The sequence below is a fragment of the Lactuca virosa genome, chromosome 3 (assembly GCF_052849685.1).
Source record: "Lactuca virosa cultivar CGN04683 chromosome 3, Lactuca_virosa_CGN04683_v6, whole genome shotgun sequence".
NCBI classification, from domain to species: domain Eukaryota; kingdom Viridiplantae; phylum Streptophyta; class Magnoliopsida; order Asterales; family Asteraceae; genus Lactuca; species Lactuca virosa.
The window spans coordinates 277,354,512-277,426,600 of NC_136428.1; positions in this window are offsets into that span (position 1 = coordinate 277,354,512).

Sequence of the window (72,089 nt, forward strand, 5' to 3'; positions counted from 1 at the left end):
CTTCCACAAAGCTTTGATTTTCCGTTGTCGACAATTGAGTAAGTTGAGGACTCAAATCTTCGTACAACTTGACATATTTGGTAACAACATCACAAATAATGTCAACTTTCTGATTAATCGACACATAATCATTTTGCACAATTGAGATTTCCTTTTGCATATCCTGTAGAAGCTCTTGAATTTGCAAATTCACATCTTCCCTCACCTTCTTGACATCTTGAACGAATAACACATGTCGTTCCTTCACCAAATGCTTGAATTCTTTTACCTCCCCTCTAAACATCGAAGTTAGAGAATTCACCCTTAATTTGTAATTCTGATCATTGTGATCAATCTTTTCCAAGAGTCGAATCTCTGAATCTCGGACCATTCCAGAGACTTTACTCACCACCTTTGCTTCGAAGGTTTTCAGCAAACTATCAACTTCCATATTAGAGACAGACGAATTACTCCCCAAATCTGCTTGAGATTGAAGAATAGAATTTAATTTCTTGTTGAGAATCTTGAATTGTTTCATCGTCATCAACATATGATCAGGAAAGTGATCTTCTTCATCATCAAACTGTAAATCGTCAAACGTGCCTCCAAAACCTTCATTGTCAGTATCCGGTTCAACAACAGGTGAAGTTTTAACAGGCGAATCAATTTTGGGTGAATCAGTGGATTGAGATGGAAAAAGAGTTGTAAAGGGTTGATAAAGAATGTTTTTAAAGGTTGGGGAACTTGTAGTATTTGGAATAATAAAAAAGAGGTAATGACACGAAAGTATCTGGTATTGAAGATACAGGAATACCTTGAGAAGTAGCCTCAACTTCTTTGTTCGACTCTCCCTCACCCATTTTGACATTTACATCCGTATCAGATACATGTGTAAAAATGCCTGAAGTTCGAACCCCCTCAGTAATTGATTCAGTTAGCGAAACTTCGGGTGGTATGATAATAGTCTTCTCAGGAGTAGATACAAATTGAGAAACAATTGGTTCTGGTGTTTCAGGAACTATTTCTTCTTCGGAAGACTCCTCTTGGATAACCAACTTCCGTTGCCATTTCTACTTCTTTGAAATGTGTTTGGCCACATCTTCAGCTCTACGTTTCTTGGACAGAGGCGAAACTGGAGCTGGAACCTCTCGAAAAATGACTCCTTGATGAGAGAGTTGTGGTTTATGAACATTAGAAGGAGAAGATTTTAACATACCATCAAAAGATTTTCGTGAACCCCTAGTCCTTTTCTTCAATCGTCGAAAAACACCAGATTTTGAAGGAATTTTCTCTGCCATTACAGTATCATCAACAGGTTCCACTGGTTTGATGACAACAATCAAAACATTTACGTCAGCCGTCTCAGGCTTCTTTGGAGACTTCGTGGATTCGTGCACAATCTTCTCATGAGACTTCTTTGATTCATGCACCCGCTTCTCTGGTGTAGCCTTTGCATCCTTTTTAGAACGTTTAGACTTCTTGGAAGGACCAGCTTCTTCTTTCGACAATAATTTTCCAGTCTCAACATTTGGATTAATAGTTTTCAAGTATTCAACCAACACCGAATTTGTTGGCTCAGCCCTCTTTAACATTGCATCAGGAATCCGAGCAATGTGTGTGAAGAATTCCATATCATCCGAAACTCTCTTTGGGAAGTGATACTTCAGAAACTCATCCTTTTCTTCATCAGCAGGGACATCAATTCCTTCTTTGTCATAGAAATAACCAAGTATTAAGCTCCAATACCTAGCACACGAAATGCCTTGAACCACATTCGTGTTTTCGACACTCTTTTGGAATTCCTTCCAGAGTTGTGTAGAGTAGTCGACAGAGAGATCATAGTACAATCCTGCCACCATCGCATTGTGACAACCCGAAATTTCAATCTTGTTTAAACCATTCAATCCAATCAAAGTTAGACTTGTTCCTGCTAACTTTCGGCACTGTTTAGAATCCTTCTGAGCATTCTGAACTTAATACATCAAAGGAATGAGTACAAGGAAGTGCCAACTAAAGTTGTAACCTATCAAGCTAGCCATAAACCCTCAAAAGAGGTGTTTACGGCCAAAACCATTGGGTTTACGGCCGTAAACACATGGTGGCCGTAAACACCATAGTATATATATATGGTCCTTAGTCATTTTTCTTCATTTTCACCATTCCAAGCCCCAAAATTCGGAATTCTCTCCCAAGGATCTTGAGATTTTTGCTTCCAATCTTAAAAAATGTAAGTAAATCCTTCCATCTAAGTGTTAATACATCTCTTCTCCTTGATTCACTCTTGATTTCATCCACAAATCTCATCTTTTGAGTCTAGATCTTCAAGATCCTCAAGAACACCAAGAACACTTAAGTGTTTTGGGCCGAAAACACCCCCATTTGCCTTCAAAATGTAAGTACACTATCCTTAGCTTGTTACATACTAGAATCACTTGTTAAACAACTGGAAAACACCAAGAAATCCGGAACAAAAGGGTTTTTACGGCCAAGGCAATCTCCCTTGACCGTAAACTCTATTTAAGTGGTGCAAAGTTACCACAACACCTTCATATACCTTGAAACAAAGCCTAGGACACTTCCAAGATGATTATAGGACCTTAAACACACAAAATGGTAAAAGAAACCATGAGTTTACGGCCGTAAACACCATGGGCCGTAAACCCAGGGGCAGTAAACACCATGGGTCGTAAACCCATGGGCCGTAAACTCATGAGGGTTTACACTTGGGCCGTAATCTCCAATGTGAGGCCCTACAAACCTTAGATGCAACCCCGATGTACTTCTAGCACTTGAATCAAAGTGTTTTCCTTGTCCTAAGGTGTCTTTACTTGTTTAATTAGTCGTTTAATCACTAATTAGATACATATATGTGTCATCATATGTTAAATAGGATCTGTGTGTGTGCTTAAGTCCTCACTTGACACTTAGCCTCCTAATCAGCATTTCCATCCAAACCACTCACTACAGGTGAGTTCATACCCCTTAATCAACCTTTTAAATGTTTTTAAATGCTTTTATGGGGGGGGGGGGAATACAAGTTGAATCATTATAGTTATAATATCAATCACATGTGGTTTATAACTATCAAACAAATGGATTTGCTATACTTTTAACTGTTTTATCAAACAAACTACTTCAAACTATTTATCAAACTCTTTTACATGTTACATTCTTTATCAATCTTGTTCTTAAATGCCAAACTGCTTTTTAAATCATTTTATAAAGTGACATCAAGTTATCAATATTTGTTATTAAACTCCTCAAGAGGTTTTACAAAACTCCTTTTTAAACTTATATATATATATATATATATATATATATATATATATATATATATATATATATATATATATATATATATTGTCAAAACCATGTCTAATGCATATATAGTTATATAAGTAAGGTTTGAAGGACTTAGGACTGATAACTCACTTTATTTTCCCGTTCCTTGTTTGGTTGTGGACTTAGAGTACCCGGTTGTTTGTCCGAGTGTCGTTTGATCCTTAGTTATATATTATGTATATATGTATAAGACATAATAGCTTTTCTCTCAGTTCAATACCTTCAGTTATACAACAATTCAACTAGTAAACTATAATAGGTATAGTTTAGAAAGATACTACTCATTACTTCTAGTACAATGAAAAATACAAAGAGTCAGTTCATACATGAGTCAATACTTAGTATGATAAGAAACAAACATAACTTACTATTATGAGGAACACACCAGAACATATACATATACTAGTACAGAGAAGAGAACATATACATATACATGTACAAGTAAACAGAAGGAACATACACCAACATAACATTTAGAATATGAGATTTACTTCTACATGATGCGGATTCCACCGTTGTCATGTTGGTAACCAGAGTCTCCTGGAGGGAGAGCGGGCATTATGTGTATAGATCTATACTGGACAAACTATCCTGCACCCCGACTGTTAGCTACAGTCCCCGGCCGACCAAGCCAAGGGGTGACAAATGTCACATTTGTTTCGACGTCTTTCATCGTCATGTCCTACAGCCGTCAATCAATATGGTTACAAATCTCACCTTACCTTATAATTCATTGGCTTTAAGGTAAGTAGTACTACGGTAGTTTTCACATACAAAACTACAACTTTATAATATTTTCCCTAATACATTTACCCTGTAACGTTTACTCTTTAAACGATAATGTACAAACTATATTTTGATAACGATAGTTAAACTTGGGAAAAATACATACTCTTACAAACAAACAAACCGAACATTGGGTCTTGGTAGAAGACTACAGTTTAGTAGACAATATGGGATTTTCTAGGATGATACGAACATTTTACAAACGGTTTACAAACATTTACATCGAACATTTTACAAACGGTTTACAAACATTTACAACGAACATTTTACTACAAGTAAACACTTACAACTTTACTACCACATTTACAAACTTATGCATTCAAACACTCACAAACATTTTCATACAAATAATGACACTAAAATGCTTATGAACTAACCAGCTTTAAAGCTGATAAACTCTTTCAAAATAACTTGTATTCTCAGGTCATCAGTAGACAGGTACCGATGCCAGGTTTTGAGAAGATGGAGCTCGTTCAAGACTCATCTCTTATTTTGATTTATATTTTTGATGTCTTATAAATTTTCACAGAACATACTTGTATTAAATTATGTTATTAATGCAATGGATGATGTTGTTGCTTGTTTACTACTATGCCTTGTTGTGATACTGTACATGACGTCCTCCACCCCCGAATGTTTTCGTCGTTCTGGTTTTGGGGTGTGACACGCATAAACCTCCATGCGACCTTTGTCTAAGCCAACACTTCGACCTGTCAAGCATCGAAGAAAAATTCCAAACAAGAAATTCCAAACAGTTGGCAGAGCTGACTTCTTGAAATCACTAATCTTTGTGAGTGGGGGTTGATGACCCATCTCATTAAACATATGAACAACTTGTGCATAAGTATGATCAGTAACAAGTTGAGAATTATGAATATCCAGAATCTGACAAAAGATCTTCTTGGACAAACGGATTTTCTTGTCATTCACCAGTTGAAAGGTGATGATATCCATTGCTTTGCTATAAGTAGCAGTGGATCCTGCTTGAGAAAGCCATGAGAGAGGAACTACGAATGAGTTGAACATCGCCTTGGAAAGAACAGAACTCTTTAATGCGACAATGAGCATCTTCAATTCTTCAGGATATAGAGACAGATCCCCTTCCACTTGATAATTGGTGATTTGAATCTTCATGATCGGTTGAGAAGTGATGTCTTCAGTTGTTCGAGAAATAGAATCAACGCCAACCATGATTAGGGTTTAGAAGCTTTGAAGAACTAAGAGAATTTGGGTATTTGAGTTCTTTTGTGAGCGTAAAAAGATAAAGAATCCGTAAATGCCCTTTTTATATGTAACCCTTAAATTTGAATTGAACGCGGGATAGGCATTGATTGAGATCTAACGTGGCACCTTAAAAGTCGCACCAGTCTGCCAATAAAGTTTCCATGAGTCAAAAAGTTACTGTCACACCGCCTTGAAACCAGGAAACGTCTCCTCACACAGTCTGTTCGTCTCACCTCAAGGAATAGTAACCGTCATAAACCTTCGGATTGAGGTTAATCTCTTTCCTCTTTGGGTTTAGAGACGAAGTCATGTGCTAGACTGTCAAAATCATCAGCCTGAGTTGGTATTACTCAGAACCTCAAGGATTTCGTGTGTGCTGTGTGCCAAAGAAAAGATAAAAAAAAAATTAACGAAAATTTGGATTTGTGATGTAAAAAAAAATTTCTACACAAAAGAAGAGAAACCCCGGGCAAAGGTTACTTCATTAATTATCAAGAGAGATAATCAGCTGCTTGTGTATGTTCCCATGAATTACAATCGAATACTTGCAGAGAAGTATCGAAGGGCTTGTTTTGTTAGGCTTATTGGGTGGTTTAGAATTTCGTTACATATCATCCTAAACATAAGGTGAGTAATTGTAACAGAAATTACTTGTTTGACCAATGTAGTCAGTGACAAGTATGCTTTGAAATATGTTGATAGTAACGTGGAAAGCAAATGAAACTCAGACAAAAATCATATTCATAAAAAAATATTTGTTCTGGATCCTGTTGGGTAACAAACATCGTGGGTTTCGATAGTTTGATCAAGATCACGCATAAGAATAGAATATGATTTTGAGTTTCGAAAAATGGTACTGAAACAAATGTTTCGTCAAATCTAGAACATAGTTCCCCGTCAATTCCTTATTAAGATATGAAGTTGGGTTTCACTTTCATCATGGCCTCATGATGTCAGATCATTAACAACAAAATTTTGATATATCTAAATTTTGATGGGTTGAATCAAAGATCTCTTGGATATATGTCTTCGTGTGTGCAAGTGTAAGAAATTTTGGGATGAAAAAGATTGGTTTTGAGTAACGAATTGTACCTCTGTTATTTTCGGACAAAACATAAAACTTTTAACTCATGTGAGAAGAGTAATGTAGCTCAATCGACTAATGTGATTATAAGCCTGACTTGGGAAGAAATTTCCGTATGAAAGATTTCATTAAGGCTTTCATAAACACACATTGAGTCTCCAGAGGCTTGGGTCAACATGCTGCATCATGCTTCTAGGGACAATCTAACTAGTATATAGTTGTCGAAAGTTTACTATCCCGTAGAAACACAAGCATGACCCTTGAAAAAATGTTTGTGTTATCTGCACAAAGAAAAAGAAAAAAAGATAATAACAAAAATCTTTTTGTTACGTTTGATTTTTCCAACAAAAAAAAATATTTTTGAGTTTTTGTGAATTTTTCGAAAAAATGAAACAATTAACAAAAGAAAATCTTTTTGGTATTTTTGATTTTTCGAAAAGAGAACAACAAAACGAAAATAAAATCTTTTTGGAGCTTTTGATTTTTCGAAAAGATAACAACAAAACAAAAATAAAATCTTTTTGGAGTTTTCGATTTTTCGAAAAGAAAACTAAGATACAAACTTACGAAAAACATTTTTACAAACAAACTAAAATTTGTATACAAACTACAATTTGCCACTCTTACGAAAATTTGACAAACGAACGAAAATTGGACAACCTTACGAAAATTTGTCAAACTAACGAAAATTTTGTACCACACAACCAACATGCAAATTGTCGAATTCGAAGCGTGTCGAAGCGTTGACTATGAACAGTAACCACTGAATGGCGTCTTATTGCCTCTGAATCGACAAATTTATATAACACACCTTTGCTATACATTCGAAATCCTTCCTGGAACTGAACTTGCTTCAATCATTCCCAAGCCTGTAAAAATTCGAACAAATGATTTTTCATCCAAAGCTTTTGTAAAAATAGCAGCAAGCTGATCAGTTGTTTTTACAAAATGAACTGCAATGTTTCCATCTTCCACATGATCTTTGATAAAGTGATAACGAAGAGCTATATGTTTTGTTTTTGAATGTTGTACTGGATTATGACAAATGCGTATAGCACTTTGAGAATCACAGTACAATGGAATCTTTTTCATAGTAACAGCATAATCTCTCAACTGACTTTGAATCCAAATAATTTGTGATGTACAAGCAGCTGCTACATATTCAGCTTCAGCAGTAGAAATCGAAACACACGTTTGCTTCTTCGACTGCCAGCTAACTAACTTCCTATCCAAAAATTGTCAACCACCACTTGTACTTTTTCGATCCAATGTACACCCTCCTAGATCTGCATCTGAAAATGCATGAATGAAAAATCCTGTTTTCGAAGGATACCACAATCCTAACGAAATTGTTCCCTTGAGATAATGAAAGATATTCTTCACAGCTGTTAAATGTGGCACTCGAGGATTTGCTTGATACCTAGCACAATAACATACAGAAAACATGATATCAGGTCTACTTGTAGGAAGATAAAGCAATGAACCTATCATGCTGTTGTATAAAGTAAGATCAACCGCATACGTTTCTAACGAAGGTGTTAGCCTTGTGCCAACAACCATTGGTACTCTTAACTTCGTGCTATTTGTCAATCCAAACTTTTCGAGCAAATTCCTTGTATATTTCTCTTGATTGATGAATATGCCTTCTCTATTTTGACATATGATTAAGCCAAGAAAATTATTGATTTTACCCATCATGCTCATTTTGAATTGGCTTTTCATCAAATTTTCAAATTCACTAGACAAAGCAGGGTCAGTAGAGCCAAAAATAATATCGTCAACATAAATTTAAACAAGCATCAGATGATTCCCAACTTTCTTTCGAAATATTGTGGGGTCAACTGATCCTTTCTTAAATTTCGACTGTTTTAAGAAACTGGTAAGAGTTGCATACCATGCTCTTGGTGCTTCTTTTAAACCATATACAGCTTTATCTAGAATATATACATGATCAGGATGTATTTCATTTACGAAACCTGGAGGTTGTTCTACGTAAACAGTTTCTTCGAGTTCTCCATTGAGAAAGGCACATTTCACATCCATTTGACAAACATCAAAATCCTTATGAGCTGCATATGCTAAGAATATTCGAACAACCTCGAGTCTTGCAACATGGGCAAAGGTTTCTTCATAATTAATTCGTTCTTGTTGCGAATATCCTTTTACAACTAAACGTTCTTTATTTCGTACAATATTTCCATCTTTGTCGGTTTTGTTTTTGAAAATCCATTTTAACCCGACAATCGAAACATTTTCAGGTTTAGGAATTAATCTCCAAACCTGGTTTCTTTCAAATTCAGCCACTTCTGATTGCATTACAACAACCCAATCCGAGTGTTCCATTTCCATCTTAACTATCTTTGGTTCAATTTTAGATATGACAACATTGAACATGCAAAATTCTTGATGAGTATTTAATACCTCATTCTTCGCACAAATCTGAGCTCTTGTTAAAACTCCATCTTGAGGATTTCCAATGACTTGATCAATTGGATGAGTCTTTTTTCATTTTTTCTAACGGTGGATATGCTGGATCGAATTCCAAAGGTGCATCTTCGTACATCTCTTCATTTTCAGATCCTACAACAGAAACATTGTCATTTAGATCATGAAAATCATCATTTTGATTAAAATTTATTGTATCATTTTCTTCCTCAACGAGATTATCATTTTGATGCTCCCCCTCAACAACATCATCCATTCTCCCATTCTCCCCCTCGAAAGAATGCTCCCCCTCAACGAGAGTATTCGAATACAAGTGCTATTCTTCCTTTGGATTATTAAGCATAATTTTGCCAAGTCCAAGAGAATTCGTTGTTGAATTAACATCTATTATGTTTTGAGGAATTTCCATGTCATCATTATGCTTCGAAGATTCAGAGTGATGATTATCATTCGCATGAACTTCAGCATCCACAACCCTGTCAGGAATAACAAAATTTAATCATAATCAAAGTCAGATGAATTTGATTCGTCAGTTTCATCAGATGATTCATTAATAATTGGTTTTTGTTCAAATTGCTTTTCAACTTGTTTGACATAATAATCATCGAAAGTAAGATTGAAAGTTTCTTCGACTTTTCTTGTGCGTTCATTTAACACTCTGTATGCAACCGAATTGTGCGAATATCCCAAAAATATGTCTTCGTCAGCTTTAGCTTGAAATTTTGAAATGTTATCTTTAAGATTCATTACAAAACACCTGCAGCCACAAACATGAAAGAATTTGACATTAGGTTTTCGGTTATTGATAATTTCATACGGAGTGATATTGAATCGACGATGAATGAAAGATCGATTTTGAGTGAAACAAGCTGTCGAAACTGCTTCAGCCCATAGATATTGAGGAAGATTCGCATATGTCAACATAGTTCTCGCTGCTTCACAAAGTGACCTATTTCGTCTTTCAACCACACCATTTTGTTGCGTTGTATAAGGCGAAGAGAAATTATGCGAAATTCCTTTTTCTGTTAAGTACGAATCCAGCACATTGTTCTTAAACTCAGATCCATTATCGCTTTTTATCTTTCGAACATTTTTCTTCAGACTCATCTCAATTTTCTTAATCAACTCGATCATGGTTTGAGCAACCTCAGATTTTAACCTGAGAAAATGTACCCAAGTAAATCGAGAAAAATCATCAACAATAACCAAAATGTACCGTTTCTTGTTGAGAGTTTCAACAATCGACGGTCCACAAAGGTCAATGTGTAGAAGTTCCAACGGTTCTATAATGTTCGAATCTATCACAATTGGATGTCCTTTCTTGTGCTGTTTCCCTTGTTCACAAGCTGCACACAATGTATCATTATCAAATTTTAGTACAGGTAAACCACGAACAAGATCATCAACAACCAATTTATTCAAGTTTCGAAAGTTTAAATGCGATAAACGTCGATGCCATAACCAGCTGATGTCAGAGGAAGCTTTCGAAAGTAAGCACACTGAGGGTTTGCCGATGATTGGTTTGATATCAAGAGTAAACATGTCACCATGTCGTTTGGATTTGAGAAAGACTGCGTTAGTTTCCACATTTGAAATGATGCTGCCTTCTTCGTTAAACACCACTTGATTGCCAGTGCCCACAAAAAGTTGGGAAACACTTATCAAGTTATGTTGAAGACCTTCGACATAAGCAACTCGATTAACAGTAAACTCGATCAACAACATTTCCAGTTGTAACAAACACTTTGTCGAAATTTTCAGTGTCCCCAAATACTTGATCAACAACAACACGAGGAATTTCTTTTTCTATCGAATCTTTGTTTGAAGAGACCTTTTTGTACAATTCGTCATCATCATTATCATCATCACTGCTATCCGTTTGACTATCTCGGATATCCATAAACTCAGAATCACAAATTTTGAAGTTGACGGTTTGTCAGTGTCAATCTTAACTTTCAAATCCTTAAGTTTTTCTTTTCCTTTAGATTTTGATGCGACATTAATGACATACAACTGAGAACAATCAACATCCTCAATATCACTAATTTCGCTAATATTATCAGAATTATCTTCAATATCGGCAAAATTAGATTGATAATCAAATGTCGAATTCTCAGTCTTTTTCAAAATTTTGATTTGTTCTGACTTAGTCAAAGTATCATTCACAATGTTAACCAATTCATTTGTATCAAGACATTCATCAATTTTGACAATTCCATAAGCATATCTATCATCAGGTATTTTGTCAAACTCAGCAATGTTTTTCTCACAATCATACGAAATATTATCTACCTTCGCTCTTTCGTATGCTAGAAAAGGTAATAATTTCCTATGTTGTTCCTTGCTAATATCACACGAATGATGCAATGCAGTTAATTTCGCATATAGACGTTTAGCAGAATTGTAGTAGATATTTCGTTGAGCTAACAAAAGTTTTACATCACTAGATAATGAATCACGATCACACATTATGTTTGTTATTTGAAATTCTATACATTCTATCTTCACAACTTTCAAATCTAACTTCTTCTGTGTCTCTAACAACTGATTGCTTAATTTCATAGCTTAATTGCTAGCAGAAACAACCAAATTATCGAAATAAGCAACCGTATCATCAAAAGCAACAATTTCAGAATCATATGCACTCAAAGGAATATTGAAAGATTGAAGAATGTTACGTACCTTTGTTGTCATTGGAGACTTATCAACAGATTTTGACACAAAACAACGGCCCTTGACCTCTTCGTCTGAATTTTCCTCCAGCTTCACATACATTTCCCCATGCGTAGGATTATGCATTTCCTCATATTCGGAGCCTGAAGACCAGATTTGATATGTGCCATCATTCTCCTGTTCACCTTGAGCCACCAAAGACAGATTTTTCGCCTTCGTACGTACCTCTTCCAACCTCTCCACATAATATGCCTCATCCTTCATTCTATTCTTCTTCTCATCTTTCTTTCGAAGCATGCAATCATTTGCTAAATGATTGGCTCCATTGCAATAATGACAATCCATACCAGAATCTCCTTTCAATTTCTTCTCTTTCTTTTCCTCAGCACCCTTCGCATCATTCTTCTCATACGTCTTCTTCTCTTCTCCTGCAGCTTTGTTTACTAAACTTCCTTTTCCTTCACTTTGCTTCACCTTTGAATTAAACGGTTTCTTGAAAAACTTTTTGACTCGGTTGTTAGAGTAAAAACCAATTGCCTCATCATCCGAATTCATTATAAACCCCTCTTCATCATCAAAATCATCTTTTTCGACAGTTTCCTTTTCACTCACTTTTGAGACAAGTGCTAATGGACCTCCCAGACTAAGCTTCGACTCTTCTGTTATTTCGTTCACTTCACTTTCGTGAGTTTTCAGTTGATTGTACAAATCATTCAAAGAAGATGTGTCGAAACTCTGTTGATTTTTCACCATCATGCTAACACTTCTCCATTCTTTATAGAGTCCCATAACAAAGGTAAGATTGAATTCCGTGGCAGACGTCGAGATTCCATAATGATTGCATTTGTAAATCAGCTCATTCAGCCTATCAAAGTAACTTTCAATCGTTTCACCATCTTTTTGCTTGAAATCCTTCAATTCAATCAAACATTGCTTAACTGAATTGATTTTCGTCTTCTCGTTGCCTTGAAACTTTTCTTTAAGATTATTCCATATTTCATTTGCAGTTGTACAACTTCTGACATAGTTATACACCACTGGAGGCAATGCACCATGCAACCCCATTATGCATCATTTTTCAAGTTTCTTCATACGATCATTTTGATTTTCCACACTCGTAGTACTGGATGACGATCCAATTGGTTGAAGGTTCGTTGGAAGAGTAACATTCCCTGAGATGCAAGACCAAAGCTCTTCATCGATTCCATTCAAGTAATCCCGCATACGATCAGACCACTGATCATAGTATTCAGGAATGAGCATAGGAATCTAAGTTGAAGATCCTAGCAGATGAGAGTATGTAGTCATCAAGTTGAAATTGAAGTTCGCCATTGATGTACGGAAGAAATTTTTTGAGAATTTATGAGAAATCAAAGAGAATTTGAGAGCAAATTGCTGAACTGAACAGAAAAACAAAGTAGAATACTCTATTCAACAAATCTGTTGCAGAATCAAATCACAACTCAAGATCTAGAAAGCTTTTTCACGTCAAAAGATGCAGAACTTTTTGAACCAGAATTTTGATTCAAAAACCTTTTGAAACAGAATGAAAATTAGATCTCATATCATGATTCCTGCTCTGATACCAATTGATGAATCGTGGAATCAAGTATTAATCAAAATCAGAGTTAAACGAATGCAGATTGAACAAAACAATGTAAATAAGATCTGGTTTCTGCTCATTTATGCTTTCAACTTTTACTGAGAAAATAGACAGGTTATGTAAAAGACTCTTATCTAACTCTAGTAAAGTTCCATATTTATAGGAACAGTGAAAGCATACAAAAAATACTAAGGGATTGACCACTAAGCTTCGTACGAAATACACCTCAGTAAATAAACTTAACAAAACATACGAAGGGTAAAAAAGATTTCGACATATTACAATATAATTTGACCCTAACAAAAAAAGTACCCTTCGCATGATTACTTCAGGGTTTAGAATACGAAAGACAAAACTGAGGTTTAGGTCGGACTATCGTTACAAATGAAGAAGGTTTCGCGAACTTGACGGTCGAGGCGATAGGAACATATGAACTTAGTGTGGTGAGGACCACGCCAACTCATGACGAATGATAGTAACAGACTCTTTACTGAACAAAGTTTTGGCTCATTTGAAAGAAACGTTTGTTATACAATGATGTACTTCCCTAGTGTGCTCGAAAATGTACTCTTTGTAAATGTTCTAGTGCTTTCTGTTTTCCTCTTGTTGTTAACACTTCTACGTATCGTACCGCGATGTGCGCATACATACAGCGAATGTGCTTTGATAACTAGTATTGATACTTTAAACTACGATCCTCCTTGGTACCACTACGATCGCCTGGAATACACAAGTTATGAATAATTAAGATGAATTGGACGGTCGACTGAGTAACTCTGCCTCAAATCCACAACCAAACAAGGAACAGGAATTAAGGCGTAATCACTCACTCTAAGTCAGAAAAATCTTAGCTATGCACAACCCTAACGTACATCCTAATCCATCATAGCTTCTCAGAACGGATCCTCTAGTTCTCTTGAAGACTGTGACTTATTTCAATAAGTGAGTTATTATAATTACTTTTAAGTGTTATCCCCAAGTTTTAATCTTATATAAATATAAATTCATTTTTCAAAGTAATTACTATATCGAAAATGTACCGCTGCTTGCTGGCGACTCCGAGGTCGATTTTCCTGCGGTGATCATCAGAATTCGTCCATCCGCTCCTGAGTTCCTTGTTATCGGGCAGTCCTCCTGGTAGTGTCCATTCTCACCACAGCTATAGCAGGCTTGGTTTTCTTCAACTCCGGGGACTTGGGAGATTGGTTGAGCTGGCGCCCTACAGAAACGGACTGTGTGTCCCTTTCTGTGGCAGTTCAGGCACTGCATTTCCCAGCATACTCCAGTGTGGTGATAGTTGCACTGTCCACACTTCGAGAGGGTTCCAGCATATCGACTGGCAGGTGCTGGAGCAGCAGGTGTTGTGGCGGCATACATAGTACTTGTTTGTTCCTCCTGCGGGGTGTCATGTGTTGTTCGCTTCTTCTTCCTCTTGTTCCCCGACTTCTGTCCATAGTCCTCTTCCCTCGATGACTCGGGAACGGGGACTTCCACGCTATGACGGACTCCGTGGTCAATAAGCCGCTGAGCCAGGCGTTTAGCAGTATCGGATGTGGCTGGGTTAGAAGACAACACATCTCCTTGGATCGGGGCAGTTAGACCCCAGATGTATCTTTCTATCTTCTTGATCTCCAGGGTAACCATCCCGGGGCATAGAGCTGCTAGGTCGCTGAACCGGTTAGTGTAGGAAGCTATGTCTGAGCCGACCATCTTGAGCTCCCATAGTTCTTGTTCCAGCTTTTGAACTTCGCCTAAGGGGCAGTATTCTTCCATCATTAACTCTTTTAGGTTCTCCCAACCTATTGAGTTAGCCACTGGTAGGGTCAGTGACTTAACATGGTTGTTACACCATGTTAGGGCTCTATCAGAGAATGTGCAAGCAGCAAACTTCACTTTGCTCCCTTCAGGGCACGAAGAAATTTCGAAGACCGAATCTGTTTTCTCGAACCATCGCATCAGAGCGATGACTCCACCATTTCCATCAAAGGAATTGGGTTTGCAGTTTATGAAGGCTTTATACGAACACTCCCTTGGGTGTCCATGAGTAACTCCGGGGTTGGTTAAGTGGGTACCCCTACTAGATCCGAGGGTACCACCTTCGCCAAAATGAGCTGGAGCAGTTGCCACTGCGGAGGATATCGCTGCTTGGAGAGCAGCAGGATCGAATTGTGGCAGTGGAGTTGGAGTTATCAGAGTATTGCATATGTTTGGTCTGTGAGGAGGCATCTTTTCTAAAAGAATACAAAGACGAGACAAAATAAGTCTAAAGCAATGGACACAAGCCGAAAGCTGAAAAGACAAGGTTATCCTAGTTCTGAGTGTATCGGGTCCTGACTTCCATAGGGTTCTGGAAACAATTTTTAAAAGAGTCTATACCAAATAAACTTTATGAATTTGGAATTGCTATCCTCGAATGAATATATGTTACCTGAATAACTGTTACCAGCTGCATGTAAGAAATTAATCCTAACACATAAAGTGAGCAGTGTTTCCACTAAGTCATTAAGTTAGCAAGATTATTATTTATTAGTGTGACGCATAAGACGTTTTGGTTACTTCGGTTGATCCTTCTTTGAAAGCTTCTCATGAACTTGCTCTTGTTCCTCCTTGACTCTTCTGTTGACTGCTATGAGGAAGTGGTTACATCTATCTGGGTTTGTCGTGTGAGAATGGAAGTGACTAAAGAATCTATGGGGTTTAAGTGAAACATTATGGGGTGATCCTTACAGAGTCCTCCTATAATTGTACAATGTATACAAGTTGTATATAATTTAAGATAAGATAGACCTTCGAATAGGTGATCCTACTCCAAAACCACAACCAAACAAGGAACAGGTAGTGCAGCGTAGATCACAAATTCTAACTCTATATAATCTCAATTATATATAACCTTGGGAGTATACATTGCAAGATTATAGACTTATCCATAAGGGTCTTTTAAGTCATCACATAAGTTATTTGTATAGTGCCTAAAATACTCCAATAGTATTTTATCGTAATGTACTTGGTATGTTTTAAACTTATTATCGCGTTATAGTATCATAGAATACTCCTATAGTATTCTACTCTATGTACTTGATCTAGTATTCTCTTGACTAGTATTAGGTAAGTTTTAAGACCGTTGCAACACCACATCACTCCCAAACACATGTCGTTCACATCTCGAATGAATATAGTTGACCAGGCTATATTGATCCTAGCTATGATTACATAACTATCCAGGTTTGACCATAGTGTTCAACCTTTAGCTTCTTATGTTCTGTTCTTCTTGTGATACTCGTTCTAGTATGTATATATGTATAAGCAAGTATGTACACTTTTATAAGGTATACTTATATAATTAAAATATATTCTTATCCAGAGTACTTCGGCCCCATTGTATTTATAGTTGTATATATTTTATCGGTTGATATACTTAGTTCACTATAAACAATGCTCTGATACCAATCTGTCACACCCCAAAACCGGAACGGCGGAAACGTTCTGGGGTTGAGGACGTCATGTTTAGTATCACAAGACATGTATCATAGTAACCAAGTAATAAACAACCATTTCATTAGAAAGAAAGTGTTTACAAAGTATGCTATTCACATAATATAGACTACAAAGTAAATAACAAAACAAGACTTGAAGCTATACTGCTCCATCTTCTGAATTCCCAGAGCGCGTACCTGTCTACTGATCTCCTGAGAATACAAGTTATTTTGAAAGCGTAGATCAGCATTTAAGCTGGTGAGTTCATAAGATTTAAGTGATGTAAGTGAGTAGTAAGAAAGTTGTAGTAAGTTGTAGTATGTTCTTTTTAGAAAAGTTTGTCTGTTCCTCCAGGAAATCCTATATTTCCTGCTTTGATGAAAGATAAGTAAAAATGACTCTACAGTCTTTTCTATGAGTATTAAATGAACACAAGTTATATAAAACTCAGAGTAAACAAACAATCGGTTGTGTGTATCTGCCCTAAGCCCACAACCAAACAAGGAATAGGAAAGGAGGCGGAAGACGCACGCCCCATTGTTTGTTAGATCCTCGTTGTATATAATCATGACGTATTCACCTGGTACTCACGGAGTTAACAGTGATAGTTCCTTTATATTTGATGAAAAGATCCTTTATGAAAACCCTTATTTCTTATAGTAAAAATGGTAACCACAGTAGTTCCTTCTATAATCACTTAGTTTATACTAGCTATATATAATCTAATATCGAATAGGTATTAATTGTGTGAATCTGCCCTAAGCCCACAACCAAACAAGGAACAGGGAATGACGCGGAAAGCACACACCCAACTACCTATCAGATATTAATTATATATAACCCTGGTGTATAAACTGAGGTCTTATAGAATTAACCACCTAAGGCCCTTTAAGTTATATTGGTTTAATAAAAATGGATTAAACCCTTTACTGATAAGTTTCTAGTTTTTTATACCAAAAGTTCTTGTTTGAAAAGTATGTTTGTGTACTAGAAAACGGTGCATTGAATTAGTGTCCTATGACCTGGCCCATACCTGGTACCCCTTATGATTACTTGGTGTATACGGAAACATATATATATATATATATATATATATATATATATATATATATATATATATATATATATATATATATATATATCTAAGATCGGATAGGTAGTAAGGCTGGGTGTATCTGCTCTAAACCCACAACCAAACAAGGAACAAGAAATGAAGCGGAAAGCACACATCCTACCACCTATCGGATCCGATTAATATATATCCCTGAATACATACACTAAGGAATCAGAAAGTTAGCATTATAGGCCCCCTTCTACTGAATGTACTAGACTCGACTGTTCTGTGTGTCGGTTGTAAAATGTAAGTTTTCCCTAGTTTATAACTATCTTGACTCGAAAATAGTTTATATTAACTTTCAAGTGGAACTGTCACAATATGAAAGTATTTGGAAAATATAAGTACTCAGTTGTCTTATGAACTGACATTCTACAGTACTGGTTACCTTAAAACATGTTTGTTTTATTAAGGTCATAATGTGAAGAATAGAACCCATACTATACGCTCTTCCTACAAGAGATTTTGGGAACCAAACACGACTTTCGCAAACCAGTTGCTATGACATGTCAATTCATATTAAAGTTATTTGATCCGGTATACCCAATATAACTATCACTAATTGCCTAGAACAATGAGTTAGTGATTAATTGGTATTATTAGATCCTGTAGTTGTCCCATGCTATAGCACCTTATTATGTTTGTTCTGTTATAGTATCTTAGTATCTTGTCGTTATAGTATCTTAGTATCTTCTCTTGTATCTAGCATCTTAGTATCTTCTACTTATAGTATGAACTGAACCCCTAAACTATACCCCTTATAGTTTACTAGTAATTTACTTGAACTGTTGTTGAAAAGACTCATTTATCTACTAAGTTATGCTTGTACTTTAAAAACGGAGTTTTGTTAAACTATAAAGTAACATAAATTTAAAAGAGTTTTTGAAATGTTTTGACTACTTATAAATGACATAAGCAATCCTTTAAAAATATTTATAACAAACAATTACACAATCATCATTGCGTTCAACTTGTATACCCCCTTTAAAAGCATTTAAAACCGTTTAAAAGATTGATTACATGGGTATGAACTCACCTTATGTGGGTGATTCAAACGAATATGCGCGTAAGGATGAGAAGTTCCACGAATGAAGTCTCGAGACTTAACGAGTCCTAAATGACATATAATGGCACATACTGACATAAATATAGTGTTTAGAAGCAACCAAATGCAAGGAAACACCTTATGGGACTAGGAAGCACTTTGACCAAGTGTTGGAATCACATGTGATTCAATTAAAGGGAGTGTACGGCCACATGAAGGATTGTGCGGCCATGAGTGTGCGGCCAGGGAGTGTGCGGCCGCACACTCATGGTAATGAGTGCACAAAAATGTTTTCCAAAGGTAGGGAGGCTTGTAGGACTAATGCTCATCAAGTTTTGAATCTAGAAAGGCACTTTGGAGGCCCTTAAGCACTAAATAAAGGGGTGTACGGCCACATGGAGTGTGTGCGGCCGCACACTCCTTGATGAACATCGTTTGGACGTTTTCTATGGATCATATCTAGTAAGTAACAAGCTTAGGGGATGGTACATACAATATGGAAGGCTTTAGAGGTGTTTTGAGGGTGTTTTAAGGGTGTTTTGAGGGGTGTACGGCCACACCTGTATGTGCGGCTGCACACTGAGTTCTGGGTATTTCTAAGGTGTTAAACTAGTGTTCTAAACAAGTGTGTGTTCTTGGTGTTCTTGGTGAAATGGATGAAAATTTGAAGATCTAGCCAAAACATGATTTCCAATGGATGAAATCAAAGGGTGTTACTAGATTAAGAAGATTAACAACAAATCAAAGGAAGAAAACTTACATTCTTGAAGATCTAGGCTGAAAATCGGATGAAAGTTGAGAGAGAAGTCGAGTTCTAGGCTTGGGAGGGTGAAAAGGGATGAATGAAGGCTAAGTACCAACCTTATACACATGAGTGTGCTACCAGGAGAGGGGTGTGCGGCCGCACACCCAGTGTGCGGCCGTACACTCCTGATGTTGGAGTGTAAGGCTCGATTTTGGTGCTAGAAGTTTACACGATCCATTCCTATGCTCAATGCTTGAATGTACTGAGCTTTGAATCTTTAAACGGACTATAAACGAGGCTAAATGATAGAATAAATGAGCCTGACACTCAGCAGAGTTGACTGGCTGGGCTTTACAAGGCAAAACTTTAAAAATTTTCGGGTTGTCACATCGTTCTTGGTGGCTATGAACCCTCTTCAAGCCTCCATAACGTAAGTATCCTTTCCTTATGCTGAGTATATGTTTGGAAACCTTGTTTAACACCCTAAAAATGACCATAACTCAAGAACAAAAGGAGCGTACGGCCGTACACCCTTGCATGGCCGTACACCCCTCAAAACACTCCCAAAGGCCCTCCAAAATGAAAACCTAGTTCATAGTCATGATGAGCAATAGACCCACAAGTTTCCCCATTGTTCAAACACCATTTTGTGCATAATTTACCATGAGTGTACGGCCGTACACTCCATGGCCGTACACCCATGGTCGTACACTCCATGGTTAGGCCGTATACACCCCATTGTTGAATCACATGTGATTCTAAAACTTAGTCAAAGTGTTTCCTAGTACATAAAGGTGTTTCTGTCACACGCCAAAACCGGAACGGCGGAAACGTTCGGGGGCGGAGGACGTCATGTACAGTATCATAACAATGCATAATAGTAAGACAAGCAACAACATCATGCATTGCATTAATAGTATAATTTAATACAAGTGTGTTCTGTATAGTTTATAAGACACCAAAATATGAATCAAAATAAGAGACGAGTCTTGAACGTGCTCCTCTTCTCAAAACCTGGTCATCGGTACCTGTCTACTGGTGACCTGAGAATACAAGTTATTTTGAAAGCGTAGATCAGCATTAAAGATGGTGAGTTCATAAGTATTTTAGTGTCATTGTTTGCATAAGTTTGAAGAATGTACTTGTAAATGTTTGATGTAAAAGTTTGTAAGTGTTTGATGTAAATGTTTGTAAACTTCCTAGAAAAATCCTATATTTTCTACTAAAGTAGTCTTCTACCAAGACTCAACTGTTCTCTATGTTTGTTCTTTTGTAAAAGTGTGTGTGTTTTCCCAAAGTATGACTATCATTACAAAAATATAGTTTTCATTACCGTTTATGTGAGAAGATCACAATATGAATGAAATGGAAAAATAAAGATGTAATGTAGTTTTATCTAGGTAACTACCAATGTACTAACTACCTTAAACTTGTTAGTTTAATTAAGGTAAAACGTGATATGATTGTAACCATACTTGATCGACTAGTATAACACGAAGTTTGAGACATCGAAATGATATGACATTCGTCACCCGTATACCTGCAGGTCCCACTGTAGCTAGCAGCAAGGTGTAGGAGGGTCAGTCACATATAGATCTATACACAAATTCACGCTCTCCCTCCAGGAGACTCTGGGTACAAAACGTGACGCAGCGGTAACTTGTCGAACCATGAAGTAGTATCTCACATTGATGTTATAGTATTTTGTATTTGTATAGTATGTACTAGTGTAGTGTATGTTCTCTCTGTCTAGTATGCAGTATGTTCTCTAGTGTATAGTGTGTAGTATGTATTGTTTCTCGTTATAGTATTCTCTATCTGTTTCTCTTTATAGTGAGTATTGTCTCTTGTTATAGTATGTTCTATTTGTTTCTCTTTATAGTGAGTGTTGTCTCTCATTATAGTATGTTCTATCTGTTTCTCTTTATAGTGACTATTGTCTCTCGTTATAGTATACTGACTCATGAATGAACTGACTCTTTGTATGTTTCATTGTTCTAGTAATAGTATTAGTGACTTCCTAAACTATACCTATTATAGTTTACTAGTAATGTTGTTTGTATGTATGAACATGTCCGTACTCCTTTGCTACCCAAAGGTATTGAACTGAACGAAGAACTTTTATATCTATATACATACACATAATATATAATTAAGATTCAAACGACCTTCGGACAAACAACTGATACCCTAAGTCCACAACCAAACAAGGAATAGGAAGTAAGGCGAGTTATCAGTCCTAAGTCCTTTCAATCCTACTTATATAACTATATATATATATATATATATATATATATATATATATATATATATATATATATATATATAGATATGCTTTTGACAGAATATATGTTTGAAAGAGTTTTTAAAACTATTTGAAGCAATTCGTTTGAAAATACAGTTTGAAGTATAAGAAATATGTCTGTTTGATAGTTATTAATCACATGTGATTGATATAATAACTATTATGTTTGTACTTGTATTCCCCCCCATAAAAGCATTTAAAATCATTTAAAAGGTAAATTAAGGGGTATGAACTCACCTGCAGTGAGTGATACGAATGAAAGATCGATTTGTAGGATGCTAAGTGCCAAGTGAAGCCTTGAGCACAACGGATCCTAATAAGCATATAATGACATATATGTATATAATTAGTGTTTAAACAACTAATCATGTAAGGAAAACACCCTAGGACTTAGGAAAAACTTATATGGAAGTGTCAAAATCATAAAGGATTGCTTCTAAGGGGTGTATGGCCACACTATGGTGTTTACGGCCAAGTATTCACGGCCCTATGTGTTTACGGCCATAGGGTTTACGGCCCTATGTGTTTACGGTCGTAAACTCATGAAGTATTGTGCCAAAGAGTGTTTTAAAGGTCTCTCATGCATCAAGGATGCGTTCTAGACTTAATCCTTGCCTTTAAGAAGAGTTTATGGCCAACTAGTCACCTTAACAAGGGTTTACGGCCAAGGGAGATGCTCCTGGCCGTAAACTCTCATTGTTCATGCACTAAGATGATTCAAGGCTAGGGAATCAAGAGTTTAACAAGCCTAACTATGAGATGGAAGATATAATCACGGTTTTAAAGCTTGGGACGGGGTTCACGGTCCAAGAACTAGTAGGTGTTCTTGGTGTTCTTGGTGAAAATGAAGAAGACTTGAAGATCTAACCAAAAGAAGAGATTTCATGGATGAAATCATTGATCTTTACTAGATATTGTAAGGAATCAACAAATCAAAGGAAGAAATACTTACAACTTGAAGATCTAAATGAAATGTTAGATGATACTTCAGAGAGAAATCGAATTCTTGACTTGAAATGGTGAATAATGAGGAAATAAGGAAGGAATATCATGTATATGGCCATGAGTTCATGCCCACCTTGAGTTTACGGCCGTAAACTCATGTGGTGTGGCCGTAAACTCCACATGATGAAGTTTAAGACTTGATTAGTGCACAATGGACTCAAGCAGATACTTCCTAACACCTGATCCTTAAATGTACTATACTTAGAACACTCAAATAGACCCTAAACAGTGCTAAAAGATAACAGAATCAAGTCTGACTTTGATTAGGTTGAACTGTTGTACAAGATAGAAATTTCGGGCTGTCATATCATCCCCCCGTTAGAGAGAATTTCGTCCCAAAATTAGAGTTTAAACAATTAGGCTATTACATATAACTAAACGAAAAGATGAGGATATTTCAGTTTCATTTGATCCTCGCGCTCCCAAGTGAATTCAGGTCCTCGGTTGGCATTCCAGCGAACCTTCACTACCGGGATACGTTTTGCTTCGTTTGCTTGACCTATCGGTCCATGATCTCTATAGGTTCTTCCACGAAGTTGAGGCTCTCGCTGATCTCGATCTCGTCGAGTGGGATTAAAAGAGTCTCATTAGATATACACTTTTTCAAGTTCGAGACGTGGAAAGTAGAATGTACGTTACTAAGTTTGCGAGGTAGTTTGATTTTGTAAGCTACAGGGCCGATTCTAGCGATAATCTTGAAAAGCCCTACATATCTTAGATTTAGCTTTCCACGTTTTCTGAAGCGTATCAAGCCCTTCCAGGGTGAGACCTTCAATAGAACACGGTCGCCCACCTGGAATTCCAACAGTTTCCTTCTCTTGTCTGCGTAGCTTTTCTGTCGGTGTCTAGAGGCTTTCAATCGTTCACGAATCTGAACGATCTTCTCCGTCGTTTCCCGAATGATCTCTGGACCTGTGAGAGTACTGTCAGGAACTCGTTCTTTAGCTAACTGAGTGCCGCGTACCTTATCCCAACACAGAGGGGATCTGCACTTACGACCATATAGGGCTTCAAATGGAGAAGCCTTTAAGCTCGTGTGATAACTATTGTTGTAGGAAAACTCAACAAGGGGCAAATGAGTATCCCATGCCTTCCCAAAGTCTATCACGCAGACTCGCAACATATCTTCTAATGTTTGAATAATCCTATCACTTTGTCCGTCGGTTTGCGGATGGTAGGTTGTACTCATGTCCAGCCTAGTTCCTAGGGAGCTTTGTAGCGACTGCCAGAACCTCGAAGTGAATCTACTATCTCTATCTGAGATAACGGATATAGGAACACCATGCAGTCGTACGATTTCCCTAATGTATGTTCTTGTTAGTTTCTCCATCTTGTCAGTCTCTTTGATAGGTAGGAAGTGTGCGGATTTTGTTAGCCTGTCTACGATCACCCATATGGTATCGAGACCACAAGTTGTCTTGGGCAACTTGGTTATGAAGTCCATCGTGATCCGCTCCCACTTCCATTCCGGTATCTCTGGTTGCTGAAGTAAACCGGATGGTTTCTGGTATTCGACCTTAACCTTGGCGCAAGTAAGGCATTTACTTACGAAGGTAGCAATCTCTGCTTTCATGTTAGGCCACCAATATAACTTTTTAAGATCCGGATACATCTTATCTGAACCTGGGTGGACGGAATATCGAGTGTTGTGAGCTTCGGTCATGACCAAGTCTATGAAACCACCGTGTTTCGGTGTCCAGATCCGATCCATGAGATATAAGGATCCGCCACCCTTGACTTCCAAGTTCTTATCCATCCCTCTCAGGGATTCACCGCCACATTTTCAGGTTTCAAAGCTTCGAGCTCAGCCTCCTTAATTTGTGTGGACAAGTGTGAATGGATAGTCATAGTCAATGATTTGACTCTACGACCAGAGTATTATTTCCGACTTAGGGAGTCGGCTACTAAGTTGGCTTTGCCGAGATGATAATGAATTTTGCATTCGTAATCACTGAGTAGCTCGACCCACCGTCGTTGTCTCATGTTGAGCTCTTTCTGGTCGAATATGTGTTGTAGGCTTTTGTGGTCTGTAAAGATAGTGCTCTTTGTACCAAACAGGTAGTGTCTCCAGATCTTCAGACCTAATACCACTGCTCCTAACTCAAGATCATGTGTGGTGTAGTTGACTTCGTGTGTCTTTAGCTGTCTTGAGGCATAGGCGATGACTTTACCTCGTTGCATCAGAACACAGCCAAGCCCTTGGTTGGATGCATCGCAATAAACCACAAAGTCTTCTATCCATTATGGGATGGATAGTATCGGTGCGGTGCATAAGGCTCGCTTTAGCGTTTTGAACGCCTTTTCTTGTTTCTATTCCCAGTCAAAGGCCACGCCCTTCTGGGCTAATTTTGTAAGCGGTTTCGCAATCCGAGAGAAGTTCTGAATGAACCTGCGATAGTAGCCAGGGAGGCCTAGAAATTGATGAATTTCTGTAGGCGTCTTCGGTGCTGACCAGATCTCAATGGCCTTGATTTTGGAAGGGTCCACGTGTATTCCTTCTTCGCTAACCACGTGCCCTAAGAATTCGACTCTTCGGATCCAAAATTCACATTTCGAGAACTTGGCATAAAGCTTCTCTGATCGCATCGTTTCTAAGACCTGTCGCAGATTTTGACTATGCTCCTCCTTACTACGAGAGTAGATAAGTATGTCATCGATGAAGACAATGACGAACTGATCCAAGTAAGGATGACACACCCTATTCATTAAGTCCATGAATACTGCGGGCGCATTGGTCAATCCAAACGGCCTCACTACAAACTCGTAGTGTCCATAACGAGTTCGGAAGGCTGTCTTCGGAACATCCTCCCCTAGTACTCGTAATTAGTGATACCCGGACCTTAGTTCTATCTTTGAAAAGAAGTTCACGCCTTGAAGTTGGTCAAACAAATCGTCAATGCGAGGCAGAGGGTAACGATTTTTTATGGTTAACTAGTTAAGTTCCCTGTAGTCGATGCACATACGGAACGATCCGTCTTTCTTATTGACGAACAAGACCGGTGCTCCCCAGGGTGAGAAGCTTGGCCTAATGAAGCCCTTGCTAAGCAATTCGTTAAGTTGACTGGATAGCTCCTGCATCTCAGCTGGTGCTAGACGATAGGGCGATTTGCCTACTGGGGTAGCCCCTGGAACTAATTCGATTCTGAACTCGACCTGAAGTTGTGGAGGTAATCCTGGGAGTTCTTCTGGAAAGATGTCTAGAAAATGGCGTACCACTTGAATGTTCTTTATGTCTTTCGTCTCTTGGCTCACGTCGAAAACTCGAGTAAGGAATGCGCGACATTCCTTTCGCAAGAATTTATGCGCTTGAATGCTCGAGATGAGGCGAAGGTTCGTGTCGGGCTTGCCGCTGTATATTACTAGAGTTTCGCTAGACGACAGATTAAGGCGAACAGCCTTTTCGTAACACATAATTTGGCCACGATGAGAACTCAACCAATCCATGCCGATTATGACGTCGAAACTTTTAATTGAGACTGGCATGAGGTCGATTGGAAATGAATGGCTATCTAGTGTTAGTGTACAACCTATGTATATGCAGCTACTGCTCTCTGTCCTTCCGTTAGCGATTTCTATGGTGAACGGTTCTTTAAGTGCTCGTGATTTTTGCTTATATAATTGAGCAAATTTCTGATTCACGAAACTCCTCTCCGGTCCACTATCAAACAGTATGCATGCATATGAGTTATCGAGGAGAAACGTACTAGTGACCACTGTAGGGTCGGAAACTGCTTCCTCGTGGCCTAGAGCCAAAACTCTTCCCACTCCTCCAGCATTCCCTGCCTTCGGGTAGTTCCTCTTGTAGTGGCCCACCTCGCCACATCCATAGCAAGTCTGGCCCACACCAGCGCCGGGGGCTTGGGTGATTGGCCTTGCTGGAGCCTTGCAGAAACGGGCAGTGTGCCCCTTCCTATTGCAGTTAGAGCACTGCATTTCCCGGCAGGGTCTGTTGTGGTGGAAGCTGCATTTGTTGCACTTAGGAAGGGGCATGCAGAAAATTTTACCTTGCTCCCTTACGGACAGGAGTAGATCTCAAAGATCGACTTCGTCTTCTCGAACCATTGCGAGAGGGCAATGATTCCGCCAGTTCCATTGAAGGCGCTGGGTTTGCAGCTAGTGAAGTCCTTGTACGAGCACTCCCTAGAGCGCACTGGAGCTTCGAAAATAGTGGGAGGCACATTAGTCCCACTCCCACTAGTACAGGTCGAGGTGAATTGCGCTAGGGCTGCCGTAACAGCCGCATTCACAGCAGCTTGGATTGCCTCCAAATTGTGTTGAGGAGGAGGGGTTTGATTCGGAGTTACCGGAGGATTGCGCCTCGTTATTTGGCGTGGAGGCATCTTGTAGCTATAAGTTTAAATGATGAAGATATTGGTAAGAATTCAAAGAGAAAGAATGGTGAGAGTGAAACATGGACTAACTCTCCCTAGCCCAATAAAACAAATGAGCGTATGATTGAATATAAATCTAGTACTAGAAAGATGAAAGTATTTGGATAAAAGTTTCCATGAGATTATATATCTGTCAATAATATTGGTATTACAGATGTAATAAGTTCAGTAAAAATGACCTAGAAGTAGGTCTTACATCAAACCAAGTGAGGAAAATTTTGACAGAAGAAAGACCTAATAGACTGAAAGTTCAAGGTCTTAAGGTAAACTGGAAATTACAGGGAAAAGTGCTACTTATAGCATAGATAAGAAGGCTAATCCTTAGATAAAAGGAAATTCAAGCAGAGCATTCCCTACTGGCGACGGGAACCCATTGGGCAAACCCTTAAGTCAGCCAGATGACGCTCCATGTCAATAAGGCGTCGCTCATAGACTCGCTGGCGCACACGATGTTCTATGACTTTAGCTCGAGTCACAGCTAGCTCTTGCAAAAGAGACTCGTGGTCTCTCGTAGTTCTCTCGCTAGCATCTTCCAGACGACGAATGCGGATAGTGTTGATCCCTGTATTGGCATCAAATTTAGCAATTCGCTTGAGGGCTGTCATACCCTGAATTTCGTTACGAGCAACCCTGCGGACCAATATAGGCAGGACTCCGTCCGCTGAGCCTCCTTCGCTCACGTTGTAGAAGCTTCGGTCTCCGTTGTATGGAATGGGTTGACCCTGTTCGTGACTCCATGTCTCCAAACTTTCCACCCACAGAGGCGTCGGGCCTTGAAAAGTCGGATGAGGGTGGGGATTTGGGTTTGGAGCTACTAGGGGTTGATCAATAACTTCGGGCTCGGAGTCATAATCCTCCGGGAAATTCTCTGCGAAGCCATCGTCCAACGGAATCGCATGATTCTCTTCTGGCTCATCGCCGAGCCATCCATCATTGCCGTGGTTGGGAAAGTACGGGTCGCCGTGGGGATGAAATCCAACCATGTTATCTACTCGAGAAAAGGGGTAAAAGAAATAATTAATATATGTACTAATTAAGATAATTATAAGATGATCCTTACCAGTTACTCCAACATTTGCGTAGTGCACACCAGTCATATGTAACCGAAACAGGATAGACCTTCGAATAAGTGACCCTAACTCTAAGTCCACAACCAAACAAGGAACAGGAAGTAAAGCAAAGATCACATATTCTAAGTCTATGACACCCTAGTCACACGTAACCTTAGCGTATCCACTCAAAAAGTATTGACATACTAATATATATCTTTTTAGTTTGCACATAAGTAATTATAGTAACACAAAATACTCCTATAGTATTTTAAGTTTATGTTCTATTCTAATGTTTTCATTGTAGTAGTGTTGGTAATTTTTAGACTTGCTGCAACATCACAACCATTCCTAGGCACATGCTAATAACTTCTCGGAAAGATATAGTTGATCAGGCTATATCACTCCCAGATCTGATTATATATCCCCAAGCCTACTTGTGTTGTTCAACAATCGTAATACTTTTGTTCTGTCCTAGTGACACTGATTTTAGTAGGAATGCAGGTATGTATACTTTGGTTAAATATTTTATTATTTAAAAGTATAAACACTTGGTTAGAGTATTTTAATCCCGTTGTGTTTATAGTTGTATATCTTTTATGGGTTGATATACTCAATTCACTATAAACAATGCTCTGATACCAATCTGTCACACCCCAAAATCGAAACGACAAAAACGTTCGGGGGCGGAGGACGTCATGTACAGTACCACAACAATGCATAATAGTAAAACAAGCAACAACATCATCCATTGCATTAATAGTATAATTTAAGACAAGTGTGTTCTGTATAGTTTATAAGACACCAAAATATGAATCAAAATAAGAGATGAGTCTTGAACGTGCTACATCTTCTCAAAACCTGGTCATCGGTACCTGTCTACTGGTGACCTGAGAATACAAGTTATTTTGAAAGTGTAGATCAACATTAAAGCTTGTGAGTTCATAAGTATTTTAGTGTCATTGTTTGCATAAGTTTGAAGAATGTACTTGTAAATGTTTGATGTAAAAGTTTGTAAGTGTTTGATGTAAATGTTTGTAAACTTCCTAGAAAATCCTATATTTCTACTAAAGTAGTCTTCTAACAAGACTCAACTGTTCTCTATGTTTGTTCTTTTGTAAAAGTGTGTGTGTTTTCCCAAAGTATGACTATCATTACCAAAATATAGTTTTCATTACCGTTTATGTGAGATGATCACAATGTGAATGAAGTGGGAAAATAAAGATGTATTGTAGTTTTATCTAGGTAACTACCAGCGTACTAACTACCTTAAACTTGTTAGTTTAATTAAGGTAAAATGTGATATGATTGTAACCATACTTGATCGACTAGTATAACACGACGTTCGAGACGTCGAAATGATATGACATTCGTCACCCATCGACCTGCAGGTCCCACTGTAGCTAGCAACAAGGTGTAGGAGGGTCAGTCCCGTATAGATCTATACACAAATTCACGCTCTCCCTCTAGGAGACTCTTGGTACAAAACGTGACGCAACAGTATCTTGCCGAGCCATGAAGTAGTATCTCACATTGATGTTATAGTATTTTGTATTTGTATAGTATGTACTAGTGTAGTGTATGTTCTCTCTGTCTAGTATGTAGTATGTTCTCTAGTGTATAGTGTGTAGTGTCACACCCCGCTAAAGCGGAAACACGAGGCGTGATAGTATAAAGGGTTTCATAGCAAAAGTTAAAAGACAACACCAACCATAGTATTAAAAATCATTACAAATTTACAATGGGTTTGAAAAACTTTTAAAAGAAATTACAATGTAAATTGAAATACAACACATGCGAATGCTCCTAAAAGTGATGTGTCTCTACGTGCTTCTTACTAGATGATTCCTGAAAAAGCATGTAAAACGAGCGTCAACTATAAAAATAGTTGCTGAGTACTCACAGATTAAAATAATAATATTGGTTTCATGAATCGATATCAAGTTTTGATAAAAGTTTCCATAAATGAAAATATATTGTTAAAATGAGTAATCAAGTTCATTGCTACAAGGAGCAAACAATTTCATTGCTAAAACATGTATATAAGTTTCCAATAATAAAATTTCGATGTTGTAATGAGAAAAAAAGTTCATTGCTATAATGAGAAACAAAGTTCATTGCTATAATTAATAAATAAGTTTATTGCCATAATTAATAACAATTTTTGTATGTATATTAGCAAACAATGAGTTCACAACCAAGCCTATGACTGATTCCCTATCAAGATCTATGCTTATCATTCCATAGATTATATGGTATCATGCACTCAAGCAATCGGGCGAGTGAGGTGTTGTCAATTCCTAATAGTGCTATCCATAATGACCATTGGATCAAAGAGTTAATGGTTGGATTAAAGTATAAGAGAAGGGACTTAAGACGATAAGGCCTCATGTTTCGTGTTGCATAGACATACATAGAGAGATATAGCAAAATATAGCCATCAAGTTTGATACAAATCAATTTAAATACAACGAACAATAAATAGTTTTTTTGCGGACATGCTTTTCTACCCCAAAATATAAAAACTGAAAATAGGGGAGTGCGTGAATACTTACAATACATCGAGATGATGCAAATGGTGCCTTGAACTACGCTCCACTCGTACCACTATCGTTTTCCAACAACGATGTTACACACTAATGAGTCTCTAATTGAAATCTAATACTAGTATACTTACTACTACAATAGAATTATGCCAATAATGTGTAAAAATTTAATATTGTTAAGTTACAAACATTTTTCTGTGAAATTTAGATTTCTATGAATCAATTTGTTGAATAACAAATTGAAGTGGAATTTCTCATTATTGAAATGCTAATATTTAACATTTTTAGAGGTGTTCCAATGATTAAATATTGAAAAACTAAATCAGTTTAGTTCTAAAATTTCCCAAACTTTGTGTTTTAGTTTCAACTGAAGTCAAGGATGCTAAGATAATTTTTCTTGCATTTTTGATATGTCTAGCTATTATTTTTACCATTTTAATTTCTTGAATAACCATAAAATTATGAAAAATACTAAACACTTAATAAAAATCACCAAACTTCAGATTTTGGTTTTAATTGCATTAAAAGACTTCCAGATAAATTTTCATGGATTATAGATTTGTATAACCATTTTTCTTATATTTAATTCTCTAAATAGATAAAAATTCATGAAAAATAGCAATCAGTTAAGACAATTCCCCAAACTTTTTATAATATTGTCATTACACACACTTAAGCTGGGAAATATATAAAAATAGATTTTTAAACTGTTTAACCCATATTTATGATTTTTGTGCATTTATTTGAATAAAAATGAAGACAAATAGAAAACAGTTTCCAAAATTACCCAAACTTTTTTTAGTACTGTTATTAAATATTTTGAAGCTGGGAAAAATATAAAAACGGATTTATAAACTATTTAACCAAATTTTATGTATTTTGTGGATTTAAGTGTATTAAATCTTGGGAAATTAGAAGAAAAATAACATACGGAAGAGAAAATTCATCAAAGCTTTCATGTAGCTTCCTAATATATTATAAGAGTTTATGGTAAATTGCCATGAATTTTGGATAAGTAAAACTATTTGTTTCCATTATTAGTCCATTATAAATACAAAAATCGGGGAAAAATAGGAATGCATTCTGAAAAATTCTGAAAATATTTTTCTGAGTCTTACACATAGGGTAGGAGCTGCGAAAATTATTATATACCCCTTTCACATTCCTTAAGGTGGTTTTATGATTTATTTGAATTAAACAAAAAGAAAATTCAAAACCATAGCAAACAGTAACAAAAATCGATGAACCTTACTGAGATGTCATCATTTACTTTAGGGGTCATCCACAAATTCACCTAGGATTTATAGACCTCAGAAAGTATTTTATATGAATTATTGCCCTATCTTCTTACAATAACTATAATAATTCGAGAAAAATGAATTATTTTCGGAAAATTTTTGGAACATCTCATTTTGTTGATGGAATTCTGGGAAAATCGGATTTGATCAGAAAAAAAGCTTTTGGTATTTATTTGGTAATAAATTCTTTATAAGCCTATTTGAAAGCTTTATAACAACATACTTTGATGATCAAGCCTCTAACCTTGAAGATCATCACATGCATGTTGGGTTTTGGGTGAAATACTACCTCTAACATCATAAAAATCATGGTTATGAACATATTGTTCATAATCCACCCATAGAATGGTGTAGAAGGAGAAAAATGTGCATGAAATGGTGAAATTATGAGTGGAAATGAGGGGATAATGCTTGGTTTTTGTGATTACGTAAAGAAGAACACTTGAAGAAGATGATTTTTGGTGTCTTGAGACTCATTTTTCTGGAAAATATCGTGATTTTGGAGGGGGGGAAATAAGAGAAAATGGTGGTGGATTATGAGAGAGAGAAGAGTGAAAGAGAAGGAAGTGTGAGAGAGAAGTGGAGTATGTAGGAGGATAAAATGATTTTTGTCTTGGGGAAGAGTGTATTGGAGAGGGGGAGAATGAAATTTATGAAGGAGGAGAGAGGGTTTCCCTCTCTTCCATTTTTATAAATTTCAAATTCTTCATAAAAATATCAAACTTTTATAAAATGTGCACTTAATTCTCTTTTTTTTTTATAAAATCTTGATTTTGGCTTATAAATTAAGGATAAATGTTAATGATTTAATTTTTATTTTCCTTGATTATATTTCCATGAATTTAATATGTTTAAATTGATATTGTAAGTTTCATAATTATTTCCATATAATTTTTGAGTTTAAAGTTTATAAAAGTAGGTATTTAGGGTTTTTCGGATTTTGCTAAACATCGAATATCAAAAGAAATTGAATCTTTGAGACTTCAAATTATCTTATGGTATTATAACTCTTTTATAGTTATACATAATGTTTGTAATTTATTTTATCCGTTTATTGGCATTCTATGTAGTGGTTTCGAGATTCAAGCGAAATTGAGGAATCAAGTATACAAGTCCTAGTTTTCAACTTTAACTTAAGTTCCTACGAGACTCGGACCTAATTTATACCACTAGGTCAAGTGCATAATGTGTGGATATGATTCATGAAAAGGTTTTCGATTCAAAGAGCGACCCGAATATGGATAGTCACTACAGTTAAGTAGTTGTAGAATTCACATATCAATGTGAAATCTAAGTACACTGTCCATCGTTTCTAATTGTTTCCTAGTTTTTAGTAGGTTATAACTTAACATCTAGTTACTAAGTCTAGTATGTATCGTGCCTATATATGCAACTAAGTTTAGTCAAATCCAGAACCGACTCGAATTTTGACGGTTGTCACATTTAGTATGTATTGTTTATCATTATAGTATTCGCTATCTGTTTCTCTTTATAGTGAGTATTGTCTCTCGTTATAGTATGTTCTATCTGTTTCTCTTTATAGTGAGTATTTTCTCTCATTATAGTATGTTCTGTCTGTTTCTCTTTATAGTGAGTATTGCCTCTCGTTATAGTATGTACTGACTCATGAATGAACTGACTCTTTGTATGTTTCATTGTTCTAGTAATAGTATTAGTGTCTTCCTAAACTATACCTATTATAGTTTACTAGTAATGTTGTTTGTATGTATGAACATGTTTGTACACCTTTGCTACCCAAAGGTATTGCACTGAACGAAGAACTTTTATATATATATACATACACATAATATATAATTAAGATTCAAACGACCTCCGGACAAACAACCGATACCCTAAGTCCACAACCAAACAAGGAACAAGAAGTAAGGCGAGTTATCAGTCCTAAGTCCTTTCAATACTACTTATATAACTATATCTATATAGATATGCTTTTGACAAAATATAACTTTGAAAGAGTTTATAAAACTATTTGAAGCAATTTGTCTGAAAACACAGTTTGAAGTATAAGAAATCTGTCTGTTTGATAGTTATTAATCACATGTGATTGATATAATAACTATTATGTTTGTACTTGTATTCCCCCCCCCCCTAAAAGCATTTAAAATCATTTAAAAGGTAAATTAAGGGGTATGAAGTCACCTGCAGTGAGTGATACGAATGAAAGATCGCTTTGTGGGATGCTAAGTGCCAAGTGAAACCTTGAGCACAACGGATCCTAATAAGCATATAATGACACATATATGTATATAATTAGTGTTTAAACAACTAATCATGTAAGGAAAACACCCTAGGACTTAGGAAACACTTATATGGAAGTGTTAAAATCACAAAGGATTGATTCTAAGGGGTCTATGGCCACACTATGGTGTTTACCGCCAAGTGTTCACGGCCCTATGTGTTTACGGCCATAGGGTTTACAGCCCTATGTGCTTACGGTCGTAAACGGATGAAGTCTTGTGCCAAAGAGTGTTTTAAAGGTCTCTCATGCATCAAGGAAGTGTTCTAGACTCAATCCTAGCCTTTAAGAAGATTTTATGGCCAACTTCTAGCCTTAACAAGGGTATACGGCCAAGGGAGATGCTCCTGGCCGTAAACTCTCATTATTCATGCATTAAGATGATTCAAGGATAGGGAATCAAGAGTTTAACAAGCCTAACTATGAGATAGAAGATATACTCACGTTTTTGAAGCTTGGGAGGGGGTTCACGGTCCAAGAACTAGTAGGTTTTCTTGGTGTTCTTGGTGAAAATGAAGAACACTTGAAGATCTAACCAAAAGAAGAGATTTCATGGATGAAATCAATGATCTTTGCTAGATAGTGTAAGGAATCAACAAATCAAAGGAAGAAATACTTACAACTTGAAGATCTAAATGAAAAGTCGGATGATACTTGAGAGAGAAATCGAATTCTTGACTTGAAATGGTGAATAATGAGGAAATAAGTAAGGAATATCATGTATATGGCCATGAGCTCACGACCACCTTGAGTTTACGGCCGTAAACTCATGTGGTGTGGCCGTAAACTCCACATGATGAAGTTTGAGGCTTGATTAGTGCTCAATGGACTCAAGAAGATACTTCCTAACACCCGATCCTTGAATGTACTATACTTAGAACACTCAAACAGACCCTAAACAATGCTAAAAGATAGCAAAAACAAGTTTGACTTTGATTCGGTTGAACTGTTGTACAAGATAGAAATTTCGGGTTGTCACAGTTTCCTTGCATGTTAGTTGCTTCTAAACATTATATTCTTGCCAATATATGCCATTATATGTCATTTAGGACTCGTTTGTGTCTCGGGACTTCATTCGTGGAACTTCTCATCCTTACACGCATATTCTTTTGAATCACCCACATAATGTGAGTTCATACCCCTATAATCAATCTTTTAACTATTTTAAATGTTTTTAAGGCGGGGTAATACAAGAAGAACAGAATAGAAGTATTTAAAGGTTGAACAGTGCGGTCAAACTTGGACAGTTATGTAATCATAGCTAGGATCAATATAGTCTGATCAACTATATTCATTCTAGATGTGACCGACATGTGTTTGGGAGTGATGTGGTGTTGCAACAGTCTTAAAACTTACCTAAGGGATTTATAGATCAGTACATAAAAGTTAGAATACTATAGGAGTATTTTATGATACTATAACAAACAACAAGTTTAAAACATACCAAGTACATTACATTAGAATACTATAGGAGTATTTTAGGCACTAAATAAGTAACTTATGTGATAATTTAAAAGACCCTTACGGATAGGTCTATAATTTTGGAGTGTATACTTCCAAGGTTTTATATAATTGAGATTTTATAGACTTAGAATTTGTGATCTATGCTTCACTACCTGTTCCTTGTTTGGTTGTGGTTTTGGAGTATGATCACTTATTCGAAGGTCTATTTAATCTTAAATTATATACAACTTGTATACATTGTGCAATTATAGGAGGACTCGGTAAGGATCACCCCATAATGTTTCACTTAATCTCATAGATTCTTTAGACACTTTCATTCTCGCACGACAAACCCAGATAGATGTAACCACTACCTCATAGCAGTCAAGAAGTGTCAAAGAGGAACAAGGGCAAGTTCTTGAGAAGTTTTCAAATAAGGATCAGCCGAAGTAACCAAAACGTCTTATGCATCACACTAATAAATAATAATCTTGTTTAATTAATGAGCTAGTAGAGACACTGCTCACACTGTGTTAGGATTATTTTCTTTTCGTGCAACTGTTAACAGTTATTCAAGTCACAGATATTCGTTCGAGGATAGCCATTTCTAATTCATAAATTTTATTTTGTATAGAATCCTTTATGAATTGTTTCCAGAACCCTATGAAAGTAAGAACTAGATACACTCAAAACTAGGATAGCTTAGTCTTTCAGCTTTTGGCTTATAAACCACGACTATAGACTTATTCCATCTCATCTTTGTATTCTTTTAGCAAAGATGCCTCCTCGTCGATCAGCGAGACGCACTACTCCAATAACTCCAGCTCAAACGCCACAGTTCGATCCTGCTGCTCTCCAAGCAGCGATATCAGCCGCAGTGGCAGCTGCTCTAGCTCACGTCAACGAAAGTGGTACCTTCGGATCTGGTAGCGGTACCCACTTAACCAACCCTGGAGTTACTCACGGACACCTAAGGGAGTGTTTGTATAAAGACTTCATGAACTGCAAACCCAAATCCTTTAATGGAAATGGTGGAGTCATCGCTCTGATGTGATGGTTCGAGAAAACAGATTCGATCTTCGCAATCTGTTCGTGCCCAGAAGGGAGCAAAGTGAACATTGCTGCCTGCACCTTCTCAGACAGAGCCCTGACATGGTGGAATAGCCATGTTAAGTCACTGACCCTATCAGTGGCTAACTCAATAGGTTCGGAGAACCTAAAAGAGATGATTTTGGAAGAATAATACCCGATGGGCGAAGTTCAGAAGCTGGAACAAGAATTATGGGAGCACACTATGGTCGGCTCAGACATAGGGGCCTACACTTACAGGTTTAGCGACCTGGCAGCACTATGCCTCGAGATGGTTACCTCGAAGAGCAAGAAGATAGAAAGTTACATTTGGGGTTTATCTGCCTCGATTCAAGGAGATGTACTGTCTTCTAACCCAACCACATTCGATAGTGCCAAACGCCTGGCTCAGCGGCTCATTGACCATGGAGTCCGCCATGGCGTGGTAGTCCCAGCACCCGAGCCATCAAAGGGAGAGGACTATAAACGGAAGCCAGGGAACAAGAGGAGGAAGAAGCGAACAACAAAGGAAACCCCGCAGGAGCAACAAACGGGTTCTATATACGCCGCCACAACACCTCCTACTCCAACACATGCCAGTCGATATGCTGGAACCCTCTCGAAGTGTGGAAAGTGCAACTACCACCACACCGGAGTATGTCGGGAAATGCAGTGCCTGAACTGCCACAGAAAGGGACACATAGTCCATTTCTGCAGGGCACTGACTCAACCGATCTCGCAAGTCCCCGAAGTTGAAGAAAACCAAGCCTGCTATGGCTGTGGTGAGAATGGACACTATAGGAAGGACTGCCCAATAACAAAGAACTCAGGAGCGGATGGACGAATTCTGATGATCACCGCAGGAGAATCAACCCCAGAGTCGCCAGCGAGCAGCGGTATGTATTCGAAATAATAATTACTTTAAAAATTAATTTATATTTATATAAGATTAAAACTTGGGAAAACACTTAAAAGTAATTATAATAACTCACTTATCGGAACAAGTCACAATATTCTAGAGAACTAAAAGATTCGTTCAGAGAAGCTATGATGGCTTAGTATGTACATCAGGATTGTCCATAGCTAAGATTTTGCAGACTTAGAGTGAGTGATTTCAGCTTAATTCCTGTTCCTTGTTTGGTTGTGGATTTGGGGCAGAGTTACTTAGTCGACGGTCTTATTCATCTTAATTATTCATAACTTGTATATTTCAGGCGATCATAATGGGACCTAGGAGGATCGTAGTATAAAGTATCGATACTAGTTATCAAAGCACTTTCACAGTTTGTACTCGCTCATCGCAGTACGATACGTAGAAGTGTTAACATCAAGGAGAAGATAGAAAGCACTAGAAAGTATACACAGCGTACATTTTCGAGCACATTAGGGATACATCATCGTATAACAAACGTTTCTTTCAAATCGGCCAAATTTTTTTCAGTAAAGAGTCTGTTGCTATCATTCGTCATGAATTGGCGTGGTCCTCACCATACTAAGTTCATATGTTTCCATCGCCTTGACCATCAAATTCACGAAACCTTTGTCATTCGTAACGACAGTCCGACCTTGACCTCAGTTTTGTCCCTCGTATTCTAAAACCCCAAAGTACTCATGAGAAGAGTACTTTGCCCTCCGAAGCCTTGCCGTCATATGTTCTGCAGACCTTCCCGAAATACCACTCGTTCAACAGACCAAGTTCAAGCACAAAGGCTAAGGACGAATACAGCCTACCTATCACTATTCAATGTATACGCGAGGGTGGTATATGATTATGATTACGCAGATTTAGTGTGTGTGCTTCCGCCCTATCTCCTGTTCCTTGTTTGTTTGTGGACCTGGGGCAGAGTCGCACATCCGACCGTCTAACTAATCTTAGTTATATACGACTTGTTTACTCGAGGTAATGATAGATAGACCAGATATGAATCCTATAATGGACATTAGGGCAAATTTGCCAGGTCTACGAGTGTGTATTCTGCAAATCAGAGTAGCACAACCCCAGTAGTACTGCTAAGAAAGCTAATTTCGGGACGAAATTCCATCTAACGGGGGGATGATGTGACAACCCGAAATTTTTTGCCTTGTAAGTCCATCCATTCAATTCAACCGAGTGTCAGACCCGTTTTTGTTATCTTTTAGCATTGTTTAGAGTCTGTTTAAGGGTTCAAAGCGCAGTACATTCAAGCATTGGGTATAGGATTGAGTTGCTAAATTTCTTCGCGTTGAAATCGAGCCGAACACTCCATTTTAAGGGAATGTGCGGTCGTACACCCATGATGACCGTACACCCCCCATATGTAGGGTATCCTTCATTATTCTTCATTCTTACAACTTCCAGGCTTAGAAAATCGATTCTCTCTCAACTATCATCGAGTTCTTCATCCTAGACCATCAAAAATGTAAGTGTTTCTTCCCTCTAATTGTTGTTATCCTTCTTAATCATGTATCACCCTTTGATTTCATCCTTGGAAATCATCTTTTTGGGTAGATCTTCAAGATCTTCATCTTTCACCAAGAACACCAAGAACACACACTTGTTCTTGGTGGCTGTGAACCCACTTCAAGCCTCCATAACATACGTATCCTTTCCTTATGCTTAGTATACGTTTGGAAACCTTGTTTAACACCCTAAAAACGACCATAACTCAAGAAAAAAATGAATGTACGGCCGTACACCCTTGCATGGCCGTACACCCCTCAAAACACTCCCAAAGTCCCTCCAAAATGAAAACCTAATTCAAAGTCTTGATGAGAAATAGACCCATAAATTTCCCCATTGTTCAAACACCCTTTTGTGCATATTTTACCGTCAGTGTACGGCGGTACACTCCACGGCCGTACACCCATGGCCGTACACTCCATGGTTAGGTCGTATACACCCATTTGATGAATCACATGTGATTCTAACACTTAGTCCAAGTGTTTCCTAGTCCCTAAGGGTGTTTCCTTGCATGTTAATTGCTTCTAAACACTATATTCATGCCAATATATGCCATTATATGTCATTTAGGACTCGTTTGTGTCTCGGGACTTCATTCGTGGAACTTCTCATCCTTACGCGCATATTCGTTTGAATCACCCACATAAGTTGAGTTCATACCCCTATAATCCATCTTTTAACTATTTTAAATGCTTTTAAGGGGGGGGGGGAATACAAGTTGAACACAATGATAATTGTGTAAATGTTTTGTTATAAACACCTTTTAAAGGATTGCTTATGTGTTCATGAGTGATCAAAACATTTCAAAAACTCTTTTAAAGTTATGTTACTTTATAGTTTATAAAACTCCGTTTTTAAAGTAGAATCATAACTTAGTAGAGAAAATGACTCTTTTCTTCAAGTCAATAATAGTTCAAAGTAAACATACTAGTAAACTATAATAGGTATAGTTTAGAGGTTCAATTTACACTAGAACAGAGAGAGCATACTAGACACTAGAACAGAGAGAGCATACTAGACACTAGAACAGAGAGAACATACTAAAAAGAGAAACATGGAGGAAGATACAATACAATAAAGAGACATACTATACACTATAACAAAGAGAACATACTATACATTATAACAGAAGAACATACTAAATTATACCAACGATCACTAACTCATTGTTCTAAACAAAAGGTCATAATAAATTGGGTATACAAGATTAAGATAACTTTAATGTGAGACTATTTCATGACTTACCAATTCGTTTGCTGAAGTTGCATTTTGTAACCAGAATCTCTTTTAGGGAGAGCGTATAGTATGGGTACAACCACATCACATTATGAACTTAATAAAACAAAATAGTTTTAAGGTAATCAGTAATTCAGTATGTCAATTTAAAAGACAACTGTGTACTTACATTTTTCCCATTACTATCATATTGTGACATTTCCACTTGAAAGTTAATGCAAACTATTTTCACGTTAAAATAGTTATAAACTAGGGAAAACTTACAAGCAACAATCAGAACAGTCGAGTCTAGTACCTTCAGTAGGAAGGGGCCTATAATTCTAACTTTATGATTCCTTAGTTTATATATCAGGGAGATATATTAATAGGATCCGACAGGTAGTAGGATGTGTGCTTTCCGCTTCATTTCCTGTTCCTTGTTTGGTTGTGGGCTTAGAGCAGATTCACCCAACCTACTATCTATCTTATCTTAGCTATATATATATTCTGTATACACCAAGTAATCATAAGGAGTACCAGGTATGGGCCAGGTCATAGTATACTAATTCAATACACCATTTTCTAGTACAAAACATACTTTTCAAATAGAACATTTGGTAGACAAAAATAGAAACTTACCAGTAAAAGGTTTAATCCATTTTATTAAACCAGTATAACTTAAAGGACCTTAGGTGGTTAATTCTATAATACCTTAGTTTATACATCAGGGTTATATATAATTAATACCTGATAGGTAGTTGGATGTGTGCTTTCCACCTTGCTTCCTGTTCCTTGTTTGGTTGTGGGCTTAGGGCAGATTCACACAACTAACTATCTGTTCAATATTAGATTATATATAGCTAGTATAAACTAACTGATTATAGAAGGAACTATTGTGGTTACCATTTTTACTAGAAGAAATAAGGGTTTTCTTAAAGAATCTTTTCATCAAATATAAAGGAACTATTACAGTTAACTCCGTGAGTACCAAGTGAATACGCCAGGGTTATATATACAACGATGATCTAACAAACAATGGGATGTGTGCCTTCCTCCTCATTCCCTATTCCTTGTTTGGTTGTGGGCTTTGGGCAGATGCACACAATCGATTGTTTGTTTGATCTGGGTTTTATATAACTTGTATCCATTTAGTACTCATAGAAAGGATTGTAGAGTCATTTTTACTTGTCTTTGATTAAAGCAGGAAATATAGGATTTTCTGGAGGAACATGCGAATTTTTCTAAAAGAGCTTACAACTTACTTACAACTTACTTGCATCACTAAAATCTTATGAACTCACCAGCTTAAATGCTGATCTACGCTTTCAAAATAACTTGTATTCTCAGGAGACCAGTGGACAAGTACGCGCACTGGGATTCAGAACATGGAGCATAGTAGCTTCATGTCTTGTTTTGTTATTTACTTTTGTAGTCTATATTATGTGAACCACATACTTTGTAAACACTTTATTTCTAATGCAATGGTTGTTTATTACTTTGATTACTATGATGCATGACTTGTGATACTAAACATGACGTCCTCCGCCCCCGAACGTTCCCAACGTTCCGGTTTTGGGGTGTGACAATAAACCCGTGGAGGTGAGTGACCCACAACATCAAAATCCACCAGAAATGGTGGTTTTCCATGATAATTTGTACCCGACAGTATTTCGGCATATTGAGTAGTTGAAATTTTGAAACCTGAAAGAAGAAAATATTAGATTATTTTTAATCTATTGAAAATTACAATTTTGGTGGTTTCTAAACACTACTCTCACAAAATTTCTATTAAAAACTAAAAGAGATCTTAAGGCATCATCAGAGTTATATGATGAGACACAATTAAAAGTTCCTACATAGCTATGAAATGGCTTATAAATCTTAATGCTATTGATAATTCATACTTCAATTATACATAAAGAGATCACCCACACTAAGACCTGAATGTTACCGATGTTATATCATAAAAACCAAAAAATGTTCTCTTAGAAGCATAAACACAAATACTTGGCATGTGTTCATATTTCTATCACACATAAAAAATATTACCAAGTAACTGAACGTGATATCATTTAGGGTTTTAGAAGGACTCATCATCATACATTATCGCTCTCAAAGTACCAAAGAAAATTACACAAAAACCCATTAAAATAAAGAAACAAAGTATTAAAAATCTTCTAAGGGGATTTCAACAACAAACTCACCAATCGATTGACCTGGGAATGTATCTACAAGCTTAACAAAACCATCTTTAGCAATATTATCAGACCTGAAATACCAGTGCAAACCCCAATTCAATCTTTGCGACTAGGAACCCAATAGAATTTCTCCATACGACCATCACAAAATATTGTCTCAATAAAATATAAATGAGGTTTATAAAATACTTGAGGAAAAATGATAGACACTCTCTTGCAAGCTGTGAGGAGAAAGAAACCATTCACCTATGCACTAGTAAACTTCATTTTTAAAGTACAATTCTTACTCTTTATTCCCAGAAAAGAAGTCTGGGGGCAAAATAGACCATCGACACATACAATTATAAAAGATAACATAATCAAATGAAAGATATAAACCAGTGGAGAAGAAGGAAGTGGAAGTTTATTCGTAAGGATAAACTATTTTCGTTGGATAATGTATGTGGCGGTGGAACCTATTAACACGTCGGACCGCTACAATGGCCAATAAAGGACGACAATGGTGATTTAAGCGTAGCATTAGAAATCGAATTCAGAGAAGATATGAGAAATCGATATTAGAAGGAAGGCGTGGATTCCGTAGAGTAGTGAAGAACTGATATATTGGCCAGTAAAGGACCACCACAGAGTTGAGACAAGATAGTTTAGAATGTTCGCCTTCTAGCATAACTGATTTTGGGCATAGCGTGTAAGCGCTGGTAGAGAGGTTGAAGAGTGTGGAGAAATTCGAGGCGTTTGGTGTTTTGGAAGGATTCCATTGGACCAAAAAAACATTGAAACAATAAGTTGAAACTTGTGTTCTGAAGACCAAGTTAGAGTAGCTCACACCTGACACGTATCCATCATAGAACAACCATTAAACAAAAGGTTCAAAATTGTCAAATAAAAGGGTTTAGGGACTAAAACTGTCAAAACGGGAAAAGAAGTGTGGCAAAAACATGAAGCACAATAGGTTATTGTTCATAATAGTTATAGGAATTAATATATATATATATATATATATATATATATATATATATATATATATATATATATATATATATTGTATAATATATTATACAATATATATATATATATATATATATATATATATATATATATATATAATTCCTATTGTGAACAATAGGTTATTGTTCACAATAGGAATTATATATATATATATATATATATATATATATATATATATATATATATATATATATATATTATTGATTAACCTTTTAATTTACATATGGACTCTTCTATACATTATAATATTATATTTTAGTTTATAATGATATTATATCAAATATGATTTTAGATGTATAACTTTTATTCTGACTTCTTTTTAAATATGATGTGTGTTTAGAAAATAATATTAATTAGATATATGGTTTAATAAAGTATTTTACAAAGATGAATATACATTAGTTAATTAATTTTTCTAAAATGATCAATAATTGGAGAAAAGTTATGATAATTTATATATTTTAATGAAATCTATAGAAAAGTCTTTCCATTTTGAGCATATATTCAATGAAGTCATAATTGAGTTTTAGCAATTAAGTCGAAAAAAATTGCAATTGTTTACATATTTGATTTTACACGGTAAACCGGTCACATATGTAATACGTATGGGTAACAATCGTGTCGTGTTCAGGTTTACTGGTCAAAAATCTCAATATTTACACCACATATATAAGTATATGTGTCATCTTGCTCAGCCTTAACTCAAATAGGACCCATATAACCTATCTAATTATACGAGTTTGTGGGTTCGTGGGTCACAAAAAAGAAGTCTAAATATCACATATTTACTTATTAGTCATTACTATATCCTTTAATTAATAAATATATATATTTTTTAATTTAATAAAATAGGTGATCACTGTGACATCCTCATTATCATGGTTAGAAAAGACTTTTTTATTTATGTTTATTTTAACACAAAATTTATTTATAACTTCGAAATTTGTCCCATAAAAGTATTTCTGAAGAAAATGTTTTTTCATTGATTATTAAAACTTGGGATGTGATAACTCAGAAAAGAAATATAAGCATAAACAAAGTCATTACAGGCCTTACAATCTATTATGATACTAATGACTTATATCTACTTGAATCTCTCATCATATCACTATCCATGTACCTTCGTACCGCTAAATGTGATACGAAGAAACAGAGTGGGTCAGGCTTGGGAGTCTGGTGAGCACAAGGGTTTCCAACCCAAAATATTATTATTTTATTGGTTTAAGTGTATAGTTAACACACCAAACAGATTTAATCCCAATTACCCATTCCGGTTTATTCTCACTTTAACATCCAAAAAATCAAGGTAAAGTTTTCTTTTTTTGAAACTAAACCAAAAACCATAAATATTTACAAAATATAGTTCTCAAAGTAATAAAAACGAATCATAGCATCCCAAAATAAAATATCACAAAATCAAAAGGATGGGTACGATCACGCCTTTTCTTTTCCCCAATCATTTGAAGTACCTGAAACATAAAACTTAAACTGAAAGCGAAAGATTAGTTAGTTCCCCCAAAGTACCACACACACAACTACTACAGATAACAACATGCATATATGAGCCCTTAGCTTGACTGGACCGCCTCACATGCCTTCATTCTATCTAGTTCTTTAGGGTAAGATACTCCTGGATCTATGTTACCTTGAGCTTCCAAGATGATGGACCACCTTCTTCCTCAGTCACAAGCACTAGAACACACTCTTTTCAAGCTCAAAATCACACACCAAAGAACTAGGGTTTGCATGGGACGTTTTTTGGGAGATGGAGGCTGATGGAGGAAAGCGTTTTGAGGGATAAGGATGCTTACATAGTGCTCAAACCCTAAAAATTAGAGTTTGCTCACATGCCAAGTATGCCCATCATAATCATGAGTATGCCCAACATATTCACATGCACACGCAACCCTTTTTAATGAGTTATGTCAAGCGTATGCCCCAAGTATGCTTGATGTAAGGACCAATTTTGCAACATAAATATACTTTTTTGGTCAAAAAGGAAAACACCTTATATCTAGGTGTTAAAATTTTCCCCCACTTGAATGAGACTTTATCCTCGAAGTCCCACATTGAGAATAACGCAGGGTAATGCACTAGTATCTCTGCCTCGGGTTCCCAAGTCCATTCAGAACCCTTCCGATGTTGCCACTAAACTTTGACCAATGATACCACCTTGTTGCGCAAGGATTTCGTCTTCCTATCCAAAATCACCACTGGCCACTCGACATAGTTGATGCGATCATCAACTTGAATATCATCCAAAGGGACCACCGCTTAATCATCAGCTACACACTTCCGAAGATAAGACACATGGAAAGTGTAGTGGAACTGGTTGAGATCGTCAAGAAAATCCAGTCGGTTGACCACACTGCCTACTCTGGCCACTACTCGAAACAAACAGATGAATCGGGGCCCGAACTTGCCCATCTTCCTGAAGCATATTACACGCTTCCAAGGTGATACCTTTAGTAATAACCATATCGCCAACCAGGAACTCCAACTCGGATCGACGACTATCAGTATAACTCTTCTACCGACTCTGAGTTGTCAGCAACCTCTTCCCGATTTGTTAGATAAGCTCTGTCATCTGAAGTACCACCTCGATCTTCCCTATAACCCTATGACCGACCTCCCTCTAAAAAATCGGGGTACGAAACTTCCACACATAAATGAGTTCAAAAGGAGGTGCACCGATACTAGAGTGATAGTTGTTGTTGGGTATTATATGTTGCGTCATGGGCTTATTTTGTATATCCGGATTGGGCCTGTCCATCCGTGATTATCTTGTAGGGTTAAACTATAAATAGTGCATGCATGTATGCATTGGATACGTTCTTGAATATCATTATTATTGTTTTGTAACCCTAAACACCTCTACAGTCGAAGTTCTTAATCGAGCTCTTCTGAGGTGTTAAAGTTTAATCATTCGACATCTTTAAAGCCATTCCTGTGTTCTTAATTACGTCTTTAATTGTTTATCTGCTTAGAATTTATCGATCCTACTAGAACTTTGTTCTAACAATTGGTATCAGAGCGGGAAACTGTGTGATCTATACACATCCTTCTGTATTAAGAATTCTTTAGGGTTTCCGCTTTTATCGAATATAAAGAAGTCGTCTTCTTCCTGTCGATGGTAACGCTAGTGTTTGATAAAACCCTAATCTCAAGTTTACACGTCTGATTCTTGCGGTTCTAAGGAAAGGCTCACCATGTCTCACGAAGATTCTCAAACTAATCCCATCAACATCTCTAACAGCATTGGATCCACTACAAGGGTTCCCATTCTTTACACACAAGACTATGAAGTATGGGCGCATCACTTTGAAGATTACGTGGTTGGATCTAAAGATAATGGTTATCTCATCTGGAAAGATATCACGCTTGGGCCGTTTGTTCATTCTGGAACGAACACGACTGTGAAGAGTCAAAAAGAATATAATAAGCTGGTGGCGGACGTAGATAAAATGGCGCAAGATGAGAAGGACAAGTTGTTATGTAATGTGAAGGCCATGAGAATGATCAGATTCGCTTCGGAATCTGACACTTTTCGGTTAGTTGGTTCATACACGACGGCTAAAGAAATCTGGGATAGGTTGAAGGAACTCTACTCAACCGATGAAGATCTAGAACACTCTATTCAAACCTTGCTGCTCTCAGAATTTGGAGTTTTCGAACAGAAACCAGAAGAGAAACTGATACAAACCTTCGATCGCTTCAATCATCTCCTAAGCAAGATGATCAAGCATGGTATAGAAAGGAAGTTGATCGAGCAAAAAGTAACCTTCATGAATGGTTTGAGACCAGAATGGATGGTTGTGGTTTCAACAGTGAATGCAAATGAACAGTTTAAATCTTACTCACTAGTGAAACTTGTGGGAATACTTAAGTCCCATGAAAGTGTGGTAACCAAGGAGGCGAAGGTAGTTTCGGGTGTGGGATCATTGGCCCTTGTTTCAAAAGGAAAAAGCGTTGCAGAAGAAGAGGAGGAGTCGGATATGTCTGAGTGTGCCCTTACAAGCGAAGAATATTCTATGATGGTCACCAATCCAAAGAAGTTTGCACGAAGGAACCGAAACTGGCAGGGAAGTTATAGTTCTGAGAAGGTGAAAGATGAAGTGAAGAATACTTCTCAAGAGGATGACGACAAGAAGGAGAGAAAACTTGCAGGAGACTCTGGATTCGACTGTAATTACTGTCACGGCAAGAACCACTTTGCCAAAGATTGCATGTTGAGGAAGATGGCTGAGAAAAGAGATGGTGAAGATGATGAGGTGTACTACATGCGAAAGTTGGAAGATATCAAGAAAAAGAAGGCAACTAACAGTTCAATGAATGCCTTAATTATACAGGAAAATGGGGATGAAGATGAGTTCGGTGGCGTTGAAGTCTGGTCAACCGATTTTGAGGATGAAGAAGTGAGAAATCCCACGCATGGAAGAGTTTATGTGGCGAGGGATGCAAGTTCGGCTGGAAGATGTTTGGTGGTTACAGCTGGTAGATCAACCGAAAGTGAAAGTAAGGAGCCGAACCTGACTGAGGACAAGTGCTTTGCAGCCAAGCCCGTGAGTGAGAAGATCAACGACTGTGATCGGCTGATCAAAAATGTACAATCCATCCTTGAATCACTTAAAGTTCCAGTAACAAATTATGAAGAAGAATTAAATGAATTAAAATTTAAATTTTCTAACTTAAGTGGTAGCCTCATGCAAACTCGCTTAGCGAACTCTAACCTAACTGACCAACTCAGCAGGGTGTCTTCAAAGAGTGAGGAGAGAAGGATATGGATTGAGCTGAAGGAGACGAAGTTAAATAGGGCTAGGGATGAAACTATTTATTTGCAACGAGACAATTTAAAGTTTTTGAAACAAAGGAATGTTTTTTGTTTAATTGCTAAGCGCTTATATACTAATATTGCTCAATTGCACTTAAGTTGTGAAATAGGGAAAAAGATTCATAAGATGATCTTACCCTTCCTTGAATTTAAGGAGGATGAGGTCATTGCTGAATGTGAATCAATAGTGTCCTCAGAAGAGACATCCATCGCTTAAAAAATCGGACTGGACAAGATAGAGACCTTCATTGACTCTAAGGAACATAAATGTATGCTCAAAAATCTATTAGATGAAAAGGATAGGATAAAAATTATGTCCGAGACCATTCAATCATTTGACTCGTCAAACGCCAAATTAATTTCAGAACATAAAATGAATATAGAAAATACGTCTGAATTTGATGAGGAAAGTGAGACGAGCGAAATCTCAGTAGAAGACATGGTTGATTGCTCTGAGTTTATGAAAAGCGAAACCGAGAATGAGAAACCCCTCATATCTGAAAATTCAATTGAATACGCTCGCCTGTCAAAGGACAGGCCACATAAACTCAAAGAAAAAGCTATGGTTTACCAAAAGGTTCAAACTGTGCCGAATCAGGTCTATGCTGTTACAGGAGTCACTGAAAAACAAACAGCAGAATTGAAAATCATGGTCGACAAAGACAATGCTGAAGGGTGCGATGATTACTTCTGGTCAGCCCCTATTGATAACGCAGACGAAACCATCGGCTTATCTGAGCATAACTCATGGAGGGTAAAAGGAAGATATGTTGCTGAACCTATCAACAAACCCTCAAGTTTCGACAAACCAAGCACAAGTGGAACAAAAGAAATCCCTAAAGAACCAAAGATAACACCGAATGTTCCTCCTAAGACAACCGAAACTCAAAAGGAAAAGCCGAAGTCTAGCTTCAACATTCACAAATCTCAGAAGGAGTTAGCTGAACAGAAACGCCAAAGAAATCAAAGATACATGAAAAATCTAAATGAGCGAAAACGTTATTGGCAATCTCAAAATCCCAACTACGTTAAAGAGCCAATTGCCAAAGAAAAGGAAAAGCTAAAAGGAAAAGAAAATTTCAATCCAAATTCCTACTATTCCAAAGCTCAAAACCGAAAGTCTAGTTTCAGTTCCAACACCAGCTCTCAGAACCGAACGTCTAGTTTCGGTCCCAATGTCAAGGCTAACAACCGAAAGTCTAGTTTCGATCCTTCCAACCCCCAAAGAAAATCGAATTCAGTGAAGGACATCAAAGGAAAGGCAAAGCTTGATTCAGATTCTGATTTCAATAATAAGAAAAAGTCAGCTAACCCTAGGATTCAAAAGAAAATTCCAAAACCATCTAACAACACACCATCGAAAACACCAAAATTTGAACAAGATAAAACCAAAATCAAGGTGTATACCATCAAAAGAAAAGATCAATCTACTCTAATAAAAAGAACTTATTTGGTTGATATTTCTACTACAATTCCTTTTTCTTTGAAAGACTCACCAGGGCCCAAGAAACTTTGGGTTCCTAAATTTGCTTGAATTTGCAGGTGATTAGTGACGAGCAGTTCGATGACGAATGGTATATAGACAGTGGTTGCTCGTGTCACATGACAGGAAGGAAGGAAGAGCTGAGGGAGTTTCGGTCCCTAAAGGATGGTGGATGTGTGAAGTATGGTAATAACTCGTATGGCACAATCAAAGGATATGGAATGATAACCAACGGATACTTCTCGATTCGAAAAGTAGCTTATGTGGAAGGGTTGCAGCATAACCTCATCAGTGTATCACAATTAGTTGTGGGAACAGGTTTGAAGGTTTCATTCGATGATGAGGGCTCAGAAATAATTGAGAAGCAATCTAAAAAGGTTCTGTTAAAGTCTGAACGCAAGGGAGAGATGTATCCTTTAAATCTCAGCCCAATTCGAGGAAAACCAGCAATATGCCTGCTATCCAAGGCGAACATTGATGAAAGCTGGCTGTGGCATCGACGCCTATCGCACCTGAACTTCAAAGACATTAATAAGTTGGTGCTTGGTGATCACGTTCGAGGCCTTCCTCTTCTCAAGTTTGATAAGGAACATCTGTGTGCAACGTGTGAGTTGGGCAAACAAAGCAGAAAGAGCCATCCTACACGTATCAATACAAGGATTGTTGAAGCTCTTCAACTTCTGTACATTGACTTATGTGGACCTTCGGCAATCGAAAGCTTCGGTGGTAGTAAGTTCATTCTTGTCATAGTAGATGATGTTTCACGCTTCACCTGGGTTTTCTTTCTTAAACAGAAATCAGACGCAACTCCCAAGTTGAAGACGTTCATCAAGCAAGTGGAAGTGCAACTGCGAAAGCTGGTGAGGAATATCAGAAGCGACAATGGACTTGAATTCAAGAATAAAGACTTTGAGGATTTTCTGGCTGAAAAGGGGATATCTCACAACTTTTCGGCCCCCTATACACCACAACAGAACGGAATTGTTGAAAGACGAAACCGTTCTTTATGTGAGGCAGCCCGAACCATGCTAAGCTTCGCTTCTCTTCCACTATACTTCTGGGTTGATGCAGTTGCAACCGCGTGCTATACTCAGAACAGATCCTTGCTCAACAAACGATTCTCAATCACTCCATATGAGATACTGAACAATCGAAAGCCCAACGTTAAATTTTTCCACGCATTCGGTTCAAGATGCTTAATCTTCAATTCCAAAGAGAACCGAAACAAGTTTGACGTCAAAGCTGATGAGGGAATTTTTCTTGGTTATTCACTCACTTCAAAGGCATACAAAGTTTTAAAAAAATGTTCTAAACGAATTGAAGAAACATACTATGTAACCTTTGATGATAACTACATGAAGAAAGTTCAAAGAAGCGAAAGTGCCTTGGGGGAAATATTTCATGAATCAGGACAAGTCTCGGTTCCAATTTCCAACCTGTTTGAAGAATACATAAGGCTATTTGATGAACCTGAGAAGGCTGCACACTCGGAGGCGAAAGCAGCAGACAACAAAATCGACAATCTCAAAAAGATCATAGATGAAGCTGCAAAAGAAATGGAAAATGAACCTCCTAAACCGACTGGTGGTCAGCCCTCAACTGACCCTCCAAACAACAACTCAATGTTCAAGGGGGAGAGTTCATCAGCACCAAAGACAACCGATATGTCTTTCGAGGGGGAGAATCCAATTCCATCTCCAACCCATAAAAGTCCAGGCGAAAGGGAGCATCCAACTCCAGACCCACCCAATAATAGTCCAATCGAGGGGGAGAATCCAACTCCCACAGAGGAGGAAAACTCTGAACCTGACAAGGGTTACACTTCGCCATTTTAGGGGGAGAAAGAGGATACAACTGACGAAGGTGATCAATCAGAACTTGAAGAAGAAGTAAACGCAGAGTTGGATCCAGCTTATGACCCTAATTACCCTCCTCTAACGAAATGGACTAAGGACCATCCAAAAGCACAAATAATTGGTGAATCATCTGAGAAAGTTCTAACACGTTCTTAATTGAAAACGAAACAAACTGCATTATTCTCTAAGGTTAAATTCTGTATGTTTAATTCGTTTATATCCAAAGTCGAACCGAAGACGGTTAATGCTGCACTTGATCACGCTGATTGGGTACAAGCTATGCAAGATGAACTCCATGAGTTTGAACGTAATCGAGTTTGGAGGTTGATTCCCACTCCAAAGGATGCTTCGGTGGTTGGCTTAAAATGGGTGTTCAGAAATAAGTTGGACAAAGAGGGGAACGTAATACGCAATAAGGCTCGCTTGGTGGTGAAAGGATATTGCCAAGAAGAAGGAATAGATTATGAGGAGACCTTCGCTCCAGTAGCAAGGTTGGAATCAGTTAGAATTTTTCTGGCATATGCTACTAATAAAAACTTCGAAGTTTTCCAAATGGATGTGAAGTGTGCTTTCTTGAATGGAGAACTAGAAGAAACGGTATATGTTGAGCAACCACCTGGATTCGTGAACGAGAAATACCCTGATCATTGCTATGTGTTAGATAAAGCTGTATATGGTCTAAAGCAAGCACCGAGGGCCTGGTATAAAACTTTAACTCGCTTTCTCAAAATGTCAAAATTCAAGCAAGGTTCGGTTGACCCAACCTTCTTCCGAAAGAAAGAAGGCGAACATCTAATGATAGTTCAGATTTATGTTGATGACATCATCATCGGCTCCACGAATCCTAGCTTAACGGCTAAATTCAGGAAGTTGATGAAGACTAAATTTGAAATGAGCGCAATGGGTCCAATTAATTTTTTCCTTGGTTTGAATATATGATAGGGATCAGAAGGTATTTTTATCAACCAGGAGGCCTACACGAAGAACTTGCTGGCAAAATTTGGAATGACGGGAGATTCGAAAGTGAAGGTTCCTATGGTGTTTGGCACAAAATTAACACCGTCTTTGGAAAAACCTGCTGTTGACATAACACTCTATCGTCAAATGATAGGGTCTCTTATGTATCTAACGGCTAGTAGAACAGACATTATGTTTTCTGTTTATTATTGTGCCAGGTTTCAAGCAAATCCAAGAGAACCTCACATGGTGGCTGTGAAAAAAAAATTCCGTTATCTGAAGCGAACCTCTTCTCTCGGTCTTTGGTACCCTGCTAGATATGGTTTTTTTGTTCAAGCCTTTTCTGACGCCGATCTTGGAGGATGTAGTCTGAATCGAAAGAGCACAACTGGTGGATGCCAATTCCTTGATGGTAAACTTGTTAGGTGGCAGTCCAAGAAGCAAACCTGTGTGTCTTTTTCAACAGCCGAAGCTGAGTATATAGCTGCAGCATCCTGTACCTCTCAAGTAATATGGATACAAAGTCAAATAAGAGACTATGGGCTAAGTATGAAGAAAATACCTCTCTATTGTGACTCAGAAAGTGCGATAAAAGTATGTCACAATCCAGTGCAACACTCAAAGACTAAGCATATTTCAATTAGATATCATTTCATCAAGGACAATGTAGAAGATGGGAACGTGGAAGTAGATTTCGTTCGGTCCTTTGATCAACTGGCTGACATATTCACTAAAGCCTTACCGGAAGCAAGCTTCAATAAAATTTTACAAGGTTTGGGAATGATGGAAGCAGAGTCGGTACCGAATCCTCAAATCTCTCTCTAAAAATTAGACAAGCGAAATAGAGCGAACGCTCGGTCGATTTCGGTTCCGGATTTTTCGGGAACCGAAATGAACCGAACGCTCGGTCTATTTCGGCTCCATAATTTTCGGGAACCGAAATGAACCGAATGCTCGGTCTATTTCGGCTCCGGAATTTTCAGGAACCGAAATGAACCGAACGCTCGGCTTATTTCGCTTCATTCTTCTAAGATTTGATTTCGGTTGTACATTATGTTTATTCTTTTAAGTCTATTTTTACTCTATTTTCTCTTTCATTTTTTTATTATTATTAATTTTTTTTAAGCGTGTTTTGTGTTAATTTATTTTTGTTTGTTTTTTCTGTTTTTATTATTTTTCAGAAAACTTCTAAAATCCAAAAATATTTTTACTTTTCTCTTTCTGTTTTTATTATTTTTCAGAAAATTTCAAAACTCCAAAAAAAAAAGATTTAAAAGTTTTTTGTTTTGTTTGTGTGGTGTGTTTGTTTGTTTGTTCTTTTAAATAGGTCCCATGTTCTTCAGTGCAACATAATTTGGAGCTAAGGCAGGTATGATTCTTTTCATCTGAACTAGTTAGGAGTCCCTAGAAGCATGCTGCTGCATGTCGACCGAAGCCTCTAAGACTAAGAGCTAGGCCTTAATGATTCAATTTATACCTATCGTTTCTTCCCAATCAGGCTGTTAACGTCCACTCAAGTCAAGAGCTACCTTACTCTTCTCAAATAAGTTAAGAGTTTTCTGCCGTGTCACGTTTATATAGCAGAGGTACTTTCGGTTCTTTAACCACCCTCCTTACATTCTCCATCAACTTTCGGTTCACCACTGTAACCCTTGAGACTCTCGGCTTTTACCACCGAGGTTTATGCTTACATAAAATCTGTGTTTATGATCTTATATACGTATACCACGTGCTGAGTGAAACCCCCAATCCAACACCAACAATGAATTGACGGTGAATCATTATATTCAAGATCTTACTTGTTACCTAATGAAATCTCATTTTATTTTTGAGTGGTCTTTTATGAAATTGTCTCACACCAAGGCATTTCTTCCCAAAAAGATCCAGTTTGTTTTTGTTTTTGAGATTTATATACCATCTTTAGTCACAGGAAATTATATCCAACCTACTTGTTCAACAGACCACATTGGTCTCACAAGTACTTCTTCTAATGTTCGGTCTTATATTAAGAGTTGACGTTCGGTTGAAGCTAAGCCACCCTTAACCTATTACTTAAAAGAAGCCTTTCGGTGTTTCTTTACAAGTACTCGATCGTATTTTCTCAGGAAACCAAGCAAGCACTTCAAGTCTCTCTTGACTTTGAAGGAAGATATTCATGCCCGGAATCATCTGCTTTATGTCTTCTAACAGACATCACTCACATCCTATACACTTTTTGCTTTATTTCTTTATCATTTGTCACAATATTGCACGAATTTTTTTTTGTAATTTTCCAACATTCTGGTTACTGTTCCTTTTGGTTCGTTTATTGTTTAGATTTTGGAACAACAGTAGTTATCTTAATTTTTGGAGCGAAGCTGAATTTCAAACGACGAATTGAGGATAAGCTTTTGGGCGCGTGAATTTGAACGGTTCCTAAACCCACGTGTGCTGACGTATACCTAGGAGAAACCAACATGTCACGTCGCGTTTTTTCAGGCGACGTTTCAGTGACCGCGTCATTATCATGATGATTCTTTCTCTCTCCTGGCAACGGTATATAAAGAGTTTCTAATTACATTTGTCTCTTTTACAAGCATCAAATTCTCTCAATACACAAGGCGATTTGCAACTGTTCATCTTCTTCCTTAACTCAACAATGGCGACTTCCTCATCTGTTCAAGATCAAACTGCATCGTCTTCATTGCTCGTGATCAAACCCAACCAGAATATGATCATTCAACTAAACCCCTTCCTGTATGATTCCTACATGCTCCAGGTCGTTAAATGCCTCAAGTATTCTCCTCTAGTTCTCGCACTCACACAGGTGGAAACCGTCCCAATGTCACTCTTATCACAAGTCTACACTACTGCTTCATCTGATAAGAACAAGGAGAGGATCTACTTCCAAATTTTCTCTCACAAGGCTTCAATCTCAAAATGGCGATTCTGTTCACTGTTACAGCTTGCTGTGTATTCGTCTGTAATCTCACCTGACTTCATCACAACAACTCAACTATTCTCGATGCTCTACGAGATGGGCTACACTGATGTGCTTACCACCGTGACGAAAGTTAAGAAGTCATGCTTACCACCGTAATGGAATGGGTTGCTAACCCTTATCAACAAGGGTTTGGCGGAAAGGAGTGTTGGGTCTGATGGTACCAGCAAGGGTTTTCTGACCATTCTATATGGTCTTTACAATGGGATAAATCTCGACTATGGGTCGATTGTCTGGTCACAGGTGGTGCAAAGTCTCAATACTTCAACGAGACATTCTGAAATTTCTTGTGGACGCTTCTGGACCATTATCACGCAAAGGGCAATTGATTCTTTGCAAATTCCGGTAATGAAGGATGCCCTGGTCTTGTCTGTGGCTACTTATCACACGAAGAAGATCATCTTCTCTGATCCCACAAAGTTCCCTCACAATGGCTCCATCCCTGAGATGATGTACAGGTGTGCTCAGCCGAAAGTATAGTGATGGCTGATTATCGCAAGCTTCCTCCCAAGGAACCGAGGGTATTGACTCCTGAACAGCAAGCTGCTTTGGATGCTGTGGAGAAACCTGCAAACCAAGGCAAAAGGGTAACTACCAAGAGAGATAAGACCGAAGGTTCTTCATCTAAACCTGCCACGTCTAGGAAGCGAAAGTCTGAAAAGAGTGATTCTTCTAAGCCAAAGAAGATTAAGAAGATGGCGAAGAAATCCAAGAGTCCTTCCCCTTCGAGCTCAGACAACGATGAGGAGGATGAAGAAGAGGAAATTCAGCATCATGACTCACCGAGAGGTAACACACCTCCTCGATCACCAACTCCAACCGAACCTCTTACTGACAAGATTCCAACACCTCCTCCATCTCCACCGAAAACAACTGTTCCAATTTCGGTTGCTCCTATTCCACCACCTACCACATCTGAAACAACCACTTTTATTCCACCACCACCACCACCAGTTCGTACCCTACCCATTTCTACTACTCCTTTACCACCTCCTATTATTTCCCAAGTAACTACCACCACTACAACCCAACCGACAGTAAACGTCACCGTATCTGATACGGGGGTGAATACTGAAACCGAACCTCCTGTTACTTCTAAACCATCTTTCACCCTCACCTTCAAACGATTCTGGTGCAACTCTCGGTGGTCATAATGTTGAGTTTGACTCGACTTATTACAGTCCCTATCGGCTTCCCACCGACGATGATGAAGAGGCTCCTGTCACTCGTCAACAACTACAGAGTATTGATGAGAAGCTTGATTGACTGCTTGCCGCTAACAAGTCCTATAACGACGTTGTGCTGAAATCTTTTATGGACATCGCTTTTGAGTAATATACTGGGGCTATTGACAAATCAACGAAGGTTGTTGAGGATTCCACTTCTTCTTGCAAGAAGGCCACTACTGACGTTGCATAAATTGTTCACAATACTCAGATATTTCTTGAATCACTCAAAGGACATGCTGATTCAAATACAGCCAAAGTAAATGCTTCCGTTGATTCCTTATCCAAGTCACCAAAAGAGGAGCAAGCTAAATTTGAGACTGTTCGTTCTTCCATTCAAGCTGAGAACACTTCTCTCATTAGCTCAGTGACTTCTCATCTTCAAACACTCCAAGCTGATTTAGCAAAGGAGAGTGAGTTAAAGGAAGATCTTGCACGCCAAGCCTCTACTATAGAAGTTCAGAAAGTGCAGTTAGCTCAAGCTGAAAAGGAAATCTCACTGTTAAAGACTGAGCGAGCAATATTCAGGAGCTGTGCTGGGGATGTCAAGGATATGCTTACCAACCTTCTTGGTGCTCATGATCCTATCCTTACTCTGACCATCAGGAATCATTTGACCACAAAGCTTCTTCCTGCCCTTGCAATGTTACATGAAATGAAGGGTGTTTCAGAGAGATTCGTCACTCCAAAACAAGGGGGAGAACGTGCTACTCAACCGGAGGTCACAGTTAAAACCGAACCGAAGGGTAATGAAGCTGCGGTTTCCGGAAACCAAAATAAGAAGAAGGGAATTGATGATGACAGTGATGAAGAAGAAGAGACAGTTGTTGAGGCCCTAAAAAGAAAGAAAAGGGACAGAGAATTGGATGAAACCCTTCAGGTTGCGAAGGAAGCTGAAGAAAGGGAAAGTAGGAACAAGGAACCTGTCGCTTCTTTTGATTGTGAAAATTCAAAGCGTCTACTGGCTGGACAAGATGCTATAAACTGCAAAAAGGTCTTGTTTCCTATCTGGACAAGAGAAACACTCATCAAGGAGGCAATAGAGTTTCCAAGCGTCTACTGGCTGGAACCTGTCGCTTCTTTTGATTGTGAAAATTCAAAGGACTCACAGTTCGATATGCCTATAACACAAAAGGCATTTACATTTCATTACTTTGATTCGACTGTTGAAGTTCCTTTCCCTCATCCTAAAGTTGATGGTGAACTAATCGACTTTTATCTTAAGTTCGGTCAGCCTCAGTACTTGACATGGAGTGCACAGAAGATTGTTATTGTCAAGGTACTGAAACCTTCGCCTGCTGGGAAATTCATAAATGTTAGTTTCAAAATAACCCGAGGTTCAGCAAACTCGGTTTCGGTTATTTCCCTGGCAGATCTTCCAAATCTGAATCCTCATGATTGGATCCTGTTGTTTAACATTATGCTCACCAATCCGAAAGAATATGAAACGATCCTGGATCATTTGAAGAGGATGTTGGCCTCATATATCCATGAAGTAGCTGCAATGGATCAGGAGATAGCGAAAGTTAGGAATAAGAAACCGACTGTAAAGCCAACAGCAAAACCAGGAGATGTGAATAAAATGAGGATATGCCAAATTGATTCTACACATCTTACTGTGATGTTCACAAGAGGCGAAGCCAATCATTTTCTGTTCGCTCTTGTTGACAAACATTTGTTCTCAACAGACTGCTTAGAGCACATTATCACTATCATCCATCGGTGCAAGTAGAACTCTGAGGCAGACAAGAAGAACTTCACGGACATGCTTCGGTGGTACATCACGTTTCGTCATACTCTTTTGGCCATCATACCGAAGGTGTTCAAGACCATCAAGAAGTCTTCTATAGCTCAACCGAATTGAGCTTTCGGCTCCATTGACGCAAAGGGGGAGATTGTTGGGTATTATATGTTGCGTCATGGGCTTATTTTGTATATCCGGATTGGGCCTGTCCATCCGTGATTATCTTGTAGGGTTAAACTATAAATAGTGCATGCATGTATGCATTAGATACGTTCTTTATTATCATTATTATTGTTTTGTAACCCTAAACACCTCTACAGTCGAAGTTCTTAATCGAGCTCTTCTGAGGTGTTAAAGTTTAATCATTCGACATCTTTAAAGCCATTCATGTGTTCTTAATTACGTCTTTAATTGTTTATCTGCTTAGAATCTATCGATCCTACTAGAACTTTGTTCTAACAGTAGGAGAACTCATCCAGATGAATGTAGGAGTTGTAACTCCCATAGAAATATATAACACAAGCTCTCAACATATCCTCGAGTGTTTGGATGGTCAGTCTGCGGGTGATAGGCGGTGCTGAAGAGCAATATCGTACCAAGTTCCTCGTGGAACATCTGCCAAAATAGAGAAGTGAACCGAACATCTCGATCAGATACAATCGAAACTGGAACACCATGACGAGCGATAATCTCGCACATATACACATCGACTAATTTCAATCCCGAATAGCTAGAAAGTGGGCACTCTTGGTCAGATGGTCCACAATGACCCATATCACAACAAACCCCTTAGTCGTCCTGGGTAACTTGGTGATAAAATCCATGGTGATCTATTCCCATTTTCACATGGGAACCTGTAAAGGCTGCAATTTTCCGTGCAACCTCTGGTGATTGCTCTTAACCATCCAACATGTCAAGTACCTCTCAACGTACCAGACTATCTCCTTCATCATGCACGACCACCAATAACTAAGTCTTAAATGTTGATACATCTTTGTGGATCTAGTGTGTATAAAAAATCTAGACTTATGTGCTCTTCCATCACAGTGTGCCTGATCCCGCCAAAATCTGGTACCCAAACCCGATAGCATCAGGCCAAAAATCTACGGCTATCGGTAGAAAACCTGTCAATCTTACCCTTGATTCACTCCTGGTTCAAATTTTCCTTCTTGACTCCCTCGTCCTGAGCCTCCCTAATCAAATCCAGAAGCGTATAATCGATAGAAATCCACATGCATAAGCCCCCGATAGAGGTATTAGCCGTCTCCAAGCATCAGCGACTACATTCACTTTCCCGGGTAATAACGAATCTCGCAGTCATAATCCTTCACCACGTCAAGCCATCTACGATGTCTCATATTTAGATTCGACTGATCCATCAGATATCTCAGACTCTCGTGGTCTGTGTAGATGATACACCGGACCCCATAAAGATAATGCTGCAAAATCTTTAGGCAAACACCACCGCCCTCAAATCCACATCATACGTCGGATACCGAACCTTATGCGGCTTCAGCTTCCTGGAAGCATACGTAATAACCCTCCCTATCTACATAAGTACTGCCCCTAAACTAGTGATAGAAGCATTACAATAAACAATAAAATGTTGCATACCCTCCGAGAGGGTAACACCAGGGCTTCATATAACTTCTGTCTCAGTGTCTCGATGCAACCTGCTGCTCAGAGCCCCATCGAAAATCCATTCCCTTCCACGTTAAACGAGTGAGAGGTATAGCCAACTTGGAGAAATCATGAATAAACCTCCAATAATACCCTGCTAAACCCAAAAAACATTTGATCTTCGAAGGGGACCTCGGGACCTCCCACAACATAACTGCCTCAATCTTGACCGAGTCCACCATAATCCTATTCTACTTGACGAGATGACCCAATTACTTGAGATGTCTCAAGAACTTGACCTCTCGTAACCAGAACTCACACTTCGAGAACTTGGCATAAAGCCACTCCTCCTCAAAACTCCCAACGACTTTCAAAGGTGCTCCTCATGCTACTCTTAGGTCTTGGAATAGACTAGGATGTCATCGACAAAAACAATCACCAAAAGAGCAAGCATTGGCCTGCCTACCTGATTCATCGAATCCATAATGTCGCTGGTGCGTTGGTGAACCCAAACGACATCACCACGAACTGGTAATGACCATAACGAGTTCGAAACGGTGTCTTCTCCACGCCCTCCTGTCTAACTCTCATCTGATGATTCCCTAACCTCAAATCGATCTTGGAGAACCAAGATGCTCCATGCAACTGATCGAAGAGGTCATCAATCCGAGGAAGTGGGTAACGGTTCTTTACCGTCAACTTGTTTAGCATCTGGTAATCAATGTACATCCGGTGCGAACCGTCCTTTTTCTTTACAAGCAAAATCATTGCTCCCCTGGGCGAACTGCTCGGTCTGATAAACTGCTTGCCCAATAGCTCCTAAATCTGAGAGGACAACTCCTGCATCTCTAGTGGTGCCAATCCATACGACATCTTAGCAATTGGCACTGCACCGGAGATCAGATTGATCTTGAGGGGCCTAGAATGAAAGTTATGATGGATTTAAGTAACCCCTAACTCTAAAAACGGGATTAAATCCTAATTGGCAGCCTCCACACTACTTTGAACTGAGTTCTTGAGAACATTTCCTTACTTGAAAATTTGGTGAAGATCCAAGAAGTTGGACTGGTGATTTTGGTACTTTTTAAGGGAGATGATTCATTGTAGGGATCAAGACTTATTCCTTGCTTCTTCTCCTGTAAATTCATCACATTTATAGAGGTATAAATGAATTTCTTACCATATATCTCTATTTTTCGAGTCCTTGTCTTAATCCTTGAAGTTTTTGGTGATGTTTGTTAAAGTTGGAAATTTGGACAGAATTATTGATCTGTTTTGTGAGGGCTGTAGAGCTCGATATGATCTGAATTTGACGATGCTCTAGACAGATGAAATTGTAGGAAATGGAGTCTAGTTTCCAGAAAGTCCGATGAAAGCCTTTTGGATTTATATATTCTGTTTTACGCTCAAAATATTGAATAGGGTCGGGCTATGAAGCTTCAAAATATGAAACTAAGACATTGTTTTCTATTTCGATTGCTTGTTTCTATTTGTTGTTACTTTTTCAGTCTTATTGGGTGTATTTTTTTTGTTTAGTGTCATGAACACTCTCAAAAGTGTTATTAATCAAGTCCATGAATTTCTCAAAGTTTTTGAATCGTTACCTTCTTTACTGTTGCAAAATCTCATGTTGATTTCTACCTCAATTATAGTGAGTATTTTTTCTGTAAAAGACCATGTTTTGACCCATACAAAAGGTCTTAAAAACAGTCCCTAGGTTTCTTTTTATGTGTCTCAATGGTGAAGAAAACCCAAACCCAAATTGTGTTTTCATTTTTTGCAACATACATTGTTTTTCCCATAAAAAAACAATGTACTTTGAGTCATGGTTTGAGGTTGAACTTGTTATTTTAACTTTTTTACATGTTTCTACTTTTAAGAACTCAATTTCCATCTTTTATAGTTGATTTTGGTTATGAATTAATGGGTTAAATTGTCAATTAACCCTTAAAATGCATTGCTCGAAAATTTTGAAAGAATTAACGATCTGTGCCTGTTTTGTAAAAAATATAAAAAAAATCATCAGAAGTCGGATTGCTGATCCGTAAAATCTAAAAGTTTTAATATTGGGTCTAGTTTATCCATGAATATTTCCAGTACTTGTTGTTGCCTCCGACTTAGGTGAAAATCGCCTTTTTCATCAGGTGGTCAGATGTTAGTTGCATTGATAGGAGGTTTTGTAAAAATCATATAAAATTGTAGAAAACTCGTTTGGACCTTCAAAAGTACTTTATGAAAAGCAACTAATCTGGAATTATGGAATATGAAATAAAAACCAAAATTATACAGGTCCCAGTTGTGCTAAAACAACTCTAAACAGGTGGCTGTTTTGGGTCCAAAACTGGGAACTTTGTTTGTTAGTTGATTTATGTGTTTGGGTTATCGATTTGTCATCTTTGGCATTGTAGAACTCCAATAACCTTTTTATTTGAAATATAATAGGGGAAAGGTTGATACTTAAACCTTTACAAGACTTGAAGTGTGATTTGGTCACATCTTTGGCAAAGGTGAGTCAACTTTGTGGTTTTAAAAGTACATTGTTAGGAGTATCCCATATCTTAGATGAAATGGGATGAACCTAGTTATCTAGGATGTATGTGCCCCTTTTGATGATTGAGTATTGTCCCATGATGTTGAAATACTTTATGTGCAATTGTATCTAGGATGTTGCATGCTAAAGTCCTCTTTGTTTGGTGTGAGATGTGAGTTAGGGTCATGCTAGATTGAGTGATGTGTATAAACATTATGTGATGTGAGCTTGTTAATTCTTGTTTAAGATGTTTTAGGACAAACATGGTAGTGTTGTATTATGTTTATAGAAGTGTTGTGAATGAAAGTAGTGTGTGATGTAAAATGTAATAACTATATAAAATTACAGGTTTGCATGGAATGAACCCTTAAATAGGTAATGTGTTAATAAAAGTAAATTCATAAAACTTACACGATTACTTGATGAGGGTATAAAGTGTAACTCCTTAATTAATTAATTAACATTAAATTAAACAGGGAATACACTAGTGGGGCGAAGGGTAGTGTTGGCTCCACGAGGAAAGCCAATTAGTGTTGGCTCCTCGGGGTAGCCAACTAAGGTTGGCTCTACGAGGAATGTCAATAAGTTTTGGCTCTACGAGGATAGCCAAGTAGTGTCGACTCAACGAGGATAGCCAGTTAGGGCTGAATCTACGAGGAAAGTCAATTAATGTTGGATCTACGATGAAAGCTAGTCGGATGATTATTCTAGGCGACCAATCTGACACATGGTTCACCTAAAGATAGGTGAACTAGAGTGATGTTGGTCAAGCGGTAGGACAGGTGCAAACACCAAATGGGAATTGGGAGGTGAAACTAGTTGGAATTGGCACCGCTTGTACCAGTCCTTAACAAAAACGCATGTACACTTATGTGCAAAGTCGGAGTAATGAACGCAGAACACCGGGAGAAATGATTACGGGTGAGAGTCACGCCTCACTTAGTGCATTGGGTCATGCCCGTCACGTTAGTAGCAAACGGGGTCTTGCTTTGGGGTTTTTGTTGTGAATAAGTAGACTCTAACTAAGAGATATTAGTTTAATAATTACAACGATGGCGAGCGTTGGGTAATTATTAATGTAAAGCGGAGAAACAAAATAATATATATTAATATTTAAGCGGCGAATCGATAAGATAAAATTAGTTACAACGGCATTGAGGAGAATAACTAATAAAAGAAGCTCTAAAAGAAGAATTAAAATAAATTGTGCTAAACCTGTGCTTTTTATGTGGTGTGATGTTTTATGTCTTGCTAGTGAGTATTTGACTGTGTGTGGATGTTTTGTGTGAATCCATATATGATATGTGTGTTCTCTTAGCTCTACTATATCGACTCACTTAGCTTATGCTAACACTTGTTCTCTGCTTGTTGGTTTTTGTTCATTGGAACAGGTAGCTTGACATGATGCCTTGGTGAGGATGGTAACCATTGGCTAGTTTAAGTTAGTATCTTTAGTTATGATACCATTTGGACATGTTGGGTTTTCGTTAATGTGTGTTTGTGATCTTTAAATTGTGATGGGTTTGTTTTGACATGAAAGTAACATTGGTAATGTTTTTGAAATAATCATAATAAGTCTTCAAAAACGAATTCTATCAAATAAATGTTTTAAAAATAAAAAAAATTTAGGTGAAACACCACAGTCTTACAAGTTGGCATCAATGTCATGTTGTGAGCGGACTGAATACTGAGGCCGGTGTTCAGACTCACAGTGTAGACTAGCAATTAGGTTGCTTTAGATTCTTATGGGGGGGGGGGAGGGTGTGTGTTGAGAGTTATATGTTATTTTCTATATGCCTTTAGTATATTTATTTCTTTTCGATATCGAAGCATCATATCTTCTTTCCCACAGATCATATAATTTTTAATATCTCTCGACGTTGGGGGAATTGCTCTTGACCCACAAGCTTAGTTATCCCAGAGCAATCAGAGTTTTGATAGTGTTTGACATATTGAGGAGATGGAAGATCATCTTAGACTGATGATTTGACTAGACAAATTCGACAAGCCTTGCATGTTGTTGGTTTCTCATGGTTGACGACAGACTGGGAAGGGAAACTTTATATGACCTAAGGATTCTAGCAAGTTATGGAATTTAGAATGCCAAATAGGTCTAAAAATCTATAACCTAAACGTAGGAGGACGGTGACTTCATGGTAATGCCAGTAGAAAATATATATAGGTGTGAATGTTAGTATTGGGCCCATACTATCATAAACACATGATATATATTTGGGACGGGGGAACCACGATGAAATCCAAAGACCTAGTGGTTGATACTCATATTTGGAAAAGTTGTCTATATTATAGAGCTTTTTGTGTCATTGTTTTCTTTTATGATCGTTTTGATGTACCTAGTGTCTGTTGATTATGACGTTAGATAGTAATGCGACTATAGGAGATCTAGCCTTGGTGTACGAAGATGTTTAATGTTTGTGGAATTATTGTAGATGACCATATTTTCCTTAACATTGACTTCCTTTTGGAATCTAGTCGTTCGATATTGTCATCAGTATAGTTTGACTTCCCACCAACCAGACCGAAATTCTCTACGTTGAAAAGTGTGTGCGTATTCTGCTTGTCGAGGGAGGGTATTTTTGAGGGAAAAAATCTATTCTAGAATCCATTCCTATAATTTCTTTGAAGATGGCACTCTAGTGCCTAGCAAGGTGATGTGAGGTCTTCTTGACTCGTACGATTGAGAGTTCAAGGAAGACAGTGAGTCTCTTCGATGTGGAGTTTCCTAGGAAATATAGCGATGTTTTTCTGTGATGAGTAGTCGAGTGTATAAACTCCATCTAATGTAGATCTCTAGTTTAACGATATTTTTGGTGTGGCTCCAAAGCCAAAAAATATTTTAGGTTGGTTCATTCGGTAATGATGTCGTAGCTTCACAAGTTGTTTGAGTGCGGGTTATTCGACCACATTTCCTCCTCTTCTGAAGCGTTTGTCCAATTTGTTAAAAGAAAGACGATAAATGCTAATGGGTATTAATTATCTAAGATTGAATAGGATCAAGATGATGGAAAATAAGCATCTACATCCTATTTTTGTTTGGGATGTGATCATGCATAGAGGAAAGGTGATTATGTCTATTTTGTGAAGAGATGAATGAAGGGTTCATTTCCAACATTTCCGCGTTATGGTGAGAAAGTGACTAGTGAAGAGGTGCGAGGTTTCCCTTGGATCATGCGATAGAGGGATCAAGGTAATCAATGGTTATCTTTTGTGGAAGGGGTCAAAGATTTACGACTGAAAACCGTCAAAGGGTGATAATGGAAGATTCTCCTTGGATGAAAATTAACTATTTTGACAATCGAGGCAGGTTAAGAGCCAAATTTCTTGCTGATAGACAAGTTATGAGTCAAGTAGTTGATGCACAAGAAATGAGAGTTGGTAGATATGTTGGCTGGAGAAGGATCAAGCAACGATGAATGAAATGAGTCAAGCTCGTTACGGTCCAAAGGAAGAATGGGTACAGCTCATAAGTGACCTAGGTGGTTGAAGACATGGAGGTTTGTTACCCTAAGTTGTTCGTATCGATATCTGATTCCGAGGACGGTATCATTTTAAAGGAGGGGATGATTGTAGCAACCCAAATATCTCTACTATTAATGTGAACAGTATTCACTCAAGTGTATTTATTAATCTAACCATTTCTTTTGTTTAACTTTAAGTTATGGGGGTCAAATTGTAAGAAAATGATTCTTTATCATATATGTGGGTCATGGAGTCATTTTCTCACATTTTAGGGTGCAAGAATGAAAGTTATGATGTATTTAAGTAACTGCTACCCTAAATACGGGATTAAACCCTAATTGGTAGCCTCCACACTACATTCAAGTGAGTTCTTGAGAACATTTCCTTACTTGAAGATTTGATGAAGATCCAAAAAAGTTGGAGTGGTGATTTTGGTGCTTTTGAGGGGAGATGATTCATTGTAGGGATCAAGACTTATTCCTTGCTTCTTCTCATATAAATTCATCACATTTTTAGAGGTATAAATGAATTTCTTACCATGTATCTCTATTTTTCGAGTCCTTGTCTTAATCCTTGAACTTTTTGGTAATGTTTGTGAAAGTTGGAAATCTGGACACAATTGTTGATATGTTTTGCGAGGGCTGTAGAGCTCGATATGATTTGAATTGGACAATGCTGTAGAGAGATCAAATTGCAGGAAATCGAGTCTAGTTTCTAAAAATCCGATGAAAGACTTTTTGAAGATATATATATATATATATATATATATATATATATATATATATATATATATATATATATATTGTGTTACACTTCAAAATATGAAACTAAGACATTGTTTTCTATTTCAATTGCTTGTTTCAATGTGTGGTTACTTTTTCATCCTTATTGGGTGTATTTTGGTTGTTTAGTGGCTTTCAAAATATTGTCATGAACAATCTCAAAAATGTTATTAATCAAGTCCATGAATTGCTCAAAGTTTTCGAATCATTACCTTCTTTATTGTTGCAAAAACTCATGTTGATTTCTACCTCAAGTATAGTGAGTATTTTTTTCTGTAAAAAGACCATGTTTTGAACCGTACAAAAGGTCTTCAAAACATTCCCTAGGTTTCTTTTTATGTGTCTTAATGGTGAAGAAAACCCAAACTCAAGTTGTGTTTTCTTTTTTTGCAACATACATTGTTTTTCCCATAAAAAACAATGTACTTTTAGTCATGGTTTGAGGTTGAACTTGTTATTTTAACTTTTTGACATGTTGCTACTATTAATAACTCAATTTTCATCTTTATTGTTGATTTTGTTTATGGATTAATGGCTTAAGTTGTCAATTAAACCTTAAAATGCATTGCTGGGAAATTTTGAAAGAATTACTGATCTGTCCCTGTTTTGAAAAATATATAAAAATTATCAGAAGTCGGATTGGTGATCCGTAAAATCTAAGTATTTTAGTTTTGGGTCTAGTTTGTTCATGAATTTTTCTAGGACATGTTGTTTCCCCCAACTTAGGTGAAAATCTCCTTTTTCATCAGCTGGTCAGAATTTAGTTGCATTGATAGGCAGTTTTGTAAAAATACTATAAAATTGTTGAAAAATAGTTTGGACCTTCAAAAGTACTTTCTGAAAAGTTCAAAATCTGAAATTTTGGAATATGAAATAAAAACATAAATTGTACAGGTCTCAAGTGTGCTAAAACAGCTCTAAACAGGTGGTTGTTTTTGGTCCAAAACCAGGAACTTTTCTTGTTAGATGATTTTGTGTTTTTAGGTTATGAATTTTTCATCTTTGGCATTGTAAAACTCCAATAATCTATTTATTTGTATTGTAATAGGGGCAAGGGTGATAGTTCAACATTTACAAGACTTGAAGTGTGAGTTGGTGACATCTTTGGCAAAGGTGAGTCAACTTTGTGGTTTTAAAAGTGCATTGTTAGGAGTATCCCATATCTTAGATGGAATGGGATGAAACTAGTTATATAGGATGTATGTGCCCCTTTTGATTATTAAGTATTATGCCATGATGATGAAATACTTTATGTGCAATTGTATCTAGAATGTTGCATGCTAGACTCCTCTTTGCTTGGTGTGAGATGTGAGAATGTTACTTCTTGTTTGAAAATATTTGTGTAATATGTTTTAGGTCAAGCATCCTAGTGTTGTATTATCTTTATAGAAGTGTTGTGAATGAAAGTAGTGTGCGATGTAAAATGTAATAACTATATAAAATTACATGTTTGCATGGAATGTGTGACAACCCGAAATTTCTATCTTGTACAAACCATTCACTTCAATCTAAGTGATACTCGTTTTTGCTAATATTTAGCACTGTTTAGAGTCTGTTTGAGCATTCTGAGGCTAGTGCATCAAAGGAATCAGTGTTTGGATGTATCAGTTAATGTTCCAAACCAACTAGCAAACTGTAAAACTCCTCAAAAGGAGTTTACGGTCAGAAGCTTAGAGCTTACGGTCATGGTGACCGTAAACTCATATATATATGACACTTAGTCATTTATCAATCACTTTTACATGTAAACTCTTTATCAAACTTGTTATTACAGGCCAAACCTTTTCATTTAACTCTTTTAAACTTATATATTGTAAAAACTATGTCTAATGCATATATAGTTATATAAGTAAGGTTGGAAGGACTTGGGACTGATAACTTACTTTATTTCATGTTCCTCGTTTGGTTGTGGACTTAGAGTACCCTGTCGTTTGTCCGAGTGTCGTTTGATCCTTAGTTATATATTATGTATATATGTATAAGACATAAAAGATTTTATCTCAGTTCAATACACGCAGTCATACAAACAACTCTACTAGTAAACTATAATAGGTATAGTTTAGGAAGATGCTACTCATTACTTATAGTACAATGAAACATACAAAGAGTCAGTTCATACATGAGTCAATACATACTATTATGAGAAACTAAGAGAACATACTATTATGAGAAACTATGAGAACATACTATTATGAGAAACTAAGAGAACATACTATTATGAGAAACTAAGAGAACATACTATGATGAGAAACAAAGAGAACGTACTAAATACTTGACAGAGAGAACATACATTACACTAGTACATACAATACATATACAAGAATACTATAACATAAATGTGAGCCACGGTTTCAGGGCATGGCATCACCTGTCATGGCTCGTTTTGTATCCAGAATCTCCTAGATGGAGAGCGTGAATTTGTGTATAGATCTATACTGGATTGACTATCCTACACCTTGCTGTTCGCTATAGTGGGACTTGCAAGTCTACGGGTGCCAAATGTCATTTCTTTCGACGTCTTTCATCGTCGTGTTATTAGTCGATAGTATGGTGCAATCATATCACATTATACCTTAAATAAGAATTGGTTTAAGGTAGTTAGTAGAGCAGTAGTTATTATAATACAACACTACAGTACTATATTATTTCCCCATTGTATTTACATTGTGATCTTCTCACATAAACGGTAATGTAGAAACTATATTTTTGGTTAATGATAGTCACAGTTGGGTCAATACACACTCTTACAAGAAACAAACATACAGAACATTTGATGCCTCGGTAGAAGGCTACGTTTAGTAGAAAATATAGGATTTTCTAGGATATACAAACATTTACTACAAACACCTATAAACTTATACGACAAACATTTACGAACATTTTCATACAAACACTGACACTAAAATGCTTATGAACTCACCAGCTTTAAAGCTGATAAACTCTTTCAAAATAACTTGTATTCTCAGGTCATCAGTAGACAGGTACCGATGCTAGGTCTTGAGAAGATGGAGTTCGATCAAGACTCATCTCTTATTTTGATTTACATTTTTGGTGTCTTATAAACTTCTCAGAACACACTTGTATTAAATTATATTATTAATGTAATGGATGGTGTTGTTGCTTGTTTACTACTATGCTTTGTTGTGATACTGTACATGACGTCCTCTACCCCCGAACGTTTCCGCCGTTCCGGTTTTGGGGTGTGACAGATTGGTATCAGAGCATTGTTTATAGTGAATCGAGTATATCAACCCATAGAAGATATACAAACTATAAACACAGCGGGATTAAAGTACTCTGATCAAGAGTTTATACTTTTAAATACTAAAATATTTAGCCAAGTATACATACATGCATTCATACTAAAATCAATGTCACTAGGACAGAACAAAAGTATTACGATTGTTGAACATCACAAGTAGACTCGGGGATGTATGATCAGTTCTGGGAGTGACATAGCCTGATCAACTATGTTGGTCCGAGAAGTGGTTAGCATATACCCGAGAATGGTTGTGATGTGGCAACAAGTCTAAAAACTTACCAATACTACTACAATGAAAACATTAGAACAGAACATAAACCTAAAATACTATAGGAGTATTTTGTGTTACTATAATTACTTATTTGAGAACTAAAAAGGTCTTTATTAATAGGTCAATAGTTGCTAAGTGGATACACTAAGGTTATATGTGACTAGGATATCACAGACTTAGAATTTGTGACCTTTGCTTTACCTCCTGTTCCTTGTTTGGTTGTGGATTTGGAGTTAGGTTCACTTATTCGAAGGTCTATCATGTTTTGATTACATGTAACTGGTATGCAATATGCAAGGATTGAAGTAACTGATAAAGATCATCTTATAATTATCTAATTAGTACGTCTATTAATTATTTCTTTATCCCTTTTCTCGCGTAGTTATCATGGCTGGATTCCATCCCCACGACGACCCATACTTCACAAACAAAGGCAATGCTGGATGGCTTGAAGAAGAGCCAGCAGATGATTATCCAATCCCTTTGGATGATCACCACGCTGAAGGCCTTTCTGATGGTTCTGACCCCGAGCCATAAGTCAATAACCAACCACAAGAGGCTCCAATCCTAAAGCTTAACCCCCGACCAGCATTTCAAGGTCCCACACCCTTGTGGGCGACAAACTTGAACCGTTGGAGTGACGAGTAAGGTCAGCCCTTACCTTTCAATGGAGACCGAAGCTTTTACAATCTAAGCGAGGGAGGCCCAGCTGACAGAGTCCTGCCCATCATGGTCTGTAGGATTGCTCGGAATATCGAGGAAGGTCGAGCAACCATAGAACGAGTCATGGAAATTGACGCCAACTCTGGCGTTAACACGGTCCGCGTTCGCCATCTAGAAGAGGCTCTGGATGGGACTAGGAGAACCAATGAGGCTATGCAAAGAGATCTTGCTGCATCCCAAGCTGAAGTCAGGGAACTTCGAACTCGGTAGGCAATGTCCGAAAGGCGCATGAGAGACATAGAGCGCCGTCTGTCAGAGTCAAGGACTCATTCTAGTGGTTCTCGTCGTAGATAGAGCCTACTCAACTTTCTCTTTTGGATATAACATAGTTATGTAAAACTCTAGTTTAATTTCATGTCTTGGTGAAGACTTTAGAACTGTTAAGTCTTGATTAGGTCGTAGTCCTGTCGAAATTTTCCCATCTTGGTTTGATGTAAGACCTACTTCTAGGTCATTTTCCTGAACTTGTTACATCTGTAATACCAGTATTATTGACAGATATCTAATCTCATGGAAATTAGTATCCAAATGCTATCATCTTTTAGTACTAGATCTACATTCAATCGTACTACTCAATTGTGTTGTTGGGCTATGGAGAGTTAGTCCA